Here is a 72,089-nt window from a genome sequence, read left to right as displayed (position 1 = left end):
CAAGAGATAGCACCTTCAAACAAGAGATAGCACCTTCAAACAAGAGATAGCACCTTAAAACAAGCACCTTCAAACAAGAGATAGCACCTTAAAACAAGCACCTTCAAACAAGAGATAGCACCTTAAAACAGGCACCTTAAAACAAGAGATAGCACCTTAAAACAAGAGATAGCACCTTAAAACAAGAGATAGCACCTTAAAACAAGAGATAGCACCTTAAAACAAGAGATAACACCTTAAAACAATAGATAGCACCTTCAAACAAGAGATAGCACCTTAAAACAAGAGATAGCACCTTAAAACTTAAAACAAGAGATAGCACCTTAAAACAAGAGATAGCACCTTAAAACAATAGATAGCACCTTAAAACAAGAGATAGCACCTTAAAACAAGAGATAGCTGAAAACTGACTCCGAAAAACAGGAAGAAACAAACAATTTTTAAAAACAATGATAACAATTTAATTTCTCGAGGTTCCCTTCTACCAACTGGTCCTTGGTCAAACCTCTTGACATTGATCTTTTCTAGATTAACAATACCCATTTACAGTTGGGTCAACTGGAGAAATGAGCGAATATAACTTATTCAAGGTCACCAGACTTTTACAAACTTTCTGAGATTTGAACACACGACGACCATTTGTTCGACACGAATATGTACATGATATCGTGTCAAGGTTCTGGCGCTCTAACCGCCTGTGCTACAGACCTCACAATGTGTAGAGACGGTGATCATTTCTACCAAAACCACTTACGAAAGCAAACATCACTTCAATCGTCATTTCTGACTGAAGAATTTGATTGTTGCCTGATATTGCCTGAAGATACAAACACTATACAGACCAATTCATTGAATACTAAACAACACACTTAGTATTACTTAGTAACACTTAATACTGGACGGTCTGCTGACTGTACATAGACAGTCGATAAAATACATATAACAATATTAATACACGATAAACCTTTCATAATATTCTGATACATTGTGATTCTTTCACCTGTTTTAATAATATTAAAAATAACTTTCAAAATTTTTATCAAGAAAAGCCTGTGCCCGCCCCTCCCTCTGGAAATTCTGTGGCCCTGCACGCCCCTCTCAAATACTGTTACCCACAAACGCCATTGGTTCTTATTGAGGTTTTAAAATGCAGGACCTGTTTACCTGTAGGAAGCCAACAATCTTACAAGATGATTAAAATGTTTGAATCAGATAGTAAAGCTACCAGCCTCCCTTTCTCCTGGCCCCAAATTCTTCCCGAACTCGTGGCCTGATTGACATCTGTGTACCAATAATAACCTAACCTTATACTATCTAATCTAAGATAACCCTAGGATCACAGGGGATGATTTTTTAATTATCTTTGTAACAATGTGTTTGTAAATTTCAACACAAGTTAGGTCCAGAGAGACGGCAAGTGTCTACAGCACACTTTAACAATAGAAATATTACACATAGAGAACTTGGGAAATCCCCTAGTGATAAGAAACCTTGGACGGATTTATTATAGTAAGAGTTGAAGGCTAGACTGGGAAACCCGGCCGTTACCTTGCCTTGTGGAGGATTCGAACCCTTGCCCCTGTCACCTAACAGACAACAATTCAACAAGTTACAGACCCATCTATTCCAGATATTCTTTGATTGACTAGATTGTGTTAATTGTTTAGGTACGCTAGATACTTTTTACCTTCTAAAACAATCTTCGTTTTGTAGGAGTGTCGTTTTTGAGCTAATTAGACCCCGACGTTCCATCGACCCTTGCCTTTAGTCGAAGCAATCCAGATGTGCCGTCGCCCCTATCCGATCGTCCAAACAATACAGGTGTGCCGCCAACCCTTTCCTTTAGTCCAACAATACAGATGTGCCGTCGCCCCTATCCGATCGTCCAAACAATACAGATGTGCCGCCAACCCTTTCCTTTAGTCGAAGCAATCCAGATCTGCCGTCGCCCCTATCCGATCGTCCAAACAATACAGATGTGCCGTCGCCCCTATCCGACCGTCCAAACAATACAGATGTGCCGTCGCCCCTATCCGATCGTCCAAACAATACAGATGTGCCGTCGCCCCTATCCGATCGTCCAAACAATACAGATGTGCCGCCAAACCTTTCCTTTAGTCGAAGCAATCCAGATGTGCCGTCGCCCCTATCCGATCGTCCAAACAATACAGATGTGCCGTCGCCCCTATCCGATCGTCCAAACAATACAGATGTGCCGTCGCCCCTATCCGATCGTCCAAAAAATCCAGATGTGCCGTCTTTTGCTTGAATATACTAGAATATACTAGACTGTGTCCATGTTAAGAAAGTAAGATTTAAATTCGGAATGGAGCAATCTAATTATATTAGTTATATTGGGCTATATTAGTTTCAAGTCATCCCAGGTCAGACGAGTTATTAATATCTAGAGCTTTATCTTGTCCACAGTCTTAATGTATATCAATATTTGACCTGATCAAAATAACTTTATTCATTCTTCCTCGTTTAGTGCTTTTGTGATACATACATTTTACAGTAGTAGTCACCCGTTGCAGAAAAACCGAACACTGCAAAAAGAAAACTGCAGTTTTGCGTCGTCATTTCTGCATCTGATTGGGTTAATGAAAACAGCGACGCCATGCAGTGTGTAATGAGGGAAACTATAGAAGGAAAGCAGCATTAACACAATCTGTATCATACCAGGTCACCAGAATAAAAACCAAGTATAGTCATAATAGAAGTTCACACTCTAAATAAACCATTATTATAACTACTTTAGACTCACACTGTCACTTTCTATTTTAATAGAAATTTATTTTGGACCCTGTTTAATTCAATTCTACCCGGTTCCTAGACAAGTCGATAACTCGGAGAGTATTGAAGACACAAATTACCTTCCAACGAGCTTTAGAAACAATCTAATCAAATCAAAACTCGAGATTTCAGGTCGTCTAAAGGACCAATAAATTTCGCTAACAATAATAGTTGTCATCTATTTCAAATTCAACATGTTCAAGCGATGTCTGGTAAAAATATATTTAAATACATTATGGGGCAATTTAAAATGATCAAGACGGACAGAGACCACCATGAAAATAAGCTTTAAGATGTTTTTATATATAACACATTTCACTATTCGTAATAAATGTGTTTCTTGTTTTTTCTTCGAATTCCAATGCGTTTATAAGGTACTTTGCAAAAGAATGTTAAAATATCACATGAGTCAAATTCAAGATTAGTTAAAATCACCTACACAATAATAAAATAACTGTAATCAACATTTACCACAGGAGCACTGCAAAGTTGTATTTGAATACTCTTTGGGGTAAATTTATAGAAGTCAATCAAGTACATACAAATGTATCACAAATCAATCAATCATAATTCTCTATCAATATTCTGTTTTTATATGTTTAATATTCAGTTTGTATTTGTTTCTGTTTACAAGCGTGGGTTTGTTGTTTGTTTACAGAATGAATATCGTTTGTATATATTCAGAGTTAGTACAGATCTTACTGTGAATACTATTCTAACTAATGAAATAACATGTAAATGAAATGAATTGAGTTTTACATCCTACTCTGTGTAACTAAAGAGTACAGATTGAGAATTGTAGCGTGATAATGGAATGCACTAGATCACCTTCTGGTTTTGTTTCAGCTAGAGGTCATATCAATGATCAAACATCGTCCACAAATTTCCCACAATCTCTACAATCAACAATAACTAACAAATTTGGGAATTGACTTCACATGCTCCAATGAGAAAACAAGCCAAGATAGAACGTAAAATATTCATTAAAGATATCCATTGGAAACCTTGATACTACTGCTTAGCATCCCCTTCAGAGAGTCCACACAGCTAATAATATTTATTCAGTATTTCTATATCAATATGAAGGTTGATAAACTAATGATAAATGGTTTGAGGAACTATAATTATTTGTTGTAGAGAGAAAGAGAACAAACTGGAATAAACAATGGTAACAATGTAAATACTGGATACTAATAGTCGTTATTACTATTATTATAGTCTATTACACGTCATCTTCACAAAGTCAAGGTATTACAAACTCGGTCTAATATCAGTTTGTAATGACATGGTGAGGTCGTTATCGATATAGAGATATGGTATACTACAGCTTATCTATGTTAAAGATTCTTCGAGAGTTTCCAAAAGACAAAGATAAGGCCTAATTTCAATCTGTACGCTTTCATTAAACACCTGACGCTTTACGCTTTCCGTGGGTAGCGCCTGAAAAAAAATACGTACAAGCAATACAATTCCGTTGACCAAAGATCTCGACCAAAGTATGACAAAATCAGGAGTAATAATTGTATAGTAGTGAACTCTTTAATCGAGAAGATGTTCTAGAAATTTAACTTCTAAGAAAAATAAATTCTCTCTTATCACCTGAAACATTGTACGCATTTCCTTTCAAAAATGTATATCAATTCAGTGAGTGTAAAACGCAGTGATAAGACACAGTGATAAAACACAGTGATAAAACACAGTGATAAAAAACAGTGATAAGACACAGTGATAAGACACAGTGATAAAACACAGTGATAAAACACAGTGATAAGACACAGTGATAAGACACAGTGATAAGACACAGTGATAAGACACAGTGATAAGACACAGTGATAAGACACAGTGATAAAACACAGTGATAAGACACAGTGATAAAACACAGTGATAAAACACAGTGATAAGACACAGTGATAAGACACAGTGATAAGACACCGTGATAAGACACAGTGATAAAACACAGTGATAAGACACAGTGATAAAACACAGTGATAAAACACAGTGATAAGACACAGTGATAAAACACAGTGATAAGACACCGTGATAAGACACAGTGATAAAACACAGTGATAAGACACAGTGATAAAACACAGTGATAAAACACAGTGATAAGACACAGTGATAAAACACGGTGATAAAACACCGTGATAAGACACAGTGATAAAACACAGTGATAAGACACAGTGATAGAACACAGTGATAAGACACAGTGATAAAACACAGTGATAAGACACAGTGATAAAACACAGTGATAAGACACAGTGATAGAACACAGTATATGTATATCAATCTATATACGGTCCAGTATAAAACCTGAAAGATGTTGCAGACGTTTAATGTAAAGATGAATTATTCCCCTGTTAATAATGAATTGTGAAATATAGAAATAACGAGAAAAATATCCCTTTCTTCTCCTTAATATCTCTTTGTCTTCTAAATGTGCTAATTTTCTATCTTACAAGTCTTATTCAGACATTACAATACTCAGCGTGTCTTTTATTTTAAATGTAAATTACGTTACTTCACTAAGTTGTTATTCAATACGTTATGGGGAAAGTTTATTTTAGGATTGAGTGAATCTTGAAATGAAATGAAACCGGGTTTAACATCTTACTTTTTTGCCCTTGATTGGGCTACTGACGACCGGCAGTGTGCAATGAGTGTTTTTTTTTAACTAAAAGAATCTTGAGAACGTCCCATCGGCCTAAACACAGAGCACTATTATACCATGAATGGTGTTTAAACAAATTTTAGATAAAAAAAAACAACAAGGAATGCCTATAAGAGTCAAATTCTGTAAAAGAATAACAAAACAGATAAAAGCTGACCTAGTTCTTTTTATTAGTAGAAGTGACCAAAAAAACAAGGACAATTTGAACTACTGAACTACCATATAACATCTGAGGAAGATGAAGAAGATCACCCTGGCAGAAGACAGCCATGTCAATCAAAATCAGACTCAAAGAACTTATTTGGACTATTTATAAGAATTAATATTCATTCCACAATTGGAGGTGATCATTCAGTAGAAATTCCACTGTAAATTGGGATACAAAGTAGATTACTAGAGTACTAACGATTCGGACCGTAAAAGGATACCCGAAATACAAAACAACGTATTGGCGAAACATTGGTAGCAGCTAATGAACTTTTCGCATGAAGAAGAAGAATCATAAACATGAAAAAGTGTAAAATATATTGCAAATGGCGATCAAGATCATTGTGCAATACTGACAAAATACGTACAGTTACCCATAGACATCGACATCGCTTTATTGTGGTGTCTCTCGAGAACTCACCATGATTTAGATGTATTAATTAGACAGATACTCACAGTAAAACGATCATCTCGAGGGGGAGAGTTGGCAAGATAAAACCGTGCCGTACACTAGAATCTAGGAAACTACGATGCAATCAGATATATACAAATCAAATTGGTCTTTTTTCATCAATTTACAAAAAATTATTATGCACTTTTTGTCGACGCTGAAGCATGGAAAATGCAAGTGACGAGGATGAAATATATCAAAACATACTCAGAAACAATAGTGCTGAGAGTTCGAAACTCTTCAAACCATCTGGAATTAAAAAGATGGTGTCATAGTCAAAACATGTTTAAAAACTGCACGAAGACGACGATATACAACTATTCAAACATACTCAGGGACAATGGTGCTAAGAGTTCGAAATTCTTCAAACAGCGAGTACAATAGCCAAATCAAATGCTTCCAGAAATACACGAAACCTATAGAGAAATAGTCCATTACTATAGTGCCCAGGGTTCAAATCTCTTGAAAATTAAATTAACAGTAAATCGAATAGTCATAACAAGTTTAAAAACTGCATGTAGACGACGATATACAACTGTAGACTATTAAAATCTAATCAATTCTAACTGTAACGAGTAAGAAGAATGGATTATAAGAGTGAAATGTGTAAATATGTCAGAAAAGACAGACGATGTAATATGTAATATACCTGGTAAATAAATAAACTGATATCATGTTTACAAGTTAATATATATAGATATAGATATATATACTGACGACTTTTATTATACAGGTAATTTACATCATAGCTTGGTTCAATGGGGATTGGGAGAAGGGGGTGGGGCGGAAGGGGAGATAAAAAAGGGGGGAAGGGGTGAAGGGAGGAGTGAGCGGGAGGGGGCAATACCTTACCTAACATAACTACAAGACAAAGCCCCCAAGTCTAGTCCAGTAAAGATAATATCTAGATCCGAATCAAAACATTAACACTTTATTTTGATATTTTCAGAACAATTTTTACACCAATACAACTGACCAGTCAGATAGTTAGTTTCAGTACTGCATATCATTCGGCAATCTTCGGCAGTTTCCGTAAAGCTGAATATGTTGCAGTACGCTAGCGAAGCAAGCTCGTAGCCAGACTTTATCGTCTGGAAGTGTAATGGTATATAGTATTTGGTTGCAGTAATGGAATTAGTCGGTTGTCAGAATTTTCCCTCTTGTAGCTACGGACCTCAAGCGGAATTTTAATAATAGACAGCTTCAGTACGGCATGCAGGTCTATTATTTACTTTAAACATAGCCTTTATAATAGAAATTGATGTATTGGGCACTATTTTTGTAATTGATTAAAAACATATAATAAGTAAACACAAGTTTGACTGTGCTGTATACAGATGCAATATTTACATAAAACATGTTATAATAAACAATAAGAGGGTAGAGTAAATCATGGCGTATCTAGGTTTCAATCTCTCGTGTTTATTATTTTAATCAACTCTTAATATTACTCAATTAATACTGATCAATATCATTATTGTTTTTAAGATAGTATTTTGTATAACATCACAACTACATAAACTTCTTAACTACCTAACTCACTTACCATACCATCAAATCGTTCCTGATCCAACTACCACTATAACTATCAACAAATACCTAGTCCACGATAGCTACAATTCAACAAACACACTAACCGACAGACCGGAAGTAAAACATGGCGCCAAAATTGGCATTTTTAAAATGGCGCCATATCTGTTTTCTGTTTACTCTAAGCTACCGAAACACATTGATAGAATAAGCCTACTACTTTGTAGTCGGAGTAAAGATCTAATCGAGGCTAGTTCCCAAAAATATCCAAGCCTCGGGAATATATTTAACTAAAGGTTACTATAACACCACCAAATAATCCTATATCTACAGTCAAGTCGGGTCCAGATAAAGAAAAACTTTAGAATAGGGGTTTAAAAGTGCCCCCTCAAAACAATAGAGAACGTTACAGAATATTTTGATGATGAGTTTTTTGGATAAAGTAAGCATGTCTAGTCAAGATATATGTCAAGATTTCATAAAATCTAAGGCGAACTTCGATCAAAATTCAAATCATCCAATCAAACCACATCTAATTTGCCCTACTTCCTTCATTTCACGTAATTTGTTACAAACTAATTCAGTATTCCGGACACATTAACTGTAGTCTGTAGTCAGCTTAACTGTAATTGGAAATTAATCAGTTTAAACCAAGTTTATTGACATTTGATTGGTTAATAATTTAGCAGTAATCGCCATTTTATTACTTAGTCGTATTTAGTCGTCAAAATGTTATTGGATTATTCCACAGTCGTGCGTCTCTTTTCATCTTCCTGATATGATAGAATAAGACCGTGCGTTTCCTGGTTTCCTGATACCAAGCATGGGATATGTTAGTCATTCTACAGAGTAGGAAATACATAGGTCTTGCGTCTATTACGATGTTCCACCGTCGTGCGTCTGCAGTGTTCTTTCTGGTATGATAAAATCAATAGAATTATGAGGGGCTGGGATCGCACGTGCATATTTCGGTAGCAGTTGTACGACCATATGTGTGTTTTGGAAACGGTCGCACGTATATTTTGGCAACGGTCGTACGTGTATTTCGGAAACGGTCGTAAGTGTATTTTGGAAACTGTCGTACGCGTATTTTGGAAACGGTCGTACGCGTATCTTGGAAACGGTCGTACGCGTATCTTGGTAACTGTCGTACGTGTATTTTGGAAACGGTCGCACGTGTATTTTGGAAACTGTCGTTCGTGTAGTTTGGTAAATGTCGTACGTGTATTTTGGAAACGGTCGCGCGTGTATTTTGGAAACTTTCGAACGCGTATCTTGGTAAATGTCGTACGTGGCAAATTGCAAAGATGGTCATATTTTGTAGAAGTGCAGTGTAAATAAGGAATATAAATGGTCGAGTTTATATGTGAATTAATCAGAAAGACTGACGATAAATCATTTCTTTATTACTTTAACTGTCTTTATACAAATTATTACACCCAGATAACTTTCCTGTTAGATACTACCAGAGGGTGGGGGTCGGGGAGGAGAGATGGGTAAACCTGGGGGTTTGTGAGAAGAGGGGAGGACTAAAAGGGGTCAGGGGTGGGTCAGGATGTTATTCATCATTTTATAGGTACAATTGTTTTTATATAATTGATGCTGAATACAAGGGACTGAGTTTACCCTGGGTAGATAGAATAAAATGTGGTTGGTTGTTGTAGTCTGTAACCATGGAGTCTTGATTGAAAGGATTCAGTTCAGCTAGTTGATATTTCTCTCTATCTGCAACTTTACACCCTCCAGACTGGCTTATGATTAAGATTGAGACTTTATCGAACTGAACTACTTTGATTTAAAATCACGATAAAAATTAAAAACATAGTTTCTGTTCTTTGTTAATTGTAAATTCTATAACCCGACTGTGATTTCAGAGACAATTGTGTTATTTTTGTTTGACTTGGAAAAACAACCGATAAGAAAAGGACTGTTTGGATTCAGAATAACTCAGAATTCCCGACGGTTAGATAGTTTTTATATAACTTCTAGCCACTCTTCGACTTGTACCATTAATTGGCTAAAGGCATGATTTGTCGTGTTTCTAGCTTAAAGGTTGAACTAGTATCTGATTCTTATCGCTATTGACCGTAAACTTGCCTTTATCGTCTTAGTTATAGAATGAATATAACAGATACAAGTTGTGGTTGTCGTTGTGGTTGCATTTGGCCAGTCGCAACACAAATCCTTTCAATTTAATTCTACCAGATAAAAACTCTTAATTCGCCCCTACTTTTGTAAAAACGGACTCCAAGATAATATAATAACTTCCCATCGTCAATGATCGTTTCCTAGTCTGATACAAGATATCGCTAGTGGTGAGGATGTTACAGTATCATTTATTGTTTAAAGGAATATAAGATACAGAGGTATATAGATATACTATTTCTACATTTATTAACTTAAAGTCGATCTGTTACAAGGTCCAGTTGTGGGTAGTTGTTCTTTAAAACTGATCACAATCTATTCTCCTCTCCAAACTCATTCCTTTCCCTTATTGCCCATGTTTATAAGACACTTAAAACATCATGAAATAGACATAGATAGAAGAACAGAAGTATCATTTCTAAATTCGTTAACTTTCCAAGTCGATCTGTTCTCAAGACCAAGTTGTCGCTTGTAGAAAGGGTGTTCCACATCTTTCAAACATGGCATGCACCCCATCCCTCTAACAAATCCTTTCCTTAAACTCATTCATACGTCAACCCTTAGGTTTATGAATATACCACTTCGTAATTTATTATCTTTCCAAGTCGACCTGTTCTAAAACAAAGGCCCAGTCATGAGTTGCCAGATTTTAATCAGAGAGGGATAGATAGCTATGGACATAAAGACTAATGATGAATAATGACCAGGCTGGCTGAAGATCTAGTAACGATATCTTAGTTTTCAGTACTAATTTATCTCCAAATGGCTACCGTGTAGCATTGGTTACGTTTTTAGATTGTGGGCGTGTATCTCATATGCAAATTACGTTATGCAAATTCTTCTGTACTAATTTGTCTAAGATTATGGCATATGCGGTACGCCTCTTGGTTTGTGGGCGTGTGTCTAATATGCAAATTTAGTTAACGTTATGTAAATGATAAATGTAATTTGCTTATTTACAAAAATGATTTGCACTATGCAAAGAAGTGGATGTGTCTGCATTGTGCAAATCAGTTAAATATATATATCAGAGGGTGTGGCTAATATGCTAATAGGTGATATGATTGAGTGAGTTATATAAGCATAAGCAATATGCAAATGTGGTGGGTGTGTTCTTAGTATGCTAATTAGATCCAGGGTATGTATTGTAAGAGCAATCGTAATATGCAAATGAAATATATATATGTTAAGGTAAGAAATAAGTCAAATTGAATATATTTATGTATGTAAATGAAGTATGCAAATTGTATGTATATTATGTAAATATCGAAGTGACTATACCTGCATATTTTCAAAACAAACCTAATACTGTTTTGATACTTTTACAATCTTTTTATCTTTGTTTATCTTACTAATTCGGTTTCCGTTTTGACATCTTACAGAATTGATATGACAAAATGACACGTCACTTTCAAGATCAAAGAAACAAAATTTCTTTCAAATTTTAAAAATCAAACATGTTGAAAGTTCGAAAATAAATGAGAGATATGTTTTTGTCACAAGCTTCGGACTAACGCAGGTAAAGCCACTTTAATGTAAACAAACTTGGCCTTACCTGAGATAGGAACGTAAATATTCAGCGTTAAACAGTCCTCCGTTTGTTTTACAATAAACGTACTAATATTCCGTAGCTGCCCTTCCCGTCCGTCGGGACGCTGGTCAAAATCCTCATTTTTAGCCGCACGTTGAGGACAAACCGGTTGGTGTTCAACAGCTACCCGTATACCTTTCCATTTCTCCATGGGGTTTTTAGGAGGCATAAATCGTAATCCACCTTGGTTTAAATCGGCGTATCGGAGACCGAGATACGCTTCCACCGTACGTAAATGCCGATTAGGAAATTCCACAAGCACTCCCCGAACTTTTCCGTACCGTGTTGACATAACTCTGTCGCTCAATCTCGTCATCTTGACTTCCGCTTTGATGCCCACTAACATCAGGGTCATGACCCCTAATAGGACCCATCCTGACCCCTGTCGGCAGATTATCCGGCTCGCTGCCATTTCGACACTAGATTAAATTCCGATAATCCGCTCCGTAATCTCATGACACACGTTGATAATCCATCTGTTCCATTCAGAGAGCGAAAAACTTGGAACTGACTTTCCTAGATATATGTGGACTGTTCAGAAGTCGTGTTTATTCACAATAAGTCATCATAATAAAATGACACACCATAAAACAATTGAAAACCAACTTCAAACTTTTCTTTCACTCAAATATAATGTCCTGATAGTGACTGTGTTCTTCACAGCACGCGCCACGCGACATTAAACAATTCTCAGTGATACTACTTGACTCGTGAGCTCGTGGATCTCGCGTGCAGCTACCGTTCATCTCGCATCATTTAGAACGCATGCGTGTGATTGTATGTAAGAAAGCCAGGATGAATGACAACTGAGTCAGAAAGGCGATTGATTGAATTTGATCATTTTGAAAGGTTTTAGATGTAGCAAGTTGTACAGTGATTAATGTTGGTATTTAAGTTAGAAAGACCTGGATCATCAGCGTTAATTTAAACTCTGCTCGTTTACTGTTCTACAGATATATCAGTAATATTCTAATATGGTGTATATTCGTATCTAAACGGGTCCATTCCGACTATTTTAAACAGTTAATTCATTTACAGTCAGAGTTATCGGTGATGTTCTAATAAACGTGTCTACAGTTCTTTTCTAAAGAGGTCTTATGTATATCAGGGCATTTATGGCTTCCATTTGTAATACAGTTAAGTTGTTGACACTTACAAATATAAAAATACCAGTAATATTCTAAAAAAGTCGACTACAGTTATATTCATATCTTAAAGCGAACAAAACTTTTTTACAGTTTTAGCTCGGTTACAGTTATGTATATAAAGGGGATACCCAAGTCTTTAATTTATACAAGCCTTTTCGAATTTTGCAACTTTTATTATTGGACTAAATGAAGTTTGAAGTCAAGAATCGTACAGAAAAAAACTATTTGTTTTAAAAATTTAAAGATGTAATTCATATATAAAAATTTATGATCTCTTTGAACAAATTTGATCTGATGTTTACTCCTAACACATTTTTAATTCCAACCATATGCTTACAATATATTATTATTCAAAATTTTAATAACGTTCTCAGTATGACGTCATATATGATATCGGCCCGGGTGTGGGGTAATAATAATTAAACAGTTACACATGTACTATGTCTAGTATTATTTATTCTACCATAAATTACGTCACATACCACTATATTATACACCTACTTTTTACATCAAATTTCTTAATGTTCAGTTTTTGAATTTTTTAGGATCAAGTGTTTCCATTCCCCGAAGTATTTGATAGATTACTGGATATACCGCTATATTGACATAAAATATCTAAATAGGAGTTTCAAGTAAATTAACTATAGCTCGACTTTGGAATCGATGAACTTTTCACTTGTAACGTAGAAATGAGGCAGTGAAGCTTGTCCCTAATCTCGTTTTTGTCCCTGCCTCTTGCCACTGTCTGTTACCACTGCCTCCTGTCGCTGCCTCTTGCCGCTGCCTCTTATCACTGCCTCTTGTCTCTGCCTCTTGTAACTGCCTATTGCCACTGCCTCTTGTCACTGCCTCTTGTCACTGCCTCTTGTCACTGCCTCCTGTCACTGCCTCTTGTCTCTGCCCCTTGTCACTGCCTCTTGCCACTGCCTCTTGTCACTGCCTCTTGTCGCTACCTCTTGTCGCTACCTCTTGTCACTGCCTCTTGCCACTGCCTCTTGTCACTGCCTCTTGTCTCTGCCTCTTGTCACTGCGTTTTGTCATTGCGTCTTGTCACATTCTCTTGCCTCTGCCTCTTGTCACTGCCTCTTATCACTGCGTCTTGTCACTGCCTCCTGTCATTGCCTCTTATCACTGCCTCTTGTCACGCTTTTCTCTGCAAGGGTAGGTTGTATTGATATTATAGCAACTCCTTATCAATGAATAGTTTCGATCATGTCAAGGTGACGATGTCTTAATGTATAACGATCCAAATCGCCACAATAAATCAACAACTGGGCAAAATGAAGATTGCGTTTTGTTTTGGCCAAGAAGGTAATTAACTAGTGGGTTTAATTGAAGTCACCGTCCGCTCACAAGGGAGCTAATTTGGCGGGAAACTGGAACTCAATAGTCGTTAATCGTCTGGTCTATCACGTGCTGTCATTCTGAAGTGTCGTCTGCCCACGAAAACAGCCGAGTCGCCAAATTGTTCCACAAACAGATTGCTGTGAGAGATGTTTTTTTTGTAGTTGTTTTTTTTTTTTAAATATCTCCGTTTTCTCAACGCTGAATTCAATCTTTTTTCCTAACTCTTTATGTCATCTTGTTGTTTGTCAACCATTTATCTAGTTGTACCTGTTGACAAGTTAACGTCTGCATCCAGTAAACTGTCCAAATACATTTACTTCAGCCTAGTACTATCCATCATACTCACTTCCGGTTCAGTATTTGACCGGATATATGCTATACTTCCGGTTATAAAGGAATGCTGGTATTGACAAGGCATTGTGAATGAAATAAGAAAATTTACCCTCGACGATATAACGGCAGTCGTGATCATTCAGCCAATCAATGTTGATTGTTTATTGTCATTTTGTGCGGAGATCGATCACTGACTTCCGGTTTATAATAGGATTTAGACTCGACTTCCGGTGTAATTGCTATCTTTGGTTACCCACTAGTGAATTGATACTGTATTAATGTAAAATAGTTAATATCGGATTAGACTAGGTTGTTTAAAGGAAACAAAACCAAACAAGTCTAAACTAGATAAGGACAAGAGTATCATTATCAAAACGTTGCAATTTTTTAAAATTTTTTTTTTATAAAAGTAATAGTTCTATATAAGAATATATTCAGGTATTTCATGAACAAAGTATAATATTTGGTGACTATCTAAACTTCAGAATGAGCTTGACGTTTGGACACAGTAGTGTGACAGTTTCACGTTTTTTTGCAACCGTGTCACGTTTTTTTTACAACCTGTGTCACATTTTTTCTTGCAGCCATGTCTAGCTTCCGCAAGATTTCTGAGTAATTCCACTTTGGAACTGGTTCTCTATTCAGATAGAAACCGAAGCGACGCCACTTTCTATTGAGATTTGAACCTAAATGAAACGAAACTACTCTTCTACACCCAATTGAGCGATTGGACTATGATATTTCTTATAACAAACCCTCGAGATAACCCGTGATTTATCAACATTGTATTTAAAACATTTTGTTTTCATCGGTTGTCAGAACTACGCAAAAAGTGGTCACGTGATGTTGTTTAAAAAGTTAAGTATTACATATTATACACAGCTATGAATTACATATTTAACAGCACGTGGTCTTCTTCGTTTTCATTATCATTACTATAAACATTCTCTCGTCTGTCAGGGTTGATTTGGTTTAAAATGAATGAACGAATAAATGATTTGTTTTTGTGTAGGACGAATAAATGAATGAATGAATGAATGAATGAATGAAAGAATTACTGAATGGTTGAATGAACAAATGAAAGAAGGAGTTACTGTTTCGAATGAATGGGGGAAATAAATGAGTAAATGGATGGATGAATGAACGAATCGATGATAGAGGAATAATTGTGTAGATGAATGAACGAATTGATGATAGAGGAATAATTGTGTAGATGAATGAAAGAATTAATGAATGGAGGAATGAAGGCATGATTATTTGAAGAAATTAAAGAATTGGTGTTTGAGTGAATGAATGAATGAATGAATGAATGAATGAATGAATGAATGATATTTTCAGTTCTTAAATGGTAAAAGAACGTAGGCTATATGCCTACACGTCTTCAAATAAAAGCATGCTATCACTGACATTTTCAATAATCTCAGCAAAACTAAAAACTTCTATCAACTCATCTCTTCTGTAGTCTGGTTTTCCTAATAAATATGTTTTATGTACATTGTTCGTCTGGCTACGAGCGGAAATGGTCGATAAACACTAAAAGAGTCGGCTTGAAAAGAAGAAAACGGAAATGAGTTTTTCTACTCGTTACGCATGACATACTCTCCAAACCAAAACATCAGTGAACCGAACGAAGATTACATTTTGATTACTGTTTGTGTCTTTTAGATTAGAGATTATTCAAGGGCGATAATTCAAATCTAGAACCGGAAGCACATTACTTTTTAATTAGTACCTTTGTGATTTTTTAAAAGATGTAAGATTGAAGATTAATCAGGGGCGATAATTTGCAGCGTTAACCGGAAACAGATTACTATTTCTATCTTTAGATTGAAGATTTTATTCAAGGGGGGTAATTTATGCCTGGAATTGCTGTATACAAGAAAGGTAATTAGGCATAGAAAATGGTTTCAAGGGAGGTAATTTGGAGGTAATCAAGCAAAGAGATACATCTTATCAAATTAGGATCATTTTCACTCCACTAAATGACATGGAGTTGATATCGGTGCTCTTGGTTACTATTCAACTTTATCACATTGTCGTTTGATTTGAGGATGTGGGAGTTTCAATTGTAGAAACTAACAAAGATATCCGGTTTTGGTCCGACGACGAAGAGTAGGGGTGGGGTTAAGGGGCTAGATGGCCGACTGATTGCAGGCTAGTTGATAATGTCCTTAATCACAATTCAGTTTGGTTGTGGACTACAGTAACATAGTTGATCAATATCGTTGATACATTAAAGGTATGCATAAGGTGCTAAGCGGCATGAGAGGGACAGGGGGAGGTAACTCAATGTCACTAGTTACGATAAGCTCTCATTTTCTTCTCTTGTAATTTTTTTAAAAAAATAACAAACGTTAATTTAAGGGCACAGACGAACCGGAAATAGGTATATCAGTTGCTATATGACCTTTGACCTAGAGGTGCGTGACGTTTTGTTATATTAAGTGACCCTGTACGTTCATTTGTTAACCAGAAGTGAGAATTTCCCGCCTTTTAGTCTCATATGGTCTGATTCAATAAACAAACAGAAACCAAGATTGCGTGCAGACGATAACAAAGTCATTTCTTACATTTGACCTTTGAACTCTGAGCATATTCCTACGCCGAGTCAGACGATCGTCCATTAATTATGACGTGACGATTGACGTGTCGCTCGCGCTGGACAGAAGTAATTCTATAGCTAATGAGTCAATCTACTCGCTGTTCCCTTGGACCTACTTAGAATGGCCGAAAGTTCAATTAGACATCACGGAATGCCCAGTTTAGCACGAATATCAAGTCTTTTTGCTTGATGTTTAAATAACTTAGTCGTTATCACTTGCTCTGGATATTCCAGACTTACTAAATTAGAAATTAGTCCGAGTGATAATTGGCTGGTTTTAAATCAGAAATATTGAACATGAAATGGCACCACTTTAGTTTGGAAATAATAACAAGTTTCTGATTTATCTCTTACACTTCTTGTATTTTCCTGACAAACTAATTTTATTAGATCCATATGACAACTTACATGAAGCACCGAAAGCAAAAACTGTGATCCAACAACACTTTCAAAATACACTAATTAGCCTACCTACCCTAGTATCAAACCTAACTACCCTCGTATCAAACCTACCTATCCATGTATCAAACCTAACTATCCTGTATCAAACCTAACTATACCTCGTATCAAACATAACTACCCTCGTATCAAACACAACTACCCTCGTATCAAACCTACCTACCCTCGTATCAAACCTAACTATACCTCGTATCAAACCCACCCACCCATGTATCAAACCTACCTACCCTCGTATTAAATCTAACTACCCTTGTATCAAGCATGGAGTTTGACACAATAAAGTCAATGCTAGTAACTTTTCATCAAATTGTGCCGATAGTCCAACAAGAAATGAGTCGATTTCATCCTGGAAGAAGTTTTAGTTATTTTATGACCAATGATTTCTCAAGGTTTGTAATTTAGACGGGTTTTCTGATTTCTGTAGGCGTAATTATAGACGACTCAAATCGTTTATCTTAATTTACTGCGGGACAGTCTCAGAAGTGAAGGAAATAGAGGTGTTTGATTGGGTAATAGATTTTGTTTGTATCTTTGATGACCGTGTTACATTCGTTACAGTTTGAGGTATAATGTTCACAATATGTCTCAGATATATCTAGTAAAATAAAATAAATAAAATGAAATGAAGTTTTACGTCCAAAGTTGACAACCCCATGCAGTGTACGATGAAAGAAATTTACCAGGACAGCGGCTTAAGCTTACTATTTTCGGTTTTCCAATTTTAGGGGATATTTATCGTGCACAGCCTGTAAAATAGTGGTTTTTAGTTAAGGGCCTGTAAGTTTTAGAGAGGCAATATGTATTTTTATTATCAAAAACGTCGTTACTTTATAAGTGGAGGAAAGCCTTAAAAATAGTTTTGATGTTAAAAGATTGGCGATAGACAGACAGGCAAGTTTCTCTATATTTTGGTTTATAGTTTTCATAAATTTGAACAAATCTAGGAAAAACAGAATGTGCCTTTAATATATTTAATAATATAATTCTGTGACGGTTTGTCCTCGTTTACAGATCGATTTCACCTAAGAACTGATAATAAACCTCAGATTGGGTAATATTTCACTAGAATATAGACTATATTTTATAATGTATATATTGAGACAATTTTATGAGTGTTATTTCATTTTCAGTTTCATTTGACTGGCGCTGTGAATTGATTGAACAAATTTTTATATGGTTGGACTACGCTCAGGCCTAGAGATATAAGCAACCTGAATTTTCGTGCAAGTTTTCTATATCTGATTGGTTAAGAGCACGCATGCAGTGTGCAACGAGGGAAACTATTTCAAGTAACATGGCATTAAATTCAACTAGGCTACTCCTACGTAAAGTATCTTTATTTGAAAGCTATTTTCAATTGAAACCTAGTTTCGTTTTAGTTATCAGATTGACAAAGGGTATGTAGTTTAGGGTGTTATAAGAGATAGTCTCCTGGAAGCACTGGCAGTGTACAACGAGGGAAATTACACAAATTTAAAGCAACAGGGCCTTTTAACGCCTATACATCGTATTTCTGTTTGAAACTGATTTCAAAGTCATTGATAGCGAGAAATAACAATGCAAATTTTCGAGAATTGCTTTGAATTGTTTTTTTGGTTTGGATGTGATGTCGTTAGAGAAAGGCGGAAAGTGTCGATAAAAGAATTAAAATACTGAATAGAAAGAAACGAGGGAACGGAAATTAGGTTTTCGACTAGTTACGCCTGACTTAATTTTCGCGCCAAATTCTCCTTTTAGCGGAAGTGGATTATCGTCTGATTGCGATGTTTTTCAAGGGAGGTAATTAGGGGCTAATCAAACGTGGAGAAGCTGTCTCGCTATATTACTGTAAACTTGTTTTCTTCTCGCCATTTTACTTCGTTTTCTGAATTTAGTTGATTCCAGAAAACAAACGAGATTTCAGATTTCTAAATATTGAGTTGTATTCATGAACTTGTTTTATTGTCGCGAGTAAAGATAACAACGTAGGTTCTGAAGGATGCAGATGGTCCTTGGCTAATCTGAGTCTACTAGGATAACAGCTAAGGTTGTCGAGGATCCTGTCTACCAGCTGGTCAAATCTCTTAGTTATGATTTTACGTGGATAACAGGATCCTGTCTAATCTATTAGATTAAGATTCCTTCTCGGATGATAAATAGGCCTACTCGGATTATCTGTTCCCAATCTGAGTCCAATGGAATAATAGGTAAAATGCCTTATCTAAGGCCACCAGATTTCAAACATTGACCGAGATTCAAAACTACGACCACAGTTGTTCGACATAACCAGTAGTTTTAGAGAAAGCTAGAAAGAAAATCATTTCGCCTTGGTTTACATTCAGATTGAAATTGTTGAAGCCGTGCCATTGAGAAAGATTCGATTTATCTTGAAGGAAGATTAAAATATAACTCAAGTCGTAAATTTGTCTGATCTTCACCGTAACAACCAATCAAATCATAAAACATCATTTACTGCGGAATATCTTCAGATCTTAATAACAACTAAACATTTCATTGGTCAAAAATTAGATTTTCAAAAATTGCTTTTATCGATTTGTGTTTAAATTCGTCATTACGATTTTACAACCTTACTTTAAAAGAAAATAATTCAATTTTTTTTCACGACATAAAAATGTTATGGCCATTTTCATGTCTTCACGCTCAGACGTAGGATTAGAAAGCAGACGTCAAAGTTCTGCCAATTTAAATCAGCCTATAGCTATCTATGTTTAGATCTACGTGATTTAACGAGACTTGGTCTATTTAGTGTAGACTTGTGTCACTGACAGACTATTGCATCTTACATGATAATAAGATACACGAACATAGTTTACCACCATTTTAAATCTCTTCCTTGAATTCTGTCGAATATTGCAAAAGCTTTAATATTTCAACTAAATCTTCAAATCATATTTATAGGCTTAGTAATGGCTTTACATATTATTTATAGGCTTAGTAATGGCTTTACATATTATATATAGGCTTAGAATAACTTTTCATATTATTTATAGGCTTAGTAATGGCTTTACATATTATTTATAGGCTTAGTAATGGCTTTTCATATTATTTATAGTTTTAGAATAACTTTTCATATTATTTATAGGCTTAGTAATGGCTTTACATATTATTTATAGGCTTAGTAATGGCTTTACATATTATATATAGGCTTAGAATAACTTTTCATATTATTTATAGGCTTAGTAATGGCTTTACATATTATTTATAGGCTTAGTAATGGCTTTTCATATTATTTATAGTTTTAGAATAACTTTTCATATTATTTATAGGCTTAGTAATGGCTTTTCATATTATTTATAGGCTTAGTAATGGCTTTACATATTATTTATAGGCTTAGTAATGGCTTTACATATTATTTATAGGCTTAGTAATGGCTTTACATATTATTTATAGGCTTAGTAATGGCTTTACATATTATTTATAGTTTTAGAATGGCTTTACATATTATTTATAGGCTTAGTAATAGCTTTACATATTATTTATAGTTTTAGAATGGCTTTACATATTATTTATAGTTTTAGAATGGCTTTACATATTATTTATAGGCTTAGTAATGGCTTTTCATATTATTTATAGGCTTAGTAATGGCTTTACATATTATTTATAGGCTTAGTAATGGCTTTACATATTATTTATAGTTTTAGAATGGCTTTACATATTATTTATAGGCTTAGTAATGGCTTTACATATTATTTTTATTTTAGGCTTAGTAATGGCTTTACATATTATTTATAGGCTTAGTAATGGCTTTACATATTATTTTTATTTTAGGCTTAGTAATGGCTTTACATATTATTTATAGGCTTAGTAATGGCTTTTCATATTATTTTTATTTTAGGCTTAGTAATGGCTTTACATATTATTTATAGGCTTAGTAATGGCTTTACATATTATTTATAGGCTTAGTAATGGCTTTACATATTATTTATAGGCTTAGTAATGGCTTTACATATTATTTATAGGCTTAGTAATGGCTTTACATATTATTTTTATTTTAGGCTTAGTAATGGCTTTACATATTATTTTTAGGCTTAGTAATGGCTTTACATATTATTTTTAGGCTTCGTAATGGCTTTACATATTATTTTTAGGCTTAGTAATGGCTTTACATATTATTTTTAGGCTTAGTAATGGCTTTACATATAGGCTTAGTAATGGCTTTACATATTATTTTTAGGCTTAGTAATGGCTTTACATATTATTTGAAGGCTTTGTTGAAAGATAAAAGGCTTTCAGAAATTTCGATATATTAAGTCGAGGAATACATTCAAAATGGTGGTGAACTATGTTCATGTGTATTATTTCTGTGTAAGAACCATACATAGTTTCGTACGATCCAAAGCTTACATACATATGCTATGAATTTCGGCATTTTTGCATATTAAGTATTCATGACATTGTAAACGGATACCCTATAAAGGGTAATAACCACTATTTAATCTTGAACATACTACAGACAACAATTAAACAGTAAAATCAAACATTGTGTAATTCCAGTCTTGTTAGCTTTTTCAATAAAATCAATGATGGACGGACGATTTTTGAGGATTTCGGTTAGAGTATGGGCAGAGAAAGGGGGGGGGGAGGTCGGGTTATTGTGGTTTTTAGTGTTTAATTGTATATTATATGTATATTTGGTTGATGATGTATGTCAGTAAATATTAAGATTGACTCTGAAAGACTCGATGTTCATATCGTTGGGGGTTGAGATTTATATCTAGTAGAACAGGTGGTTGGTGAATACAGTAGACTCGGTTGAAAAACAAACGTAGGAGACTTATAACTAGTTGATCCAATTATTGATGAATATAGAAGGTACCTAGCGAGCTATTGGTGAAATGAGCTCACTTCAAATATTATAACAAGCTGAACAAGTGATTGATGAATATAGAAGGTACCTAGCGAGCTATTGGTGAAATGAGCTCACTTCAATATAACAAGCTGAACAAGTGATCGATGAATATAGAAGGTACCTAGCGAGCTATTGGTGAAATGAGCTCACTTCAAATATTATAACAAGCTGAACAAGTGATTGATGAATATAGAAGGTACCTAGCGAGCTATTAGTGAAATGAGCTCACTTCAAATATTATAACAAGCTGAACAAGTGATCGATGAATATAGAAGGTACCTAGCGAGCTATTAGTGAAATGAGCTCACTTCAAATATTATAACAAGCTGAACAAGTGATTGATGAATATAGAAGGTACCTAGCGAGCTATTGGTGAAATGAGCTCACTTCAATATATAACAAGCTGAACAAGTGATTGATGAATATAGAAGGTACCTAGCGAGCTATTAGTGAAATGAGCTCACTTCAATATAACAAGCTGAACAAGTGATTGATGAATATAGAAGGTACCTGGCGAGCTATTGGTGAAATGAGCTCACTTCAATATAACAAGCTGAACAAGTGATCGATGATACAGTCAGAAGGCTGCGAGAAGAACTATTGGACAAAGCTTTTGGCTACGAACAGGGATAGTATCTTGTCAGACTGGTTAAGTTCTATCTTGTCGAATATTTAAAAGACGGTCAATATACAACAGAAGCGGTGTCGATGAACGAAATCGGTTTTTAATGGATAGTTAGTACTTCAAGCTCTTCCGCTTGTAGACAGCACAAGGACGAACAAAAGATGAATAAAGCCGGCTACGATGCAGCGCTAATTACCTAGACCAAGTACGGTCTGTTACCTGCTTACCTGAACGTTCGCGGGGAAGTGGAGGCTCCACTTCTGGACCCTGAAAAATTCGCGTGCTTCACAATTATCTAGGTCATACGCTTGGTTTGTTGTCTGTGTGTGGAGAGTGCGTTTCAATTAAAGACTAAAAACCACATGATTTGGAGTAAAAGGGGTGAGGGGACCAGACCCAAGATTTCCCTAAGGACAGGCGTGACGGAGTCAGTCTTATAAGGATCATATAATTTTCATATATATTTTGTTAATCTTGTGAAATTTTCAGTACTTGGCAAATCAATTTTAACATAGCGATGACACATCTTCACTAGAAAACACTGGTCCACAAAACAATTCCACTGGTCAATCAGATAATCAAAATTCAAATTCATTCCCAAAACTCTTCTACTCAACCAATCAAGTAATTTAACGCTCTGTCACGCCTGTCCTTCATATCTCAAATAGACCCTTGGGAAGGGATGTTGTGGTGAGGGCATCCAAGTAAAGTGCCCCACCCTCGGGATTTGGGTACATTCATTAATAAATTACAATCAAAAATTCTTTTATTCGCATCACAAAATAGAAATAAATCTTACTCACTTTTTTTTGGCGTTGTTCGCTCTCCATCGTCAATGTTGACCCATATTTCACTTCAGCTTTTCAGTAATTACTGGCATTTTCTAAAATTATTCAAAAGTCTATTGTCACAAATTGATCATAAACATTGTTTACAGACTCCAACCGAAACTGTCAGACGAAAAGTTTCACAACAACTTTTGAAAACGCCGCCATTGTTACTCTACTGGCGAAAACGACAACACGTGCAAAAATCATATTAGACCTATTTCTGTTCAGAACTGTTTTATAACACGAATTAATGATGTCTAAATTTCCACACGAACACAGTTTAACTGATAATGTCACTAACTATCAATTCGTGTCGCAATTATTCGTTAAAAACACAATAAAACTTGAAATTTGAATAGTGTCGCCATACGAAATAACGAAGATGACGTCATACGACCTTTCACGACTTCTAATTGAAGAGTTTTTAAAATATATTTTATGGACAACCATGACGACAAAAAATAATAATGAAACTGAACTGAAATAGAGTCTTACGTCCTACTTGCAACCTAATTGGGCTAAAGAAGACTGACAACACCATGCAGTGTGTAATGATGAAATTTCTGATTTCCAACTGTCCAAGAGTCTTTAACTTGAGCAGCCTGTAGCACACGAACTGCCCCAACCCCAAAGACAAAATGCTTTTTCTTTTGTCAGCCCCTTAAATTTTCATCGTAAGACGTCAAACTCCATTCATTTCGATTTTCATATTCAAACTTCCATCACTGACAGGGAGGGGTGGGCAGAGTTATTATTTGGAGCGTTTTACTCACTGAGACGCCGCGGAAACGAATAATAAAAGCTATTGATGATTAATGATTGGAAGGGCACGCATCTAGGGTAAGGAAAAACCCACGACCCTTATTTAGAGCGTGACTAGGATGTATATTGTATCAGAGATAATTCACTGGTAATCCGTGACTAGTATCCTATATACATTGCTATATGATGATACAAGACACTTGATAAAGGTGTCTATATAAGGAAGTTTTATATCAACTGTACACTATGTCAATCATGGAATGTTAAGATTGATTTCACGTGGAATTAATAGGTTAGTAAAAGCATGGTTCAATATTTTACAATGTTCTCTAGAATAAACATTTTAGACGAGGTTCTACGGACGGGTCGTAGCACAGTCGGTAAGAGCGTCGGAATATTTCCATGACGTCAATGGTTGAGGTGGGTTCTAACCTTGGTTCGTATGTGAAAGTTTGGTGATCTTGAATGTCATTTTTCCCTATCTCATATTGTTGACACGTGTTTCAGATATACAATCTTCATCAGGACAGCTAATTTGAGAAATGGCTGTTAATTTTCTAATATAGGACTTAATGTTAGCTAATTGACAAGAGCTCATCTCATGCTGTCGACATGTTTCAGATACACAATCCTCATCAGTAGAGCTAGTTTTAGAAATGGGGATTAATTTTCTAATACAGGACTTAATGTTAGCTAATTGACTAGAGCTCATCTCATTTTCAATTCGCGAACAGAAGATTCTTTATACTGTCTACCAAAGAATGTGAACTGATCGTTTCCTGGTTAGTAAGTGAGATAGTTATAAAACGGAAATGACAATATGTTAAATTAGTCAAATCAAATTTCTTGTGCATTTCGTTAAATCAAACAATTATCACTTTGTCTACTTCTGTCACCACAACTCTTAAGTTTACAGAAATTCTCAAATTCATCTTGTTGTATATTTTTATGGTTTTCAGTTAGAGAAGTCGGAGAATGGCTGGACGAGAAGTATTGTGTTTGGTTTTAATTCTACTGGTTGTTTCAACAAACAGTTACAAGTGTCCACAGAATGATCCTAGTGGTAGGTCATCAACCTTCATTATTAGTTTTACTTTTCAATTTCCAATGCTATATAGTCCTAGCCTATAACGAGCCTATATGGAACTAACTGAATAACCCAGTATTTCAAAGGAGCAAAATCGGGTGGTTTTTCTTTTCATTTGTCATTTTATTATAAAACCTCTTGTGCTAACTGAAGATTTCTGTATTGCAGACGAACTGTCTTTCCGGGGACCCCCAGCAGAGGTGGTTTACGTCAGAGCAGGGCAATATAAAATGATACACTGTTGTACAACTGGATACACTAGTATGGTTTGGTATAAAATGTTCGAAGATGGTTATTATGAATACCCTTGGTATGTCGGCGATGATAACGTACAGGAACAGCAAGGAAATCAGAGTTTGAGAATCATCCGCTCCAGAAAAATCAAAGATGGCGGATGGTATAAATGTGTTGCTAGGAATAATAGTCTTACGATAAAACACGAGGTCTGGTTAAACGTCATAGGTAAGGGGCTATAACTCTTCTAAGACCTTGTTGTTTTCAATGTTACGGATATAGCATCCATAATAAAGACGGTTAGTGTGAAAGTATTAGTATCTAAAGTCTGAGAGCAAACGCAACTGTAGACGCAGGCGTAGGCTATTCAGTTCTTCAGTGAACAAGACTTACAAGAGTAAAGTGGGTAGATTATTCAGTTCTTCAGTGAACAAGACTCACAGGAGTAAAGTGGGTAGACTATTCAGTTCTTCAGTGAACAAGACTCACAGGAGTAAAGTAGGTAGACTATTCAGTTCTTCAGTGAACAAGACTCACAGGAGTAAAGTAGGTAGACTATTCAGTTCTTCAGTGAACAAGACTCACAGGAGTAAAGTAGGTAGACTATTCAGTTCTTCAGTGAACAAGACTCACAGGAGTAAAGTAGGTAGACTATTCAGTTCTTCAGTGAACAAGACTCACAGGAGTAAAGTAGGTAGACTATTCAGTTCTTCAGTGAACAAGACTCACAGGAGTAAAGTAGGTAGACTATTCAGTTCTTCAGTGAACAAGACTCACAGGAGTAAAGTAGGTAGACTATTCAGTTCTTCAGTGAACAAGACTCACAGGAGTAAAGTGGGTAGACTATTCAGTTCTTCAGTGAACAAGACTCACAGGAGTAAAGTAGGTAGACTATTCAGTTCTTCAGTGAACAAGACTCACAGGAGTAAAGTAGGTAGACTATTCAGTTCTTCAGTGAACAAGACTCACAGGAGTAAAGTAGGTAGACTATTCAGTTCTTCAGTGAACAAGACTCACAGGAGTAAAGTAGGTAGACTATTCAGTTCTTCAGTGAACAAGACTCACAGGAGTAAAGTAGGTAGACTATTCAGTTCTTCAGTGAACAAGACTTACAGGAGTAAAGTAGGTAGACTATTCAGTTCTTCAGTGAACAAGACTTACAGGAGTAAAGTAGGTAGACTATTCAGTTCTTCAGTGAACAAGACTTACAGGAGTAAAGTAGGTAGACTATTCAGTTCTTCAGTGAACAAGACTTACAGGAGTAAAGTAGGTAGACTATTCAGTTCTTCAGTGAACAAGACTCACAGGAGTAAAGTAGGTAGACTATTCAGTTCTTCAGTGAACAAGACTTACAGGAGTAAAGTAGGTAGACTATTCAGTTCTTCAGTGAACAAGACTCACAGGAGTAAAGTAGGTAGACTATTCAGTTCTTCAGTGAACAAGACTTACAGGAGTAAAGTAGGTAGACTATTCAGTTCTTCAGTGAACAAGACTTACAATAGTAGAGCGAAAACCAAAATTTTCAAATTCTACTTTATTTCAGAATGCGAAACAAAGAATGGTCGAATTGATATTACACAGAAACCGACTGGGCCGATAATGGCGGGAATTGGTGAAAGAAGGGAGATAACTTGTGAAGGAAATTTTGGTTGTTTGTCAGGAGAGGAAGAAGATAGGATTGCCGAGTGGAGATATAAATATAAAGATGATCGAGGTCACTGGGTCTCTAGTGATTCAAGATTTACTGTCAAACATTATAGCAAGTAAGGAGAAGGTTAAGGGTGTGTTTCAAAGTGGGGAGAGGGTTCGGGGAGGAGGGACGTGGGGGGTCAACGAAAAAGACTTGTCTTATTTAGGCGCATAGCGATAGCAACTTTTTTTTAAAAAAAATATGTTGATGACACTCTGCGATTAAGATTTCGCCCCTACTTTCTATTTCAGAAACAATGGAACTATAGTGGGTAATAAGCTAGTAATAGAAACTATCAAAACTGAAGATTATGATACTGTTTATTCGTGTATTCTACAAACGACTAAAGTTGGAAGTCGAACTGGTTTTGATGTTACCATTATACCACCAGGTATGTCTGTTTACAGGAACGCGTTCTGTGTTATCTGTGCGTATCGGAAACACAAACCGGGAAAAAGCAATGTCAAGAGGTAAGACAAAAATCTCCCATTTCATTTTAAAAATGATGATACTAACGACATGTATCCCTATTTTCAGAAACGATACAGAAGTTGTATTGGCTACTCCTGCTACTAGTGCCAGTTGTTGTCATGGTGACGTGTTTAATTCTCTATTGTCTGTATAAACAGAGAATTGATTATTTCGTCCGTAGAAAATTTGGGAAATTTCCTGATAGGGGTAAGGATTTTAGGTTTGTTGCTTTTTATAGTCTTTTTAGTACAAGACTATGAATTCTAATCTGGGCCATTACCACTGTGAGAGTTCAAAGGTCACCAGCTATTAGGTCTATATCTCAGTTGATTGACAAGCTTGTTTGAAAGATCAATAATCTATCTTATCAAACTTCAAAAATAGTATGCTTATGCCGCTGTTCTTGCTAAATTTCCCTCATTGCACACCCAATGTTTACTTGTCTGTCTTATTTTAGGAGTTTTAAAGAATGATATATTACTGCTGTATAACGATGCTGATCAAACTTTCGTCCAGAATTATTTTAAACCTCAACTTACAGAGTATAAAATTTTTGATAAACATTGCGTATTGCTGGGACACAGTAAGTTTTTTTTATTACCTAAGTAAGCTAGTTAAAAATATTCTACCAAAAGACAATCTATGTTAAGATCTTGGGGAGAGATACTATAATTCCGTGTTGTTGTCAGCCAATCAGATTGAATAGACACAAGCCAATGCCATTTTTTTCTTCAGCTTTTGGGGTTCGCCAGGAGGTCGTACGTTATTTTTTACGTGATCATTAAAATTTCTATTTCAGGGGAGATAAGCAAGTTAGAGGAGAATATAGAGAACAGTTTTGCTACAGTTTTAATTTACACTCGAAACTTTATTAGAGACAAAAAATTATGTTATATCTTCGATATCGCCAAAGCAGCAAGTATTCGAATATTTATCGTTCAAATTGAAGATATTCCCAAAAACTCCGTCCCAGACGACTTGACAGACACCATATTGAAAAAGGCGCCATCTATTTTTACCACCATAAAATGGCCCTGGAAGGATCCGAAAAATTCAAGAAAAGTGAAGAATTTTTATTGCAAATTAAAAAAGAATCTTCCACGAGAGAAGACACCGAAACAGTGTGATAGTATATCGCGTTCGAGTTGTCGTCCTTTGTTAGCGAGCGCCAGCTCGAACGGAAACGAAGATGACACAGGAAGTAAAGAACCGGAAGTCCACCATACTCGATCCCGGCCTACAAACATCCGAGTGGTGACTCAAACTTCCACGGGGACTAATAATTCAAGGGACAGTGGAATCAGTTCGCCCCTGAATTTCAACATGAACACAGAATTTCCCGACATCCAGCCTGCTTCCGTTCCAATAAACCACATGGAAATAATGGTCTAGGTAATGTTTCTAGAGCCACGACTATCAAGCCTCCATCTCATTCTGAACACGAAAAGGCTGTAAGTGTGCCAATAAAAAGCCCAAATAATTACCATCTGAACCGCAAAACGAAACCCGAAATCCAGAAAAGAGTTTGGGAATACATGTATATTGGTAGAAGTTAATGAACTGTTCACACCAGGAAGTATATCTATCATAAATAAGTTGCCGACCTTCTGGTCACAAACAACACAACTGTCACTGTGACAACCAATCTGAGTTTTATGCCATTCGGAACCTTTCTGGACTAATGAAATGAAATAGAGTTTTATATCCTACTGGTCTGTATCTTATTGCACTAATGAAATGAAATAGAGTTTTATATCCTACTGTTCTGTATCTAATTGGACTAATGAAATGAAATAGAGTTTTATATCCTACTGTTCTGTATCTTATTGGACTAATGAAATGAAATAGAGTTTTATATCCTACTGTTCTGTATCTTATTGGACTAATGAAATGAAATAGAGTTTTATATCCTACTGTTCTGTATCTTATTGGACTAATGAAATGAAATAGAGTTTTATATCCTACTGTTCTGTATCTTATTGGACTAATGAAATGAAATAGAGTTTTATATCCTACTGTTCTGTATCTTATTGCACTAATGAAATGAAATAGAGTTTTATATCCTACTGTTCTGTACCTTATTGAACTAATGAAATGAAATAGAGTTTTATATCCTACTGTTCTGTATCTTATTGAACTAATGAAATGAAATGAAGTTTTATATCCTACTGTTCTGTATCTTATTGAACTAAGGAAATGAAATAGAGTTTTATATCCTACTGTTCTGTACCTTATCGGACTATTAAGAGGTAGTTTTTTCGGGGGTTTTTTTCAAACATGATATTGAGACGTGAGAGTATTTATTTAGAGATAATCCTCCCTGTAGAGATAAAAGATAAACTGAAAAATCAATATTACCTAATAAATCGATATTCGATACTGATCACACCATATTGTAAACAAACATAAAAAACTTTGAGGTCTGGGGCTGATGGCTAATGGTAATTATACCATGAATTATAACATATATAAGATATTTCATTAAAGTTTCAGTTTTCTCTCCATGGCAACAGGTTACTTATTTTCTCCAAAAACCCTGTTGAAATTTATTTTACAGTAACAACTCCGGTTCTCGAGGATTCTGTCTACCAGCTGATTCCAACATGGATAACTTACAAATAAAGTCTGTTGATTCTACCATATATAACATAATATCAGCGTAGACAATAACTAATATAAAGAGCAATATGTGTAAGTGTGTTTGGACATTTTTATTTTGAATTTTAGCTGTGCAGTTTTTCTGCACTTATATAAAAATTATAGGAGATTAAATTGGGTTTTAATGTGGATTTCAGAGAAATACAAAACACTTCAGCAATGTTTACCTTGCTCATAAAATTTTAATAGATAAGTTTTAGATATTGAACAAACAAAAAGAATATCAAATTCTGACTAAATATTAAATTGAGAAGGGTATTTAAAAGGAAGATCCGGGGCTACAGACCTCAGAGTTGTTTCTGACTTTCTTCCCGTAAGATGAAGGGATTTATGGTGTTAGCGGTTTTGGTTTTGGTGGTCGTCCTTTTTGAAGAGACGCAAGCTTCGTCGTAAGTTTTAGATCATTTCGTGATTTTTCTTAAACATGAAGAAAGTTCTATGGCTAGACTTTCATCGGAAGAAAAGGAATTGAAATGTCTTTTTGTTTAAACGAAAATGAGAAGCTTCATCGTAAATTGCTAGCGTACCATCTAATAATATCGCTGCATTGACAAACTTCAATAATACAAGCAAGAAAGGTGATTATTGCAGTCAAGGTATTGGTTGACACTGCGAAGATGACGTATTAACCACCACCCGTGGGAGTAAATAAGTTTTAACTAACTGCAACCTAAGAAATACGTTTCTCTGTGTCTTGTAGATGTTCGTATTCTTGCTCTAAGAGTGAGCGCTATACCACGAAGTGTGGCTTCTTCAGCTGGAGTCGATGTACAAGATACAGGTTAGTTAATCTTTTGAACTATTCAGAGGTTTGTGGGGTGAGGAGAAGTGTAGACGGGTGAGAAAGGGGCAATAAAAATAGAGAAAGGAGGAAACGAGGGGGGGGGGGATAAAAGAAGGGGGGAGGGGATAGGCTACGGGTTCAGCATTCAACGTGGAGCTCGTCTGCGAGGGTCGTTGAGCTCATGGCTCTCTTCAGTCAAAAGAATGTCATGATCAATTGAACAACAAACTGTCGTATTCCTCGTTAATTCACAACACATATCAAAGGGACACAACTCTATAATATTCTTTTTATTAATCAGACTACAATAATTTATTGTATTTTTTTACAGGTATCGTAGTTCCACTTGTTATAAATATTGTGGTAAGTTTGTAATTGTATTTTAAGAATAAATCCGTTGAAGCTCGCTCCCGGTCTCTTCCATTGGAATTTTTAAGAAATTGGAAGTTTGCTAAAACCATTTCTAGAGATCTGAGATAAATGATTATCTTGTGAAATATTGTTATTTTAAGTGAGGAATCGCCATGTTCTTGCGATATATTTCGAAGTGATTTTTTTGGTTGAGCCATTGTTACGGACGTAAAAAAATTTAATTTATTTCAATTTATTTTCCCTAGTTCATGGAAATTGGACCCCGTGGAGAACAAACCTAGGAAGCTGTAGCAAGACTTGTGGTGGAGGAACTCAGAGCGTGTTTAAATCCAGGACCTGTACCAATCCAAGACCATCTAATGGAGGCAGAAGCTGCTCCGGTTCTTCTAGCTCTACAACCAGACAGAGCTGTAACACACAGAGATGTCCAGGTTGTGTGTCTTATATAATTTCATTTATTGGACAGTCACAGAGTTATGGAAATGGGTCATGGGATTTTTTTTTATGTCGCACGGATGTCGCGGCGCTGATATATTTGAATTGACCAGTTCAGTGGTATTTGGTCGACCTTGACATTTACTTTCTTTGCCCAATAATATGTCACCCCACCTCCTCATTCCTTCCCCTATCAGTATAGGTTCCATTCCTATTTCCAGTTCACGGTGGGTGGTCTGGTTGGAGATACACCAGACAGAACAGCTGTTCAGCTAGTTGTGGTACACGAGGAATCCAGATCAAGACCTACACCCGAACGTGTACCAGTCCGGCACCACTGTACGGTGGTAATCAATGTACTGGATCTTCTACTAAATATGTCTACAAGAGCTGTAATAGGTTTAACTGTCCAGGTAAGGTTTTACTTTCGCTTTCCATATTTCAAAATCATTCATATCTTTAAACACCCAAATAGCAGTAAGGTTTTATTGCTGTTCCCATTGTAATCTAACACGTTTTATACCACAGTCATGTTCTAATTACGTTTTAATAAACCAATCAAAATGTGTAATGTCGGACCTGTTTATTGATATCATGGGCAAATTGTCGGATAGCGAGTCCAACGAGGCTGCCATATAGCTCTACATGTTAGGCCTCCTTTTAAACACCAAAATATCAGTGGAACTTTATCAATAGCTTGTAATATTGTCATCTGATTGGACAGTGAGAGAACTAACCCACGAAATCTACAAAAAATAAGCCAGAACCAAAATTACAGTTAGGATCACTGAGTCTTTTAAATGTTTCAATTCTAAAGAGGATATATATAATTACATGATACAGTTTGGAATTCAGATTTATTTCTTTTGAAACTTCTTTTTCAGTTCACGGTGGTTGGACAGACTTCCGGTTGTTAAGGGCAGGTAACTGTAACGTGACTTGTGGAGGAGGAACGAAGAATATCTACTATAAGAGATACTGCTCCAATCCCAGCCCTCGATATAGTGGTCGAACTTGTCAGGGGTCTCAATATAGAATCGATACTGGTGCTTGTAATACTCAACATTGTCCCAGTAAGTCAAGTCAAGAGTGTTTCTATCCCGCCTCTCTCCCAGAACAGGGGCTGTAGACTTCCAAATTTCTTACCTTTTAACACAGAGAAATAATAGAAATGTTGGTTTTGACAATCCCATAGTCCTTACGTCAATCAAATCAATCATTGTCATTTCTATCTACCCTCCCCCAAGAATTGAGGATGGCCCGACAGTGACAACTCATCATTAAAACCCCAATTAAAATTTTTCATCATGCTTCCATCAGTCCTCCCTCCCTATGTAAAATAATATAACACTCTTCTCCACCAACAAGTTCTTTATTTTCAAAATCAGTTCGTTTTGAAACTTTCCTTTATATCAGTTAACGGAGACTGGAGTGATTTTGAGCTGTCTAGTGAAAGCTCCTGTTCTGACAGTTGTGGAGGAGGAACAAAACGCTTGAGCTACACCAGGACCTGCACCAACCCGGCTCCCCAATACGGTGGCTCAGATTGTGATGGAAGCAACTCTAAAGTTGAGAACCCTGTTTGTAATACACAACCCTGTCCAAGTAAGTGCTTCGTTTCTGACAACAGAATTAATATTTTCAACCTTCCCGAGGTTATTCTAAAACTATTCTATTAGCTTTAACCTAAAACAGTTATTCCTTTATACTCTACATTTCAACTCTTGGGTCCAAGTACAAAAACTATATTGAATTTTAGTTCTACCGCTTTGAAAACTGTGGCGGTTGTCGCTTTCAAGGCAGAGCAGTTCCGGACTCCTTATTCGGATGTCTACGAAAAATCTATAGTTGTACATGAACAACCCAATTAACTAAACTTTCTATTTCAGTCGATGGTGGATGGAGTGAATACACCCTCAATGCTACTGGGGACTGCTCCGTGTCCTGTGGGGGTGGGGAAAAGATCCTGACCTACAACAGAGCTTGTGATAACCCAGAACCCCAGTACGGTGGTGAGGAATGCGAAGGTGATGATTCGAGAGAAGATACTCAGGATTGTAACACCCACCATTGTCCAAGTAAGTTCTTCAGTATCGTCATAAGTTGCAAACAGACGACAGAGAGTGTTTTTGTGGGGGGGGGGGGGGGGGGGGGGGCACACTGTCCAAGTAAGTTCTTCAGTATCGTCAACAGTAGCAAGCGGGCGATCAATATATCAAAGTATACTCAATTTATTTCGGATAAGCTCCAACTGGTGATCCAATATAATTTGCTTTATTTCATTTCCTTTGTAAAAATCGGTTCTATTTCAGTTAATGGTGGATGGTCCGAATTCACCCTGAGTCATGCTGGAGATTGTAGCGTTACCTGTGGGGGAGGGGTCAAGATCTTGACCTACTCTAGATTGTGTACCAATCCTCTACCCCAGTACGGTGGTAAGGATTGTGAGTTTCAAGACACGATGACTGACGAAGAAGTTTGCAATGAAAATCCTTGTCCAGGTCGGTTTCAACAATCACAAAGATGGGTAACCTCGATATAGTGGATGTCGCTAGCAACGCATGCCACTGTAACTAGGCCCTCGTTCAGAGAGTCCACATAGGTTTATTTACTGGGCGTCCTATTCAGTGAGTACACATAGCTTAGCATGTTAATTCCGTTCTTTGGTTTGTTTACTGGGCGTCCAATTCAGAGAGTCCACATAAATTTGTTTACTGGGCGTCCCATTCAGAGAGTCCACATAGCTTAACATGTTTATTTGGTGTATCTAATAATTTGTTTCTGTCTCTAAGTTAACGGAGGATGGACTGAGTTCACGGCTTGGGAAGATGATGATGAATGTGATGTTCTGTGTGGTGGGGGTAACAAGGGACAGTCCCGATCTAGGACCTGTACTAACCCTACCCCAGCGTACGGTGGATCTGAGTGTGTAGGGGATCAGGTTGAACAACAAACTGTTCAGTGTAACACTGATGCTTGTGGGGGTAAGTAGATCTGTTAATTTTTAATATGAAATGGGTAAAGCATTTGAAAAAAGGGGACTGTTCTGTGAAGCAAATTACTTTTTTGTGTGTGCAAATGACGTCATTCCAACGCCTTAACCGACTGTGCTACAACCCTCCCTTAAATTTGGTTGCTTCTGTTTACGTAATGTTTTGTTAATATTTCAGATAAATGTCCAACTGGTAAAGTAAAATTCATCAGTCACGCAAACAATATGAACCGATATTACCAATGCGCACACGATATCGCCAGATTGAGAGAGTGTGCGGTTGGCGCACATTGGAGCCAAGAGTCAGTGACCTGCGTCAACGACGAAATAGAAGAAGACGAAGCTCCTACGCATGCACCAGTAGTTGCAGCCTGCGCCGCCGGTAATATAGCAGACCCTGACAATTGCCTTCGTTATAAAATGTGCGTTGGTGGTCGATATATATCCATGCCCTGCCCAGGCGGTACAGGATTCAATCCCGCTACGTCCGCTTGTGACTTCTTGAGGAATATCCCCAACTGCACCAACTAGTGCTGCGATCCGAATCAATTTTTAAATTCTAATTTCTTTTATACTACTAATACTAATATTGAAGTTTAAACTAACTACGATTAATCTTCTGTTCAATTTAAATAAAAATACTTAACATTTATTGGTTTGTTTTGTATTCTTAAAATTATCATCAACTTAGTTCATTTTCTCTCCACATGGCTGACATGGGTTTAGATGTTTGGGATGGAACAATAAACTCAAGTTTCGTGAGCTACAGGTGGGGCATGTTTAAGTTGTCTGGGGTAAGAAGTTCTGACATGAACAATATGTCTACTAGTCGTATGGGAGGAACAATAAACTCGAGCCCCGAGTGAAATATCAGTTGTAATATGTATCTTGAGTATTAAATAAATATAATCATGAAGAGATAGTGAACGGTACAAATCAGTTATAATTCTGAAATATTCCCTCATGTTGAAACTATTTTCTGTAAACGTATCGAACGATATTTTGAGCTGACTTGAAATACATTTCTAAAGAATCTTTCGGGATGCCCCCTTCCATTAAAATTTTTGACATTTTTTCTTGCCCGGAAGTGCACCCCAACCCAACACCCCCGGGCTGGTTTAAACTTTCTGGTACACATATACACGTACTGTATAGATAAAACTGGGGGGCCACGGGATCGTCCCTTTGTTCTCTCTGATTACTTCCCTTTATAGCAACTTCTGTAATTGACACAACTCCTCCCCTTTTTACAGATCGTACAATCTCATTGGTCGCTTTGACAGGATCACCGACGTCATGAATTACGTCACGGATGTAAGCCACGTCATATTTTTCTGACCAATCAGAAGGCAGGTCATGTAAATCGCCATGTATTCCTTGAACGTTGGTTAAATTCTGATCTAGAATTTTTTGCTGCAGAACAGAAATGGCGTCGGTGGAGTAGTCTACGGCGGTAAACTGAGACTTAGGAAAACGTTTGGCCATTTCCAAAATAACAGCGCCCTCTCCCGAACCATATTCAACATAGCTGAGCCCAGATTCTACAGAAAAGACAAAATACAACCATTTTTTCCTCAATAATGTTAACTTCCAGGACCCTGTATACAATAGTAGGTCCTGCGTCTGATCAAGGTTTATCTGTACCCAGGGTTAAAACAGGGTTAAAACATGTTGAAACAGGGTTAAAACAGGTTGAAACAGGGTTAAATCAGGGTTGAAACAGGTTAAAACAGGGTTGAAACAGGGTTAAATATTAAATACCCTCAATTATTCAAGGTCGTAAAAATCATTTAAGAAAAAACAAATCAATAATCAATCAATATTTCCGGTTCTGATTAAACTTCACGTTTTAAAGAAAAGTAGGGAGAATTTGACATGAATCTTAATTAGTATTTCTATGTCGAATAAATAAACTGATAAATATAAAAATAAGTCGACCTACCTAATTTGTCTTTCAAATCAGGAGTATCCTGAAATAACTCAATTTGAATTAAACTGTCTATATCTCTTTCTCTCCGTGCAGTTAGAACACCACCAAATCCTGTTTTACTGTGAACACAATACCCTAAAAACAAAACCAATCCTGTTTTACTGTGAACACAATACCCTAAAAATAAAACCAATCCTGTTTTACTGTGAACACAATACCCTAAAAACAAAACCAATCCTGTTTTACTGTGAACACAATACCCTAAAAATAAAATCAAATCCTAAGGTTGCATTGATTGGACATCCGAGATCACGGCTGCCCCCCCCCCCCCCACCCCCCCTATATCTATGTGTTTGCTGTCGGACTTACCATTTGGTCCGTTGATGTCGAGTAGTTCTATGATGTCATCTTTCCTCTGATTACAGAAAGTCAGTAAGTTAGCTGTAATACTCATAGTTTTTAATATCGGTCTCAATTCTTCCATCACGAAATATTTCTCTGAATTTTCATCAATTTCTATAATTCTAGAAGTTGCCAAACATCCTAGAATTTCTTTCACGTATCTACAAATATAGAAAAAATAGAAAATATTAAAACTATAAGCACCATTCCAATTTTGGGTCAGACAACTTTGGCTCCTGCAATTCCACTTAAACTAAGTGATGACGTCACTAATCGTACAGGACCTTAAGTGATAAAGCAAAATTCGCGATTAGTGACGTCATCAAAAACTTTTTTTGTGTAATTGCAGGAACTACAGACGTTTGATTAAAAATTAGAATGGTGCAAATTGGTGCTATCAGTGTTCTCGATATACATACAAAATTTAGAAAATCTCTTTACAATCTCTTTACAATCTCTTTACAATCTCTTTACAATCTATTTACAATCTCTTTACAATCTCTTTACAATCCCTTTACAATCTCTTTACAATCCCTTTAAATATATACTGCTTCAAAAAGTTGAAATTGTAGTATAGTGTTAAGTGAAGCAATTTCCAACTGTCCAGGGATCTTTAACGTGCACAGCCTGTTCTGCATGTTAAAAAAAAAAACAAATATTTTCAATTACTCCCACTACAATTATTTTGTTGCTGTTTTTGTTTTGTTTTAAGATTTAGTCGTTTGGACGAGATAATAAACCAGACCTCGACAAAGATCCTTCAACAGTTGGAAATCGAATGAGACTAGGGTAATTCCACTGTCCTGACAAAAAATACCCTCATTGCACAATGCACGGCGTTAACAGTCTCTTAGACGTAAAACTCCATTCAATTTATTTGTTCTTAATAAGAATGAAATTAAACTAAAAAGCATAGACGATTTTACTAAACAAGTACGGCTGTATATTTTTAGAAACTTCAAATCTAGTTCAAAGGTCAAACACATCACGCACAAGCATCGTGGTAATGACGACATGTCTTCAAATCAAATATTTCGGGCACAATTTTTGCAAAATATTTAAGTAAAGGGACCCTTACCCAATTCCCTAGTTGTTTCACTTTCAGTTTAGATTTCAACAATCGTCTGTTATCATTGATCACGTGACAGTTGTACTTTATTTGTAGTTTATATTCACTGTTAAAATTTGTATTATTTTAGATAATTTGAAAGTGTTTAGAAGTCCGAGAGATTCTACTGCTAGACGGATTGAAATAAAAAGGAGTTTTGCGTTCTCTACCCGCCCAATGTTTACTCCCTTTATAGGCATGTAACTGGGGATACAAATAGGGTTTTATCATCTCAACTATCAGTATTCAGATTAGAAATATAGAAGACCTGTGGAAGTGTCTTGATGCAAGATTTTCATGATGAGATTGAGAGGGAAACACCTTCCTTCCATGTATCGCCAACAGTCATTAAATAAACTATTCTATTTTAACAGAAAAAAGATGTTTTCTTTGAATTTATTCAGTTGTACATCAGTTGTGATGGGTCTCCATCTTACGTAGGGAGCAATTCAGTTATATGGGGGTGAGGTTTCCAGTTTATTTGTGGTGTCCAGTATGATGGGATAGCCTCGGATCAACCCCCCAAAGTTACGTTACGTTACATAACTCAAAGTTCAAATCGTCAGTACTTTGTATATTTGTCCATAACACCGAAATTCTATTATCCAGAACATTCCACTAAATTTATCTCCTTCACACATTTTCCATAGGATTCATGATTTATTTCATTTACCAGTCAAATCTTTAAAATCACCACCATGAGATATTTATCAAATAGTACTCTTTCAGTATTTCCGCATCTGTTTTTTAAATTTTTCATAATGAAAATCGTCCGTGGCTTTTTCTGTTTTGTTATTTTTGGAAGAATCTGAGTTATTAAGTGAGTCCACATCACCGACTCGTAATGGTTTTGGTTCTGGCTTGATTTCTGATTTCTTTAATATTGGGGCAGTATCGTCGATATTAACTACAAAATAAATTAAAACATTGAAACAAATAAACAACTTAAATATTTTAATCTCGAGGTTTTTTTTTCTAAAAGAGTAAAGATGACCTGATTGGCTACAAACACAACCCTAGTTATTTTGGAATATCAATATGAATGAAGACTCCTGTATAAGATTGTTACTTTAATTATCATGCTAGCGAGGCAATGGTATGTTTTATGACCTTGTCATTATTCAAGTAATTATCATGCTAGCGAGGCAATGGTATGTTTTATGACCTTGTCATTATTCAAGTAATTATCATGCTAGCGAGGCAATGGTATGCTTTATGACCTTGTCATTATTCAAGTAATTATCATGCTAGCGAGGCAATGGTATGTTTTATGACCTTGTCATTATTCAAGTAATTATCATGCTAGTGAGGCAATGGTATGTTTTATGACCTTGTCATTATTCAAGTAATTATCATGCTAGCGAGGCAATGGTATGTTTTATGACCTTGTCATTATTCAAGTAATTATCATGCTAGCGAGGCAATGGTATGTTTTATGACCTTGTCATTATTCAAGTAATTATCATGCTAGCGAGGCAATGGTATGTTTTATGACTTTGTCATTATTCAAGTAATTATCATGCTAGTGAGGCAATGGTATGTTTTATGACCTTGTCATTATTCAAGTAATTATCATGCTAGCGAGGCAATGGTATGTTTTATGACTTCGTCATTATTCAAGTAATTATCATGCTAGCGAGGCAATGGTATGTTTTATGACCTTGTCATTATTCAAGTAATTATCATGCTAGCGAGGCAATGGTATGTTTTATGACCTTCGTCATTATTCAAGTAATTATCATGCTAGCGAGGCAATGGTATGTTTTATGACTTCGTCATTATTCAAGTAATTATCATGCTAGCGAGGCAATGGTATGTTTTATGACCTTGTCATTATTCAAGTAATTATCATGCTAGCGAGGCAATGGTATGTTTTATGACCTTGTCATTATTCAAGTAATTATCATGCTAGCGAGGCAATGGTATGTTTTATGACCTTGTCATTATTCAAGTAATTAGTACAATATCTTGTATTATGATTAAAAATATGACTAGGAGAATCAACAGCCCTGCCCCGATCACCTACATCTACACTTAACAACATTAATTATACTCACATCTGTTATGTTGGACAAAATTAACCGCCATATTGGACGGCACAAAATCTGAGACTTCCTTCTCTTTCTTTCTACGACGTTCATGTAATAATTTCTGTTTTGCCTCTTCCGTCTGTTCTATATTCTTTATCTTAGCTCTGTAAATATTTTACAAGAAACATAAACATTGTGAAAAATCTCAAAACACAGCTCTTTTCTTTATTTTTACACATTTGTTTTAGTCAGACGGGCTGACATTGAAAAATCATCTTGTCATTCAGATGGGACAATAAACCAAAACCCCATCTGCTGTATATGTTCCCTCAACAGTTGGAAATTTAAAAAAGAGTAGATAAATGTGGATGTCCTAACAAACTTAACTTGGACGTAAAACTTTGTATTTTATAATGAATAGTAGAAATAATTTTAACTTACTCAATACCGAGATCTATCTCTGGAATACCAGATAACATCTGATTAGACAACATGTCTTCTGATTTCTTAGATGTTGATTTAATCTGAAGATAGTCTGGTAAATTATATAATTCATCTTCTCTCTTCTCTGGCCTGTACAACAATAAATAACATATATTATATTGGAGCACAGGTTGTAGTTCATTTAGTTAGAATATTGAAATCTTTATATGATGTCATTTGATTGGTCAAGTCAAGCATGGTGGTCGCGGGTTTTAATCTCAGTCAGTGTATGAAAATCTAGTGACCTAGAATATGTCATCTTTCCTCATTACTCAAGTGCACCCAGCTGTAAATAGGTACAGATAAACTAGGAAAGATCAATATCAAGAGGATTGGGCAAGGATCAGCTGGTAGACCGGAAGTTATAGCTGATTCATTCTTTCTATCAAGACTATTCAAGAACTCCACCTCAATCCAGAAGTTAACTCAATAGCAACAATAAAGACCCAATATCTCATTTCATTTCATTTGCTGAAAATATAAACTAGTATTACCTTGGTGAATTCTCAGATTCGTCTTGTGAAGATTTACCTCCCTTTCTTTTAGCCAGAGCATCTTCTACATATCGTACCCTACAAACAATATTACAATCTTATTTTAAATACATTTAAAATATATCTTAATCAACTATCAATCTTTATAATATCATAACAAAACAATGACTCTGGAAGTTGGAAGTATGTTTCTGATCACAATGTAATGAATTATTACTTAGTTTATGAATTATTACTTAGTTTATTATAGAGGGATTCTGTTGTTATAGTTATAACACCAGGTAAATTCACTGATGAACAAGGACTCATTTCAAAGGTTTAAAATTTCAATGTTTTGGTCATCGTAAGAGGAAGTATACCTTTAACTTACATTTCAGCATCTTCATCTCGTCTGTTAGTTTCAGCAGCAAACGCTGTTCCTATAGCCTGGGCATCATCCACTTTTAATGGTCTATAAGGTAAAAATACATGTTCATATAAATATTGTATTGAACTAAGATTATTGAACTTAGTATAGCACTCAATACTGCTCTAGAGTAAGCATTCAATGGTGATTTACAAACTAATAAATACTTACTTGACTTTTAATGCCTTCATATCTATAAAACCTCCAGTTTTCATTTTAAATGGGTCACTCTGAAATACAACAAAATTTAAATCAAATATCTCACCATCATAAATAATCTACAACAACATTAACCTTCAATGTCCAACTTTAAAATGTACAGCCTGTATCACATTAGGCTTCTTTATAATGTTCACTATCGAACCAAGCCACCTAACACTTTAGCATCTGCATATCACTGACAGGGTGAAACCATGTCTGATTGTCAGAAAAGAAATGACGACTTACTGTTTCACATTCTACTGTTTTGGGTATTTTTTTCCCGAGGGCCAGTGTGGCAGCATTGACACCTTTTGGTCTTTCACGACATTTCTGTAATTCTCGAATTTCTTCCAATTTCTGACTGAAAAATAAAATTCAAACTATTTACTGGAGGGTCATTAAGAAAAAGATCTATTATGACTATATAAAACAGTGTAGAAGAGATTGAAGATAAATTATGATTTTATATTTGTTTCATTTTATTTCAAGTTTGTAAAAGCTATTTCAAATCGAAATTACAAGTTGAGTTCCTTCAAATTCAGACAAAACCTTTTAAAACAAAACCTCAACATACATAGATTCTTCTTTTTCATTGTCAGACCCGTCACTTTCAGACGAATGGCGTCTTTTTCTTAAAACTTTCTTCGATTTTATTTTCTTGAAGTCTGCCATGTTTGTAAATAACAACTTAACGTACCTCTAACGTTAGAGAGTTTTCTCATTTCTTAAATAGAGTTATTTCCCTTTGACTGTAAATTGATCATATTTCAGACCACCCTTAATTTTATCCTCCATAAGCTTATATGGAAAAATTGACTGCAGTTTAATGTCATGGGTAGCCTACAGGTCAAAGATCAAAACACCAATACAACTTCAAAATTTTACAGGGATTTAGTCTTTCTGTCTTTTTGGGACACCCTACAGGCACTGCGGTTCACCCAATAATTTCAAGTATTATTCCAGTCTTGGAGGGTCAATTCCTTTAAAGTAATAATAATCAGCACCAAGTCCATTATGAATCGGATTCTAAATAAAAACTGTGCCTAGATTAAAAAGACCATTTTATAAAAACTCTGGAGAAAACCTGTTCCTCAATCTCTGTTATTTTTATATAAATAAAATACTAGTTATTAAGAAAGAATGTTTATAAAAGTTAAGATCAGATAGATCTATTGTTTGTTTATTATAAAAATTGTCAATATAATTAACTTCTATAAGAATGGAATCAATTTCAGATTTGTGAAAATAACAATAGTAATATAATAATCAATTCTTTAACCTAGATTGTTTCATTCATATTCTCTACATTCATTCATTCTACTAGAGAAAGCACTGGCCCAGGTCACACAGCACTAGTTATTTAAGTGAAATTAGAAATTTGTAGAGTCTCCAGGAAAACAGAGCACCAGTTATTCTTATGAATATAAAAAGCAACCAATAGAAAAAATATTGAAATATAATTCTATGCTTCTGTTGGGTCAGCAAATCTAAGATATCCTTTCCCTGATGGAACTTTCACTTTTTCAACTCCTTTAGGGAAAAGAAGTTTTTCATCTGCTTCTTTTACACTTGGTACTACCATACATTTCTGTCCAGGCTGAAAAATAAACCAGAAATATTATTAACAAGAGCCTTGAATATGTGACCAATTTACTTAGTTAGCAAGATTTCAAACACTAAACTGTAGAGTTGAGTTTTTGGAGGAGGGAGATAACAGTTATATGACCAAAATCATTTAAATATTGAAACTTTGTATGTGTATCAGAGACACTGATGGCATAGATTCACACCATTCCAATTTTCAGTCAGACGTCTGTGATTCTTGTAATTCCAATTAAAACTAAGTGTAATATGATTGCAAAGTTTCTTATATATCATTGATAGCTTTCAAAATAACTAGTAAAATAATTAATTTTAGTGGAATTACAAGAATCACAGACGTCTGATTGAAAATTAGAATGATGTAAATTAATGCTATCAGTGACCCTGATATATATAAAATATTTAATAAACATCTTTATAATCTCTTTAACAAGAACCACAGACGTCTGATTGAAAATTAGAATGATGTAAATTGATGCTATCAGTGTCTTTGATATATATAAAAAATTTAATAAACATCTTTACAATCTCTTTAATGGTTGTCAAATAAATGGACAATAGAATAAAATTGAATACAGACCTTCCAATCAACTGGTGTAGCAACTTTCTTGACAGCAGTTAGCTGTAGAGAGTCCACAACTCTTAGGATTTCACTGAAATACACAGAAATTATAATTACCAGAATATCTCATTGTTTCATAAATTGGGAAGAATTATTTGCGATCTGGTCAATTAAAATCAGAGAATATAGGTTGAAATAGTCAATGGATATAAAGTGTTTTAAATACAGAAGAATTAAATATAAAAGGATAAAAACTCTCCAGATTGTAATGTATAACATCAACTTACTCAAAATTACGTCCAGTTGTAGCTGGGTAGAGAAAGGACAGTTTTAATTTTTTACCAGGTCCAATAATAAACACCTGAAAATATTTACATATATTAATTTTTGTTAGGAGAATGGTACTTCTCAATGAAAAATTCCACACTTATTAATAATTCTTTTGAGAGATTTTTAGTAACAGGGCTAGGGCTGTGTACTAGTGCTATTAAATGCCTTAGGAATGTATCACCTTCAAGGTAAACAAAATTCTGATGCCAAGGCCGGTGCTTCTGAGAGTCCAGTCTAGAGTTGGCTTTCAACACCTTCAACTAATACTTACTGCTCTACAAGTGAGAGGCATACCAGCAGCATCTTTCTCATCTGGGTCCACCATACCTAGTTTTACAGCCAGTTCTCGTTTAGGGTCAGCTATAATAGGGTAAGGTAATTTACCTTCACTCCCAGCAAAAAACATAACATCCTAAAAACAGACCAAAATTTTAATTTTAAAAGTTTAGTATCTAACAGAGAGAATGTCTAATTTGCTTCAGAACAGCTAGGTTTAGGAATGGAGGTTAACTTTCTTATATAGGACTTCATGTTAGCTAATTGACTAGAGCTCATCTCATGTTGCTGACTTGTTTCAGATACACAATCCTCATCAGGACAGCTAGTTTTAGTTATGGAAATTAATTTTCCAACATTATATAATACTTGAGGGGCATGAGTCTGCCAATTAGCTGATCAAGAGCAAGAGACTGAGGAAATATTAAACTCAGAAATTCTTACCTTTGCCCAACCATTATGACTATCAACATCATCACAAGATAGAGCTATCAGTTTTACACCTCGCTTCTCAAACTCTGGAGTTAGTTTTACAACTCGGCCCAGTTCAGTCGTACATACTGGAGTATAATCTGCAGGGTGAGAGAACAGGATTGCCCATCTTAAAATATAGATAGAAAATGATTTATTTATCTGTCTAAAAAGGTAATATTAAATTTTGTCTAAGCTATAATGATCAACTCGGGAGATAGTGTAATAGATCTAACACCCCTTGACTTTTTATTGAACTCTTCCTAATAATCATTTTAAATATTTTACATGAAAAAAACATTAAACAAATATTTACAATTTAGTCATAAAATTATTCATTTATTCAGAATATGTTTAACAGATGTTGCCAACTTTTTGTTTTCCAAGATTCTTTCCTAAATGGAAAACTATTTCAAACTCTAAATATCATGCAAGCCATTTTTATTTTCAAACAAACTGAAACATTGATATGGTTGAGAAAAATGAGTCAAATTAATATTGAACTTTTCGTTTCTAAAATATATAGCAGGTCAGTTTGTCAAGCATTATCAAACTTATAAATATTCTGGCCTACAATATACAACATATAATATAATAATAATGTTTTATTTCAATGTTATTCCCCTACAAACTCATTCAATGATTCCCTTATCACTTATTACAATACCTTTTCTATCTTACTGTGATATTTAATAGTCAATTCTGATATACTGGTACACTACAGTAAATATAATTTAACCTTTCTTTCATGGTAGACTGAATTCTTAACATTTGATCATTTTAGCTTAGTCATTGATAACATTTAATACAATAACCTTGAAATGTTGGAGTTTTTTAACTCTGCAAGAACTAGATGTAAATAATTCTAGCCTTGTGGACTCTCTGAAAAGTGCAAACTATAAAACTTGTCAATACTACAAGAGGTTAATTGCAATTATAACAAGGGTAAGTCATTGTCGGTTTGCTTGTAGAAGTTGACGTTTGCTTCCAGTGAGGACAAGGACAAGGACAAGCCAAGGACAAGCCTCAGTAGATCACCAACCGAAAATAGGTTGACCAAACTCACTGAGGAATTTTAAATTCTCAGATCAACTGTTGGCCATAAATACATATTATCTTTGTATTATCTTTAAACTATTATCACTGTAGGCCTATTATTACAGTTATAGGTCATTTACAATCTTGAGCTATTTACTGGTAAATACTTTATAATGGACCAACTATAATAGATAGGTTTTAGATAATTATTAGACTGTACTGTAGACCTACATAGTGTATTGTGTCGTGGTAAAAAAAAAGTACCGGTACTTCATTTATAATTTCCTTCAGCCATGCAGCATGCCAGTTGTCATACATAAAGCAATTTCTGCAAAACATGCAGACCTATTCAAACCTCAAGAGACCTTCTTTTCTTATAAATAATCTCCAGTTTAACTGAAATGACAGAAATAGTCAAAGAGCCCGAAAACACAGTCAACTAGCCACACCCCCTTCACTGCAAAATTACAAAAATAAGCAAAAATACAAAATACCAACCCATCTCCAAGCCAATCGTGGAATTGAATCTTTCCTATCGTCGAGTCTGCATCGAAATTAGGGAAAACATCTCCTAAATTCACCATGTTGTTGTCTCGAATGTACTAGATCAAATGTGAACCTAAACGTAATGCACGGAATCTGAGTCAGTCGACAATTATTTCACACGTCAATGGTCAAAGGGAGAAAACTGCAATTTAGAGTTGGCTTAGTTTGACTACAGAACACAAATAACTTTGAAAAATTTAAAGGGACTATAAGGCCAGAGCCTGAGATATTTAACGCTATGCATTTGTTAAATTAGGTAGATTTGTCTGTAATTTAAAGTTTGAAACATTAATCTTAAAAGTCTAGGTAAAAATGACACCTTGTCAAAATGTACCGTCCGTTTTCACTCCTTCGTTCTAAATTTTTGTCAAAAATTGTTTGTAAAAGATGTTACACATGACGAAATTCAGGTTATTGGCGATAAACTAGAGATAACGTTCGGATCAGGTCACGTCGGCAAACTTTAAAGGCTTGAGTCGGCAAACATAAAAGACACCGATGAGTAATGATTTGTCATCACCATTACGGAATGAGCCGAGTGATACCGGAACTTTCCGAGTCACACCGGACACTCCCGAATAAAACTAATATGGCTAACCGGAAGTAAGCCAGGGCGAAGTGCAATCTGAAGATTTTAGGCAAAAATGGTGCTAAAAATTTGCACAAAGTTGCAAATAATGATGAAAATTGTTTTTTAGAGAGGAATGGAATTAGGTCGACAAGAAAGCCAGGTAAGAAAAGTGTAAATTGGGCGGGGAAGGAACAGGTAACGGGCACCTGTCAAAGTAACGGTAAATTAGACAAGGGTCGACAATCCAGACGTCATTTATCACTGTCAAACTTTATTAGCTGTTAGCTGTCTTATTTCATAATGAATTTCTTTCTGTTTTGATCTGGTAACTGGCCTCGTTTGTACAACATATAATAGAAACTTCTCTTTAATACTTGCCTTGTTCAAAGACTGTTTTAAATCTAAAGATCAAAGGCCAATGGAAGGATTACAACACAACTCATTTCTCCATTTCCTGGTCTTTCAGATCTCACATGACCTGTGCTTTCGGCACCAGTTCCATTTTTATTCTACGGGTCTGAATCTGACTAGGGAAATGCAGGACTGGATACAGTAGGCTATGAAACATAAAATGTCATTGAAATCTCCTATTACAGTATTCCTATCATCTATTGGACATCTCGCAACTTTTTATTAAAATATTAAAACCCCCAGTCATGTTATTTTGATATAATAATTTATTCAGGAAGATGGAAATCGATTCTGGCGGGAAGAACGAGAGGAGGGGGCTGTATATATGGTTTATTTAAAACGGGTAACCTACAGGTCACATGATCGGGTGAGTTTTATTAATTAGAGTTCTCTCAGCTGCTCTTGAGTCTTGACACATTCAGTCTTTTATTCAGTAAAATATTGTAATAACTAGAAATAAGAATGCTGATAACTCACAAGGCTTGCTAACGGTCAAAGTAAAGGTTTATAATATGATCCCGGAATAGTTATACCTACAAATACCTTCAGATTTTTTAACCTGTCTGTCTCTTGTCAGTGATGTAGGTCATGCTCATTAAATATGACAATAAATTGGGTCCCCATGTGACACAGTTTGCATGTAAAAAAACCCTGTATATCAGCCCAAACAGAAGAAGTTAAGTAAAATCTCAATTAATTTAATTCCAGCTGGAAGAGGGAGAGAAGTTTATGTCCCATCTGATGTGGGAGACGATGAAAGTTCGAGTTATAAAATCAGGAACGTTAGAGAAACTGGTGGAATGTATGGAAACATGTCAAGGTGACCTTGACTCTTCACATTTAAACGTCTTCCTGTCAACATATCGCACCTTCGCTACTCCCGAACAAGTGTTAAAAACCATCATGGATAGGTAAGGATCTTCGCTACTCCTAAACAAGTTTTAAAAACCATCATGGATAGGTAAGGACCTTCGCTACTCCCAAACAAGTTTTAAAAACCATCATGGATAGGTAAGGATCTTCGCTACTCCCAAACAAGTTTTAAAAACCATCATGGATAGGTAAGGATCTTCGCTACTCCCAAACAAGTTTTAAAAACCATCATGGATAGGTAAGGACCTTCGCTACTCCCAAACAAGTTTTAAAAACCATCATGGATAGGTAAGCACCTTCGCTACTCCCAAACAAGTTTTAAAAACCATCATGGATAGGTAAGGACCTTCGCTACTCCCGAACATGTTTTAAAAACCATCATGGATAGATAAGGACCTTCGCTACTCCCAAACAAGTTTTAAAAACCATCATGGATAGGTAAGGACCTTCGCTACTCCAAAACAAGTTTTAACAAGGTTGGCTCTTATGTTCTTCCACAGAGTTAATGTATTTTGAATTGAACTGCGACAGTTGTCCCCCCATTAAGTCAGTCTGCCCTCTATTTGTACCCCCAGTCTCAGGGACGCTGGCATCACTAATTCTATCTCTATTCTAGGTATATAATGTTAAAATCTGTCAGTAAAGACGATGATCGAAGTGATATGGTGGAAGAACAACAGAAGTGAGTTGTTTGGTTTCAGTTTCTCATATCTGGTTTCATCAAGTTTCAGTTTCTCTGGTTTCCCTCATTGTACACTTCATGGCATAGTCTGTTGTCAATTTATTATTTTAGGCTTATAATACATTTAGTTTCTTTTAACCTTTCACCTAAATTTGCTTATAACTCAAAATTATTTGTGAAGCAAGTAAATCTTAACCTTTGTCAAAGCATAGCAGATATATTTCCCTCATTGCACACTGCAAGGCCTATAGGATGATATATTATTTGATTTTTAATTCTCTACCAGTAATCATTGTAAATTGTATTTTTATTTAAGAACTATTAGATCTGTATTATCAGTATGGTTAGATACTCAATCTGAAGATTTCCGAGAACCCCCTGACTACCCCTGTCTTCTAGATCTCGAAGATTTCGCTAAGGAATATATCCCAGACAGTGATCTTGCTCTCAGAGCTCGACATAGGCTGGAAAAATTTCAAAAAGAAAGTAAAAACTTAGGTAAGACACCACATGATTGAGATTAAGGATAAAAATTCTCCAGCTAGTTTTTGACCAAACTTCTTGGCAATGATTTTACAAGGATAACAACTAAGGTTCACGAGAAACCTGTCTTCCAGCTAGTTTTTGACCAAACTTCTTGGCAATGATTTTACAAGGATAACAACTAAGGTTCACGAGAAACCTGTCTTCCTGCTAGTTTTTGACCAAACTTCTTGGCAATGATTTTACAAGGATAACAACTAAGGTTCACGAAGATCCTGTCTTCCAGCTAGTTTTTGGCCAAAACTTTTCGCATTTTATTTTATTGGGAAGTTGTGGAGGGCCAAGTATAACCAAAATTCATGATGCCATGCCATAAAGCCAAACACAGCATAAACATATTTTTGTCATGGATGTTCTAAATTAGCCATTTTATTTTGTAGAAGCCACGATGTCTAAAATGCAGATTGAGAAACCAGCAGCTCGTCGGAATTCTCGTCACCAACACAACGGAGAAACAGAACATATAGACTTTAATCAACTTTCAAACCACCTAATAGCACAACAACTGACTTATAAAGATGCTGTAAGTAGGCAGGGGGTGATATTGGGGGTAGGAGAAGATAAGAGAAGGGCTGATAGGGAGAGAAAAAGTGATCTGTAATGGGAGAAAGGGTAGGAGATCTACAACACCCTTTTTTTCGGCCTCAAATTTAGTTTCAGCAACAATCCGATAAAAGAAAGAGTAATTTAACACAATCTCCTCATTGTACACTGCTTTCAGTATCATCTTTGTTTTTTTTAACAATTCACTGGCGTTTTCTACAAACTTTCAGGAATTATTCCGTAAAGTTGTTCCACATCATTGCCTTGGTTCAGTCTGGTCTCGAAGACGGAAGAAGGGAGGTGAAGATCCATTAACTGTTGCAGCAACGATTCAAGAATTTAACAACGTATCTTTACGTGTCATATCTACAATACTCAATACTAAAGGCATGAAGACGTCTCATCGAGCCAAAATACTTCAACGATGGATTGAAATAGCTCAAGAGTTACGTGATCTCAAAAATTTCTCCTCACTTCGTGCCATAATTTCTGGTTTACAGTCTAGTCCTGTTTATAGACTGAGAAAAACTTGGTCAGCTTTACCCAAGTAAGTAGTTATACATGAATACTGAGGTGATTGTTATTTACTATACCAGCTAATATAACTCAAGTTTTAATTAGTTATTATTAATTTATCTAGATTAGAATTTATCTAGTTTAGAATTTATCTAGTTTAGAATTTATCTAGTTTAGAATTTATCTAGTTTAGAATCTATCTAGTTTAGAAGATATTGTATGGAGGGATGATAGAAGTTTTTTTTATTTTTGTCTAGAAATGTAATGGTGCTATTTACTGAGTTATCAGAAATATTCAGTGAAGAGAATAATCAAATAACTTCGAGAGAATTACTCATGAAGGTATGTATCCTTAATATTTCCTCTGAATTTAGCTTATTGTGAATGAAAACTTCTTTTATACTTGATTCTTGTTAGCTGATAAATAATTTGTAATATCATGAAGAAATAAACCAATCAATTAATACCAGGATTAAAACCTGTAGATTAAAGAATTTTATATATTTTACTTCCAGGAAGCCACGGCTAAATTTCCTGATATTGAGTCTCAGAATAAAACACTTCAACGTAGAAATCAACTCAAACGACAATCCTGGATTGAAAATGTAAGTTTATTGGTTTAAAATTTTAAAAGTTATTTTTATCTGAATTTGAATATCAGCTTCAAAATACTATTGATAGTTTTATTAAAATATTTCTGTTGATATTCTTCAGAGATTAGTTAATTTATTGTATATTTTTCTAGTTTCATCTGACATTTTAATTAAGAAATTGGACTTGTGAATCTTCTTCATATTTCATCTTATTTTCAGGGAATAGTTCAAGGAACGGTGCCATATTTAGGAACGTTTTTAACAGACTTGACGATGATTGACACAGCACTTCCTGATATCACAGATGAAAACCTCATTAACTTTGAAAAACATCGTAAAGAATTTGAAGTTATTGCTCAATTAAAACTGCTTCAATCAGCCGCTCAGATTTATTCTTTTAAAAAAGATGAGAAATTCTGGGTCTGGTTTGAATCTGTTAAAATTTATTCTGATACTCAAAGGTTTGTGACAAAGTTTGAAATTCTTCAATTTTATTCAACAATATAAGATGACTGATGGTTTGGTCGAGTAATTTAATTTTGATAAAATGAGTCAAGTTGAGGGGCTGATATAAACATGATCAAATGGGACAATAAACCATGGTTCTATGCTGTATCCTGTTAATATGAAGATCTCCCTCAACAGTCAAAGATTTAAACAGATATTTATCTGTCGTTCCTTGAGAAATACCAAGAGGATTGGATTGCTGTACAATATATAAATCATTATTATTATATTATTATTATAAAATAATTTCCCTCATTGTACACTTCTATTGATTATATTGTGTTTTAATATTTCAGTCATGATATGTCATGTGGTATTGAACCTCAAACTGAAAGTAGTGCTAAATTAAAGAAAAAATCAGCCAGGTAAGAACATGTGACTTCAGATCTTAATTTTTTCTTGTTGTAGTAATTATTCTTGAAGTGTTTTTATTTGTATTGTAAGAGTTTTACTGTTATAATTACTAAAATAATCATATTTAACTGTGGCATTTTATATTTTCTTTTCTATATTAGGTGTATTGTTTCGGGTTCTTTTCTATCATGGGTTATTGCCCTTGTCTTATTTTATACTTTTTCTGTATTACATATAATATTTAAATTTTCTATCATGGGTTATTGCCCTTGTCTTATTTTATACTTATTCTGTATTACGTATGATATTTAAATTTTCTATCTTGGGTTATTGCCCTTGTCTTATTTTATACTTTTTCTGTATTACGTATGGTATTTAAATTTTCTATCTTGGGTTATTGCCCTTGTCTTATTTTAAAATTTGTATTAATCCCCAGCAGAAGTTTGCCAATGTTTCGAATACGTTCAGGCTCGGAGCCGATCCGTCACCCCGTATTGGGTAACTGGTAAGATTCTATCAGTTGATTTAAATAATCTCTTACTGGCTTCATTCATTCAGCAATTCATTCATTCTTTCAGTCATTCATTCATATAGTCATTCATTTAGTTATTCATTCATTCATTCATTCATTCATTCATTCATTCATTCATTCATTCATTCATTCATTCATTCATTCATTCATTCATTCATTCATTCATTCATTCATTCATTCATTCATTCATTCATTCATTCATTCATTCATTCATTCATTGTAAAGTAGTTAATAATAAAAGACTATAACTGTTAGACTAGAGTGTAATCAATTTTAATATCACTGCCTGTTATATTCCTCTATTAGTTCTTAACAATAAATAACAAAACTGTTAAATCTGTATACAACTTCCAAATAACACTCAAAATATCACTTGTAATGGTCTGGTAACTTTCTGTTTTAATAGTAATATATACTAAAACAATTTACAACTATTTACTGTTATTTCTGACAGGGTTGGGAATTACAGAATTATAAATATCTTACATAACTAAAATTATATATAATTACTAATAGGTACAAGGTCTAAAATTAGTTGTAATAATTTACAATACCTCTAAGACTGATGTCATTGATTCTAGAGATCTACTCTGTAAAGTTAGGTACCTCTGTAAACCAATTCTGCAACAAAGCGAATCATCGTTTAAAATAATTTCTCACTCTACCTTAGATTCATGTTGTTTTTTAAGCTTCTAGTCTTTAGATTATTTAATAAGCTAAATTATTGTTTTTTGACCTGGTTTATGAATTTTAACTTGTAATTTGTGATTGGTCACAGTTCATTTTCTAAATTTTTACTGTAAATTGTACATGATTTGATAAAAGTGATCCTCTCTCATGTCAACACATGTTTCAGATATACAATCCTCACCAGAACAGCTAGTTTTAGAAATGGAGGTTAATTTTCCAACATAAGGTCTACAGGAGTATGAGCATGGCAAAATTGAACTGAACAGGGTCAATGATAAAATTAAAGAATGATTTTTGTATTTTTTCAGTTTGGGACACAGACCTGTAAAATTTGACAGCACCAAGTTCGCGTTGTTTGCTTGTGGGTTAGAAAATCGTAAAAGTATGTCCAGTATACCTGATACTCTCTCGGCAGCTCTAACTGCTCCTATTGTAAGTTTCTTAACTTTAATACAACATGAGTCTTCATTGAGAAATCTTAACTAGTCTCAATATTTAACCTCCTTAAACCCAATTATTTCATCACTTTTCTATCAATTATTAGAAATTCTTCAAATTTTAGTCTCAATTCCTCCTCAAAAAATCATATGATAAGAATTTGTTTTGTGGAATTTGACATTTATTGTTTTTGTGAAACAGGATTTCTATTTTAATAAAGATTTAACAAGTTTAATTATAAATTATATTTTAGATAACTACTCATTATCATTCATCAGCCTCGTCCGTGTTAAGTTCTGATAGCGGAGAGACGACAGGACAATCTCCTAACTCAGCCTCTCCCTTCAGATCTTCTGATACCTACGTTATTAAAGTTAGTATGAATAATGATCCAGAAACACCTGATACTCATGTCTATAAAAGTATTATGGTAAGTGATAAAGATTCATCAGTTATAATAGTCAATAGAAAGAGTAACACTTGTTTGATAGAAATGAGTAATAGATAGTAGAAATGTAAGAAACTCTGAGTAACAACATGTTTCAGGTTCTGTTTTGATATATCTAGATGTACTATATATAGAGACTAGTATATTTGATAAAGATATTTTGTATTTTAGCTAACGAATACAGATCATACTCATAATGTTATCAGTAAAGTTTTAGAGAAATATTCTATTGAAGCTAAACCTGAAGATTATAGACTATTACAACTTCTAGAAGATGGAGGTATGTTATTATTTATTATTATAAGATTATAGACTATTACAACTTCTAGAAGATGGAGGTATGTTATTATTTATTATTATAAGATTATAGACTATTACAACTTCTAGAAGATGGAGGTATGTTATTATTTATTATTATAAGATTATAGACTATTACAACTTCTAGAAGATGGAGGTATGTTATTATTTATTATTATAAGATTATAGACTATTACAACTTCTAGAAGATGGAGGTATGTTATTATTTATTATTATTATTCAAGATTCCAGTTGAAATAGAACAGGGTGACATGTTCCTGTTTAACATTCAGTTTGTGACACCTAATTTACAAATGAGCTCTTCCAATCTTACATATACAGTATCATATTGATATATTAAGTATGTTTGTTAGGAAGAGTTCAATAGAAAGTTGAGGGGTGGTATTAAAGATGACTGAAACACTATATCTTGTACAGCTGATATCAATCTGTTTGTTTTTCAGAATTATTAATCCCAGAAAGAGCCAATGTTTTCTACGCCCTGAACAACTCCTCGGATTTAAATTTCATTGTAAAAACACGAGAAGAATATGAGAGTTCTACGTTAAAACGTCAGAGACGACGTCGGTTTAAAAAACTTAGTTTATAATAGTTATATTAGATAGATAGTTTAAATAGTATATTATTTGACAACAATGGCAAAATTTCCCTCAGTGCATACTGCATCGGGTTGCTGATCTTCAGTAGTTCAGTAGAGTGTAAAACCCATTTTATTTTAAACATATAGATTTTTACTGGACATCAACCAATTCAATACCAACTAATCAACCAACTATTAAAGACACTGATAAAAATATTAGTTTAATCTTGAAAGACGATTTTAAACCGGATATTGACCTGTTGTGAAAGTTTATACCAGTTCCGAACATAACTAGAGATGTATCCTCTCAATTCAAATATAACTACAAGTCAAGTCCTGGGAATTATAATATCACAATATTAATATCTCACCAGTAGACAACTTTATTATATTCTTTGTTTTTATTTATTATTTATTATTATTGTAAATATTTTTAAGATTTGTCTGTAAATATTCTGAACTGAGTTTGAGTTAATTAATATTATTAATTAGGAATATATTTTAATTATTATTGAAGTGTTTTGTTAGTGTTTATAGTTTGGGATATTGTTAAACATGTCCTAGGATGTAAAACTCCATTTCATTCAAATATCACAGTGTTTGTTTGTTTGTTTGTTTGTTTGTCTCAAGTTTATCTCATGCTACCAATTTGTGTTTTGAGTCTGAGGTTTAGATTCAAGTCGTTAAAAACTTGTTGTGGTCAATGTGCTAAAAGTTATTGTAAAGAGATTTTCTGATTTTGTTATGTGTATTCAGAATATTGATGGATTCGGACCTTTCAAAGTTCAATCAAACATCTGTGATTCTTCCACTAAAACTAATTATGGCTATTGCTATTGGACTATTGGAACCGTGACGGAATATAATATCAGGAATTACATCTGACATCTGATTGAATACTGGAATGATCCAAATAGAAGTCTTTAATAAAAAAAAAACTAAAAATCTCTTTAAAATCCCTTTAATATGTAATATAAGATAATCGTATCGGTGCTTGACATAATTTATTATTTGTTTGTTTTTTTTTACTTGAGCAATTTTAAACCTTACTCAATCATGAGATAGCCTGTCTTCATTAGCTCAATACCAATTAGTCAAAGACCCAGTCAAATCAGCTTTTTATGGGAATATGTTGGATTTTTGAAACCATGATTTATACACCAATTTAGAACATGACAAAATTTTAATTCTTTGTTAATTTTTGTTTTTTTAACCTTTTTTGACAGTTTTAGGATAGAATTTTTGATGTAATTTTATAATTGAGGTGGTTCCCCCCCCCCCACCCTTCCCCCCCTCCCTGGCTTATTGTATATATTAGTTTAATTATTATAATATACATATGTTTATATTTTATTGTTAGAAAATGCTCAAATTAAGTCATAATATAGAATATAAATAGTACAATTTATACCTTAATCTTGCTTTAGTTATAATTGGTTATTTACAAATTGTGAACATTTCTAACTCTCATTTGTGTGTGGTGTTCAATTAATCAGAACATTCTTAGTAGCTTTTAAAACTGACTGGTTAATCAATATGTTCTCAGTCTTGTTTACCCTTATTGCACACTACATGGTGTTGCCTGTCTTCATTAGCTCTGTAAGATGTGTAAGACTAGAATGTAAAATTTAATTAGGTTCATTTTTTTAAAGTTTTTAGAATGATCATTTTTATAAATATTGTCTTGAATTTAGTACAACTTGTTTACATTCACACTCTTAATATATTGTCTTATAGTTTCTTGTAAATAGACATTGTTTACTAAACAACTAGAAAATATTTTACAAACTCTTCTCATTTACGCTATCAATCACTGTCTTGTCTCCCGCTTTTTATAATCTTCCTGTCTATCTTTATGATCTTCCTGTCTATCTTTATGATCTTCCTGTCTATGTTTACGATGTCTGTCTATGTTCACGATGTCTGTCTATGTTCACGATGTCTGTCTATGTTTACGATGTCTGTCTATGTTCACGATGTCTGTCTATGTTTACAATGTCTGTCTATGATTACTGTCTATGATTACAATGTTTATCGTGATGTAATTTATTATCCAATGAAACACCTCTAGTCAAATGATCATATTTTTTATAATTCGTGTAAATATTGTCTCAATTTTTATATTCAATTTATTTTGGCTGATTTTCAATTGTTCCTGTTTTTTTGAGATTTTTGCAAATTTTATAATCGATAGCCACATTTCAATATTTGATAGAAATTATGCTTCAAGTTTGTATTTATATTAGTTTTATGTTTATTTGATATTTTTTGTATGTTTATGTTATAATTGTATGGTTCTGATATTATTTGTTAGGACTAAAAGAATGATTATCTAAATTGTTACTGCTAGGCAGTGAAATAGATCAGTTTGGAGCAAGATTGTCGTCTGCTAGGGTGGTTAGCTGCTATAGGTTTGAAGTTTCCGTAAGGTAGGATGATTTGGTGCTGTGGGTTCGAGTCTTGAGAAATATTGAAGTTAAAAGACAAGTCAAACCATTCCCACCCTTGTTTTATATTATTGTTTTATATTTTTATATGTTTTTTGTTATGTTATTATAGTTTCTCACTTTCAACAGAGAAATATTAAAATTATAAAAAGTTAAAATCAACCCTGCCCCACCTTTCTTTTTAATTTGTTATTTTGTTAGTTTCTGTTCAGTTTGCTCAGAATAATTCTCTTTAGTTTAAACAATTTAATAATTGCTCAAAATATTTATAAAGAATACTTCAAAGTGTAAAATAAAAGACTAAATTATGGGTCTAGCGAGAGAAGAAGGACACCACCCCAAGGGCTGGCATGATTTCTGTCATCAGAAGGACCAGTCTCTGTGTAAATAATTACAAATTTTATAATAAAAATCAGTAAAAACATGTAGAATATTTTATGATATTTGTCTCGAGTTTTATTAATTTTTCTTTAATTGAGATTTAAATTAAAATGAAATTTGAAAATAAAAATTCTATAAGAAAATATAAAATTTAACAATGAATAGTAGATATAGTATTAGAAATTTATACATCAAACTAACCAGCATTATCTGCTGTGTTTTAACGTGGTTGTCTTCAATATGAAATATTTAATTGTGTCCAATGTATAACTAAATTGTGCCCTTTTTATGTGTGTCTCTAAAAAGTCATGGTGCCCTCTTTTTCATGTGTTTTTATGAAAGTGTTTGAATAATGATTGGTGTTTGTGTATGTTTATTGAAGTGTGTTTTTATAAAATATTTGGTGCCCCTCTCTAACGTCTACGTGCTCTTATTGTAAATCTTTCTCTCAAATATCTTTTTATATGTCTTCTTGATATTTTATATGTGCTCTTCCATCAAGGAAAATAAAGTTGTATTGTGTCTGTGTAAATTTGTGTTGTAAATTGTCTTAAATATCTATGTCCTGTTAGCATTGTGTATATTTGTAAATTGTATTAGTTTTGTGTTATTTTGTTATTTAAGTTCTTATATATATATATATATATATATATGTGTTACATTGTAACTTGTATTATATTTGTGTTATGTTTGTGTTATTTGTAAATTGAGCTCTCTTTCTGTTACATTGTGTTACATTGTGTTACATGTGCCATAATAACAAAAGATAACAAAGTTTTAAGATTATGAAGTGTGATGTTACTAAATTTATTAATTTATGGTTTAAACAGAAAGTACAGGACTGAAAATTTCAGTTATATTTCAGTAATTATGAAGTAAAACAACTGAATTATCATAGAATCTGTGAGCAATGTTCTAAAAAAGTTACTTTCTGTTTTATACCATAAAAAGACTGAAATAGTGTGATTTGGTAACAAAACACCCCTTACTTTTTTATTGAACTAATCCACATAAAGATAGTGTAATATAAAATATGCATGTGTGGAAGAGTTGATTAACTATGAAGGGGTGTTGGGTTGGTCCCCAGTCTAATATTGAACTCTACCATCTGACTAATCTCAGTCAGTGTGCGATAATAATAATAATAATAATAATAATAACTACAGTTTCTACTAATATCAGCTTTCTTCCTGTTTTTTATTCAAATAAAATATCTTAACGTACAATTGTAGTTGTGGGGGAGGGGTGAGTAACTTTATGTTGTCAGGGTGGAGCAGGCCCCTAGCTAGCCCAGGGTCTAAGGGGGCTCAACTTTAGTGACTCAACATGTCATTTAAGTCATCTAACTTTTTCAGAGGTGGGGAGGCCCAAATTTTGTTAGGGGAGGGGCCCCTCTACCTACAGCCTGGGTGGAGTAGGGTTGAGAGAGTAAATGATGAGGGTACTGTAGTTGTTTACAAGGGGAAGAGTGAGAACCTTTTTAAAAACACCAATGTTGGCTCTGTAGAATATTAAATTTCTTCTTCCATTAATTCATAAAATAATTATTTAACAAAAGATATATTTTATATGAAATTAACATTATTTTATCATTTATTATAACAAAATAACAATTTTCAACAGAATTAAGATAAAATAATAAATTGAAAAATCAAAAATCCTTTGCATAGTTGTGATTATTTAGCATAAAACATTAAAAAATCATAATTTCAATTATATTTTCAATTGTGCCATCAAAATTTGATACAAACTCGTGAAGGTAGAAGGTTAGATGATTATTTAACAAGATAAGGCATATTTAAGATGATTCAACTTTCAACCAGAGTTTTACTATAATTGATGTTTCGTATTCCAGCCATATTGTTTTAAATTTGTCTCTAAAAATCCCTGAAAAAAATAAAATAAGTAATTTCTTAGGCTGAACTACAGCTCATCTCATACTGCTGTTACATGTTTCAGATACACAATCCTCATCAGGACAGCTGTATTATTGGACTCAATGTAAAGTAATTGACTAGAGCTCATCTCATACTATCTTTGTTAAATAAATTGTATTGTGAATTCCTACTTGATAGGATGCTTACCTTGACTGCTGCACCTACACCATTTAAATCTAATAAAAATGTATCATGACCATAAATAGAATTTAATTCATAGAAAGTTACAGCTGGATTTCCTGTTAAAAGATAAAACAAGTTTTAATAGAACTTTATTATAGTGATGTTTGTAGTAAGTCATTTAACATCAGAAATATAGATCAGTAGTTAAATAAAGGCTGGCGATTTCATGGGGTGTGCAATGAGGGAAATTTTTACAAGAATAGTATCATATTCTTTTCTAACTTAAATTTTTTACTGAACATTTGAAGAGTCTAGTCATCATCAATCATCAATCATCAATCATCAATCATCAATCTGACCAATGAGAAACTTTGACATGTAATCAGCCCCACCCCCACCACAATAACGTACCTGATTTTTGTAGTAGCTGGTAAAGTTCTCTCTGTTGCCAGATTGGAAATAAAATATCCGACTGAACTCCGAGAATCATGGCTGGACATTGAATTCGTTTAAACGCCTCCTCTGTATTTTTATATTCTTCACCAATATTAAATAGATCCATGGCCTGAATAAATTATAATAAAAATCTGAATTCTCTAAAAGGATACTCAGTCATACAAAGTGGCATCAGGTGTTCCACAGGTTTGAGTATGCCTTGACTTACTAACTGCAATTTTAAACTCTTGCTTTGTCTTCTTTGAAATTGAAAGTAGAGTTGATAAATCCTACCTTAGAGATGTAGAGAAGTGAATTGGGGTCAAATTTAGTACTAAAAGTTTCTCCCTGGTATTCGATATAACTCTCTATAGTAAACGTTGGACATAGAGACACATTCTCATTCTCTTCTATAAAACCTCGACCAAATCTTAAATCCCATTCTGGACCACTTCTATACGTCATAGTAGCTAGTTCTCTAGTAAAAATAAAATCAGGTGGCTGTCACATTTGATAACTTCCAGTTTCACTTTAAAAAAAGTGTTATCAATTCAACCAGCAATACCCACTTTCCCCCTACCCCCAACAAAACCTCTCCCTTCCCCTTTCTCTAGCTAGTTTCATTCTAACTTTAAAATACCCTCCTAGCACCATTCTGTCTCCCCTGTATCCTAGTCTCTAATCCCCACCCTCTTACACCACATCCTCAACTGTTCACCTATCCCCAGGCTAAATTGCCCTTTCTAACCTGTCCCCACCCCTCCCTTTGACTCCTTATAAACTCACCTAGCTAGTTTCATCCCTACTTTAGGATACCCTCCAGGTTTATCATAGTAATATCCTTTATTCCAGTTGGGGTCAGACATGATACACTTCCTCTGTAGGTATCTAATAGCGATGGAGGATGGGTGAGAACTGGCACACGATGAGATTGACACAAACCTAAAAATAAGTAAAACTTCTTATTATTGACAAGGTCAGGGGGGCTGACACAGACAGTAGGATATTCATAAAGAGTAAGGTAATGCTAGTTTTGGCAAAATGTCCTTCATTGCACACTGCATGGGGTTGTTTTCATTAGCTAGTTAGGTGCAGAGTAGGAAATAAAACTCCATTCATTTCATTCTTGACACATAATCCTTATCATTACAGCTGGTTTGAAAATGGGGGATAACTTCAATATAAGGGGTTAGACCTATGAACTCATTGAACAGGAGTAAGGAATCAACCAGAACATTCTATAGTACACAGGAAAGTAACTAGAGTTACTTAGCCCTGCGATTTAAAACTATGAGAGTTACATGCCCCTGTGTTTCAGAGTGTGAGAGTTATCTCCCTTTGTTTAAGATCATGAGAGTTACCTGCCCATTCTCTCTGGATACAGAGCAGCAGACATCAATGATAACATTCCACCAAGTGAAGAGCCTACAGAGGCATGAAGCTAAAAATGAAGATAAACACAGAGTTTAGTTGACAGAAGCATGGAGTAACAATAAAAACACAGAGTTTAGTTGACAGAAGCATGGAGTAACAATAAAAACACAGAGTTTAGTTGACAGAAGCATGGAGTAACAATAAAAACACAGAGTTTAGTTGACAGAAGCATGGAGTAACAATAAAAACACAGAGTTTAGTTGACAGAAGCATGGAGTAACAATAAAAACACAGAGTTGAGAGACAACACAGCTTGACATGTAAGTAACAACTTGTTCTATTATGCTATTTTTATCAACACACATAAGGATAAGGTTTTTACTAACATATTAACTTGTCAAGTGCTTGAAAACTTGAAATCTTCTGTTGTCAGAAGGTCCTACATCATGAATCTCTGAGTAACACAATATTTAGCTAGGTTTTGAAACTGTCTTTATGAATAAGCTAAGTTAACAACCTCAATGATTAGACCTAGGCCCTATATGTTTTATGTGTATAAAACTGAACATACCCTCTCAATACCAAGAAAGTCCAGTAATAGAAACTGAGCTTTAGCCATATCAACAATACTAACAATAGGAAATGTGGTGGCATATCTCTGAAACAAACAAAGGAGTTCTTCATAAATCAATTTTTACCTTAAATCTTTTTTAACAACAACCAAGATATATCTACAAGGCCAGATGTTTGAAATGAATTATTTCTGTTAGATGGTAAATAGTCTCATAAAAGCACTGGCCTAGGTCACAAAGTAAAGATTTATGATAAAACAAAATGCAAGTTGCAACAGTGACAGTCAATATTGGAGTATAGTTGTAATATTTACCTTGTTTGTCAAGGGATTGATGGTAGATGGGCCACTGAAATACACAAATATTGAAAATTTCTGAAAGAAGTGTACTACTGAAGGTTGAATATTTCATACTGGTGATTGTTACTGTAGGCCTACTGCTAAATATTTTTATTTAAAATCAAAGCTACCAGTGGGTGTATATTACCTTGCCTAACAATTCTTAAATGCTGGGGAAAAACCTTCAGTAAGAATTTGAATAATAATATGAATGATTTAAGGTATCTGCCCCACTCGCCCCCGCCCTGCCCCTACCCCCCAGGGAAAATCACAATGATCTACCTAGAGCCGTAACATCCACCCAGATTATTGGTACAAATAACGAAGAATTCATTAGTATCAATAGCACAGCCTGGTCCTACAAACTTCTCCCACCAGCCAGGTAGGGGGTTGTCCTGAAATATTATTATAATAATTTTAGTTAATTACTTAATAAACTGAATGTAAATAAAACATCATATACCCAGGTGATATTAATTTAACTAAACTACTGTATGTTAACATTACATCATAGAACTTTATAATGGCTGTTTTATCTCCTACTCAGATATATATTATATTATTTCCTCTTAGTGTCAAATTTTTCTAAACGTTTATTTTCTCATGCTTAGAAAAAAAAGGCCATGCCATGCAGTGTGCAATGAGTGGAATAGCAGTTTTAGTCTAGTATTATCTGTATACAAACCTTATGACTTTTAGCATGAGAACTAGCTGATAGACCTGCCATTACTAATACAGCGTTAGATTTAGTTTCATTCAGAGTTCCCCATGTTTCATACGCTATCTTTAACTCTGGCAGGATTCCGTTATTATATCGCATGTGGAATGGTTCCGTGGAAGTAAAAACTTTAAAACCTTCCGTGACATTCTGATAATCTGGTTCTGGCCCTGTTGTTTTACTGGAATATAAATAGAAGAAGAGATTGAAACAGTGAGAGATCTAATGAACACCATATTTGGGTACTGCTTAGATTCATATTCAGTTCCCATTGGCTGACATTGCCACATCAATAGGTCAATAGGTTATACAGATCACATGAAAGGGACACTGTTACAGAAACACCTGTTAACCCCCTGAAGAAGCACAGGCATTAAAATATTCAAACTCAAGGCACTTAATTGTATAGCAAACAACAATCCAACTTTCTACCAACTCAGCTGTCCCAGTGGAATAAAAGACAATGTTTAAATGCAGTGTAAGAGGGAAGTTTTGATTTTTAAACAGTTGTTACCTTGTAAATATATTAATCGGAATTCTTACTTTCTAGTTAAACAGGGAAAATCTGTTTCTAATCCTTTAAAATTCGACTGAGTTCCACCATTTTCTGTTTGAGTAAATTCTTTATAACATGGAGTTTCTAGTTGAGGTAAATAATACTCAGATTTCCCTTTCTCTGTTTTCTCATCTTTTTTCCAACATTGGTTGGACATTGACAATGATTTTCCAACATTTTCCCAAATTTTGTAGTTTGTCAGCCCTTTTGAAGACTGGAATAGTCTCAGAGATTTTGCACACTGCACTAGCTTCATTTTTCTTCTTTCACATTAACGTTAATTTCTTTTTAATATCACATACAAATCTTCTGAAACGAAAAATAGATTTGAAATTCACAGACATAAAGTCAACAATATTCAAGTGAGAGTTTATATCAAATAAACATGTCATCTTCACAATGTCAAGTTTTTATGAATTGTGTTTTATACCTTACTTTGTAAGAGCTTGACATTGTGAAGTTAATCTGTATATTTGTGACCTTCAATAGACCCTATCACATAATGACTCAGTAAAATAGTTTAACTTGCACCCTGTTTGTATGCAATTAAAACACTTTAATTACATGATTAAGAGAGAAGAATGAAAGTTTCTATAAGGATAACTATGGGAGTTTCCAAGGATCTTGTTAACTAGGTAATGCTTGAACAAGACTAGTAGAACACTGTCTATTCATATTAAAATAAATTTCTATTTTCTTGAAACATGACACAGCAAATACCCTACTTATTACTTTACTAAGTAATAGAATAATTGCCCAGAGCCCAGAGTGTGTATATGTAGCCCGCCCCCCACTCCCTCTCCTCCCCCTCCTCCCCCCTTTACAGTAGGAATGCCTTGAAAACAGTGGCCAGCTCTCAAAAATATTACTATATCCATCTTTGTATTTGAATTTATAGTTATAACACCTACCGTTTTGAAGTATTAACATACCACAGTGTTTATTAATGAAAAACAATCAATATTAATGAAACAATGAAGTTATTAAACTTTAAGATATAAATTCAACACGGTACGAGATATAAAAGATATAAAGGGGAAATTTCCCTACCTGCTTTGTGAATGGGGGGAATTTTAATCTAAATGTAGAGATAAAAAAAATACAAATCGTTATCAATGAGATGCATTTGACCTACTACTAACTGTTGTTGAATTGTGTTTACTTTACTTTCGATTTCTAAGGGCAAATAACTCTTTCATTGACTATACTTGTTTATCTAAATACCTTCCTCTTGGCTGTGACCACAATAAAAAAACATCCAGTTTTTCTAATCAACCAAAAAGACTGGAGATTTTGTTTCATTTCATTTGCGACCCTTATTTTTCCTCTTACAAATAAAGAATACCAGTTATCTCTGTGACAAATAAAATCCTTAAAAAAGATATTGCAAAGCAAGTCCAACTAAGCTATTTCCGGTTTCTAGTAAACATTGAAATCGTATTGAAAACTTTGAAATTAAAAGTTCAAAGCGGGTAATTTTACAGAGAAAAGCCTCGAGCACTTGAAAAATAGATTAATAGAGGAATCGTCTAACTTGACATTTATTTTAGTAAGTATCACACATCTTCTAAAACTAGAAACTTTACTTTGGTAAGCTTTTTGTTGGTGTCTGCAATTTGCCAACCAGTCCAGTCTAACTTTATACTAAATCCCTCAAGACTTAGATACCATGTTAGCGTTTTGATTGTTCATTTGAAGGTTTGAAAACTAAAACCATACATACTACAACAATTCTATTAATATTGCTAGTATTTTCGCTTGAGACTAGGCGGCTAAGAGGTTAGGCCAGAAGGGTTATAGTCAACTTGGCACCCAACCAGAATGGCTAGAGTAGAATGCCAGAGAGGGGTAGACGTACCTACACTTCAACTAAAAAAAGTCAGACCTAGTAAAATCTCCATAGAGAAAGAAATTAAAACAGTGTGATTTCCCACTGAGCTTATCAAGTTGAATATATGTTTTTAATTTTCTCTTTACCGGGTACAGTGTTATAGTTTAACTAGATGATTGAAAATGAAGAAAATAGGAAAAAGAATAAAGAAATATATTGAGAATGACAGACCTCAGAAATTAAAATCAATGATGATCAAACATAGGATTGATATAAATGAGAGAATTTTAGGAAAAGGACAGAGTCTCCTACATTATGGAGTGAAGAAATGTGCTTTTGGAATTGTAGGGTAAATATTGTCTTTTAGCTTCATATTTTAATCTGTTTTATAGCAGTAGTAGTGGAATAGTTCAGTTAGTAGTGAATCGAGTTTTCATCTACAAGGGGATTAGGTGCTGTGGGTTGGAATCCTCTTCTAAATAAGAACAATTCTGTTGTCACTGCCAGTACTTACGAGAATACAAGTTATATTTTACTGTATTAAAAGATGTTTTGTCTGTCTATATTATATTATTAATTTATAATTCTATATTTCAGGTTTTTATTGAAGTCTAAGATAGATCTAACTATTAAAAATGATAAAGGTTTAACAGCAGTCGAAGTGGCCATCAGAAAATCTTTCAAATCTAAAAAATCTACAGCATTAAAAAGTAAGTTATGGTAGAAACTAGATAATACAATTCTACTGTTTTCAGTTTGAAATAATTCTGCCTTTATAATTGATATATTTCCTATTACTTGGGATTTATTGAGTATGAGAAAGGTCACTTGTCCAGAAGACAAAATTTTAAGAATTTTTGATATTTTCTAGTTTATGAAGAAATGGTGATTCCACTAGTTGATAATCAACCATCATCTAAATCTCTAGACAGAAAAATCAAAAATAAACTCAAAATATTACAAGATAAACTCTTTCACAAGGAACATGTAAGTTTTTTTTGTTTTTCTTAAAATGATGCAGCTTGGTGTCAGAATACCCTCCCCACCCCCTTACTTTTTCAAATTTCTTATCCTATTACAGACTTGCCTGTAAACCTCCTATGATAATTCTGTAAGCTGTTACTTTGATCTCCTTCCAAATAATTATTAAAAACTCCACTGATTTTTACTATTGTTAAATTATTGTGGTCTGAACTATATATATTAGTATAATTAATTCTTATTACCGCCCTTTATCTTACTATTTTAGAACTCGACGTTCTACTGTAATGTAGATGATAGTAATCTTCCCTCCACTGAGTCTGATAGTGAAGATGAGAGTGAAGAAGATGTGGACAGTGAAGATGATGATAAAAGATGGAACGAAAAAATGACTGCTGAAATTGAAGAAGATTTTTTGTCGTCTCATGGTAGATATGAAGGACAATATGATGAAGGTTTGTTCTATTTTATCATTTCTAATGATATCTTGAGATGTATTTGTGTGAATTATTACAACTATATTTTACAGTTTTTATAAGAAATGATATCTGTCAACTTTTGGAAAAAAACACCTTTATTTTGTATCTCCATTATTTTATTGTAGATTTCCAAGAAGAAACTGAGAAAGAAACGTATGACCAATGGGCATACAGAATACATAAAGAATATAAAACTAAATTATCAACCAATAGAAATCATCCTTACAGAAGATCAACTAATTCAACCAATCAGGATGAATCTAAGACTGAAAACTCGAAACAGAAAATCAAAGAAGAAAAATTGAGGCAGAGAAGAAAAGAATTGGAAAAAATTTATGAAGAAAAACAGAAGAAAATGAAAGAAATTGAGAAAATTGAAGCAAAATATAAATATGAGGAGAAATACAGGAAATTATTCAAATCTAAGGGAGATAAATCATTAATAAGATTCTGTGATGTTCCATGGCCGTTTACATCAAAACTCTCTGAAATATTTGAACTGTTATTTTGTGATTTACCAGATAAAAACAGTGACATGTATCGAAAATATCTTCGAGATCAACAGATCAGATGGCATCCTGATAAATTTAAACAAAACTTCGGAGAATTTCTCCATGAACACGATCGAGAAAAAATTCTACAAAGAGTCACTGAAATATCTCAAAGTTTAAATCAACTTTCAGAAAAAACTTAACAAAGAATCAACATTTATTTCTAGTGATTCAATACTCTAGTGATTCAATACTCTAGTGATTTCAACCATTCATCTCATTCATCTCACTCAAGTTTTACTCTTTCTTTCATGGCAAAACTTCTGTCGTATTTAATTTTGTGTTCAGTAATTTCTACTCTAAAGATGATCTAAAATACTGGTTGAGTTGTTTTTTTGTATTTTTTAAACCCCTCCCTATTCAACCACATCTGCTAGTTATTTTATCCCCTTCTCAAACCAATATAAAAGCCTTTTGCTTCTGGGGACCTCCGGCTGCCCCACAGCCAGGAAGTATTAAATTGATAAAGATGGTTTTAGAGAAATCTTAGGATATCAAACATATAATATTAATTGATACAGGTAATTATTCCATTAATTAGATCTTTGATGTGGCCACCGCCACTGTGTGTTGGATATTAAAGAAAGAGTCAGTTGGATTAGGAAGAACTGACCTGTTTTTTATTATAATTAATTAGACTAATAAACCTGTATGATTTTTATCAGGAGTTGAAAGCCCTAACCCTAACCCTAACCTCCCCCCACCCCCCCATGAAAATATGGTTACATGTCAACCAGCTTACTCTTCATTACACTATAATATAAATATTTGACCCTCTAACTCACACTGGCCCTGTAATCTCAATAAATATAATAATTTACCGCTAATTTTCATATCATATCAACCAATTAACATCTATTAACACCATTTTATTTTCTTTATTATTTCACCAGAGACGAATGATCCAGTCTTTCACCAATAACCATATTGCAAAACAAACATGTTTTGGAAATAATTTACACAAACGTCTGTTTTACCTATTTAAATATATCAAAAATATAAATTAATCTGTTTGTGGTTCTTCTTGATAATATGAACTATTTGTCGACTTACTCTAAGTTTGTTGTAAGAACTGTCCCAGTTTGTCTGTCTGTTACTATTCTCGGATTACTGGTTAATCGAAGAAAGTTTAAGACAGTTGTTCGGATTAAATAACACTACTGAAGTTCTGCAAGTTGAAATGATTTTATTTTACTCGATGTCATTTGAGATTGAACCTTTCTCCAACTTCTACGATTTCAACTTGAAAGTCTTGATGACATTTCTAAAGTACGCCTCCTACTAAATCTATATTTAAACGGATTGAACGATATTGTAGAATATTATGTCTAACTCATGCTAACAAAAACACAAGACAATATTATGGAATATAACACACTTCTTTAATAAGGTTAGGCACATAATGTAATTACATCTGATGACGACACGTGTATATTGTGTTGAAACGTTCTGTGCCCAACCTTATTAAAGAAGTGTGTTATATTCCATAATATTGTCTTGTGTTTTTGTTATATGTGCTCCTCGCTTCTATATGTCGTTCAAATCTCATATCTCAAGCTATTACAAACTTCATATTATACCTTGACTGCAATAGCTATAGCGATTTGATTGGAATGTACGTCAGCGAATGCAGCCAATCATGGTCCTCGACAGACAGACTGTTCAGGTTATGTCTTTGTGTTCACAGTGTTTCTATCTAAGGCTCTGATTAACTGTATTCACTTGAGAACAATCCATATATTTCTTTCTGAAACCATTGTTGATCTGTTGGTATGAATTGTGAAATATTAAATTATAAATTTTGATTAAATATGGTATAAATAATATCTATTTCATCGCCATGGTACTCTCCCCACCCCCTCACCCCCGCGTTCTCTATATTCACTACGTGACTTCCCGTTGTTCACAGCCTATTTTCTATTTTGTAATATCTGTATAGTTAAATCAGTAAACATCAGTTGAACTGTATACCGTGTAGAACAGGATGTTTATTGTTTGTTTTCTGATGTTCCACGGAAATCACAGTTCAATGGTTGTTTATTCATATTCTTTTCATTTTTTGTCAGTTGTTAAAACGAAAAGAATCTGATTGAGATATTTCATCATACAGTTCAAAGAAACAAAGAAAGGGCAATGACCATGATTTATAGACCGGAAGTTTGTCAAGTTATTAAAAAAAAAACTGTAAAATTCTACGAAAAAATACCGTACCTATAATTTTAGCTGAGTTTGAGTTTTAGATGTCATGATCGAGTAGACAAGAAAGACATATAAACTTTGAAATTTTGAAACATGAAAGCTAAGTGCCAGTCTGGATCTGTCATATTAGAGCACTTTAAAATATAGTTCGCCAGTAATACTGACCACACTATCATAGTACCAGGTAATCGGCTAGCTAGATGAACACGATGATTTCGTATGTAGTCTAGGCCTACTTGATGGTTCTATAGGATATCTTGTGTTTGTCTACAGAAACAACAGAAATCTCTCATTAAAATCGACCAGAGGTAATATAAATATTCATTCCAATCTTCAATAAGAATGAAATATTATTACAAGCTTTTCTGGAATCAAGTTTAAATTTCAATTATCTACCTTTGAAATAGCAGAGCTTAGTCAATATTGAGGTCAAATAAAAATTCCTTTATTTCACACAGCTCATAAATCAGTAGGCCCAAGTTAAAGTATTGGAGATGGAAAAAATCACCTTTCCTTATAATCCTAGTTGACCTAGCTGTAGGTGGGTAGCCTACTATAGTTTTTGATAGATTAATGTCAAAATGATGAACCAAAAACAACTGGTTAACAGAATCATTGAGAACCTAAGTTGTTAAAATTATAAACTTCAATTACAGGCAGGTAGACAATGCTTGCAGCCTTGTTAGGCCTACTTTCTTTTGATATTTTCCATGTAGACTGACTTCGTTTCAGCGGAAAATTAAGACAATTATTAACAAGATAAAAAGATATTATATTATTGTATGTTTTTATCTCAGCAGGGTGATAAAATGTCGGTGAACTGAAACTAGATCACAGTGACGTCAGTGATGTTAGTTACGACAATACACAGATACTGACTACGCATGTTGTAAACTACTTCCGTTTCTGTCCAACTATCAGGATGATACCAGCGCTGGATTAAAACCGGCTGGTGGCCTTTCCTTAAACCGAGGCCCCGCCCAACAGGCTGTGCAAGATACCACTCGACAGCTGGAATTCGAAAAAGAGAAGGCTAATACCGCTGTCCTGGCAATATTTCCCTTATTGCACACTGCCTGGCTTCATTAGAAATGTAGGCCTAAGACGAAAAATTCCATTCATTTCATTCCACTTTTAAAACCGGAAATAGGCTGTCCAAGATAGAGTTCAATATGGAAATAACGTGATTTAATCAAAATGTCCAGCCTTAAGGAAAGAAATTCGAGATTTCGGATATTTTTACTTCCTTTAAGTTAAAAATTATTCTTATGCTTAATTTTCTTGTCGGAACGATTAATGTAGCCTAGAAGGAAACCGGAAGTGACATGTCTACTACACCTCTCTGTTGTCATAGCTTGTTAATTTTTACAATCGGAAGAATATATTAATATAGAGTTGTTATTTATAGAAATAGGACTAAAATAGTAGGAATCCAAGCAAACTGGAAGTAACATGTACAAAAACCTGCAGTTTAAATTGAGCTTCTTGGAATGAACATATAACGTATTAATTGTTTGTTTTAAGTTGTTAGGATAGAAATAACGAGTATCCAGGAAAACAAAATGAAAATAACTTGTATTAATTGTTTTGTATTAATTTTAAGTCATGTAGAGTCTAAATAGTCGT

General features: G+C 34.3%; 9 protein-coding genes across 9 annotated transcripts; 4 read left to right on the top strand and 5 right to left on the bottom strand.

Annotated features, from left to right (window-relative positions):
• Positions 1-11,290: 11,290 nt before the first annotated feature.
• Positions 11,291-11,740, bottom strand: LOTGIDRAFT_140246 (hypothetical protein; the record flags this gene model as incomplete). The annotated part of the gene is made up of 1 exon (XM_009050169.1): positions 11,291-11,740. One exon carries the CDS (start codon positions 11,738-11,740, stop codon positions 11,291-11,293), a length of 450 nt encoding a protein of 149 aa, XP_009048417.1.
• A 13,575-nt stretch (positions 11,741-25,315) lies between these two features.
• Positions 25,316-29,214, top strand: LOTGIDRAFT_172979 (hypothetical protein; the record flags this gene model as incomplete). Its single annotated transcript, XM_009050168.1, has 7 exons — positions 25,316-25,403; positions 25,596-25,889; positions 27,205-27,424; positions 27,603-27,742; positions 27,889-28,029; positions 28,280-28,405; positions 28,622-29,214. 7 exons carry the CDS (start codon positions 25,316-25,318, stop codon positions 29,212-29,214), a joined length of 1,602 nt encoding a protein of 533 aa, XP_009048416.1.
• A 4,748-nt stretch (positions 29,215-33,962) lies between these two features.
• Positions 33,963-35,063, top strand: LOTGIDRAFT_140325 (hypothetical protein; the record flags this gene model as incomplete). Its single annotated transcript, XM_009050167.1, has 2 exons — positions 33,963-34,149; positions 34,864-35,063. Coding segments are annotated over 2 exons (387 nt in total), but the record flags the coding sequence as incomplete, so codon positions are not given.
• A 972-nt stretch (positions 35,064-36,035) lies between these two features.
• LOTGIDRAFT_172977 (hypothetical protein) lies at positions 36,036-38,411 on the bottom strand (the record flags this gene model as incomplete). The annotated part of the gene is made up of 4 exons (XM_009050166.1): positions 36,036-36,604; positions 37,006-37,170; positions 37,363-37,556; positions 38,389-38,411. 4 exons carry the CDS (start codon positions 38,409-38,411, stop codon positions 36,036-36,038), a joined length of 951 nt encoding a protein of 316 aa, XP_009048414.1.
• An 820-nt stretch (positions 38,412-39,231) lies between these two features.
• Positions 39,232-42,765, bottom strand: LOTGIDRAFT_55706 (hypothetical protein; the record flags this gene model as incomplete). Its single annotated transcript, XM_009050165.1, has 8 exons — positions 39,232-39,410; positions 40,561-40,697; positions 40,975-41,106; positions 41,511-41,588; positions 41,881-41,961; positions 42,088-42,146; positions 42,364-42,474; positions 42,682-42,765. Coding segments are annotated over 8 exons (861 nt in total), but the record flags the coding sequence as incomplete, so codon positions are not given.
• A 481-nt stretch (positions 42,766-43,246) lies between these two features.
• LOTGIDRAFT_225601 (hypothetical protein) lies at positions 43,247-47,057 on the bottom strand. The gene is made up of 6 exons (XM_009050164.1): positions 46,895-47,057; positions 45,332-45,488; positions 44,883-45,023; positions 44,569-44,642; positions 44,300-44,372; positions 43,247-43,714 (listed from the first exon to the last, which is right to left on the bottom strand). The coding sequence occupies exons 1-6, from the start codon at positions 46,978-46,980 to the stop codon at positions 43,580-43,582; spliced, it is 666 nt and encodes a 221-aa protein (XP_009048412.1). The 5' UTR covers positions 46,981-47,057; the 3' UTR covers positions 43,247-43,579.
• A 589-nt stretch (positions 47,058-47,646) lies between these two features.
• Positions 47,647-56,061, top strand: LOTGIDRAFT_238436 (hypothetical protein; the record flags this gene model as incomplete). The annotated part of the gene is made up of 15 exons (XM_009050163.1): positions 47,647-47,673; positions 48,199-48,291; positions 48,633-48,835; positions 49,414-49,479; positions 49,796-49,977; positions 50,403-50,545; positions 50,796-51,112; positions 51,339-51,423; positions 51,597-51,686; positions 51,894-52,135; positions 52,478-52,546; positions 54,066-54,189; positions 54,449-54,625; positions 54,815-54,923; positions 55,405-56,061. The coding sequence occupies 15 exons, from the start codon at positions 47,647-47,649 to the stop codon at positions 55,548-55,550; spliced, it is 2,073 nt and encodes a 690-aa protein (XP_009048411.1). The 3' UTR covers positions 55,551-56,061.
• A 3,818-nt stretch (positions 56,062-59,879) lies between these two features.
• LOTGIDRAFT_200574 (hypothetical protein) lies at positions 59,880-65,558 on the bottom strand. Its single transcript, XM_009050162.1, has 12 exons — positions 65,473-65,558; positions 64,410-64,731; positions 63,834-64,047; positions 63,431-63,543; positions 63,125-63,158; positions 62,810-62,896; positions 62,226-62,305; positions 61,651-61,806; positions 61,159-61,342; positions 60,841-60,994; positions 60,454-60,545; positions 59,880-60,256 (listed from the first exon to the last, which is right to left on the bottom strand). The coding sequence occupies exons 2-12, from the start codon at positions 64,676-64,678 to the stop codon at positions 60,200-60,202; spliced, it is 1,440 nt and encodes a 479-aa protein (XP_009048410.1). The 5' UTR covers positions 64,679-64,731; positions 65,473-65,558; the 3' UTR covers positions 59,880-60,199.
• Positions 65,559-66,435: 877 nt separating this feature from the next.
• LOTGIDRAFT_172971 (hypothetical protein) lies at positions 66,436-68,407 on the top strand (the record flags this gene model as incomplete). Its single annotated transcript, XM_009050161.1, has 5 exons — positions 66,436-66,602; positions 66,851-66,963; positions 67,125-67,240; positions 67,503-67,689; positions 67,839-68,407. 5 exons carry the CDS (start codon positions 66,436-66,438, stop codon positions 68,405-68,407), a joined length of 1,152 nt encoding a protein of 383 aa, XP_009048409.1.
• Positions 68,408-72,089: the final 3,682 nt, after the last annotated feature.

This window comes from Lottia gigantea, assembly GCF_000327385.1.
Source record: "Lottia gigantea unplaced genomic scaffold LOTGIsca_146, whole genome shotgun sequence".
Lineage (NCBI taxonomy): Eukaryota > Metazoa > Mollusca > Gastropoda > Lottiidae > Lottia > Lottia gigantea.
Note: the sequence above shows the minus strand (reverse complement) of the source record. Positions and strands in the feature narration are given on the sequence as shown.

Bases quoted from the DNA above. Each gene is read 5' to 3' on its own strand.
- LOTGIDRAFT_225601 (XM_009050164.1), bottom strand. From the start codon at position 46,980: ATGGTGAATTTAGGAGATGTTTTCCCTAATTTCGATGCAGACTCGACG. The intron at 44,373-44,568 runs GTAAGTTGATGT...TGTGTATTTCAG, and splicing joins ACAACTGGACGTAATTTTGA to TGAAATCCTAAGAGTTGTGG. The intron at 43,715-44,299 runs GTCTGTATTCAA...TTTATTTTTCAG, and splicing joins CTACACCAGTTGATTGGAAG to CCTGGACAGAAATGTATGGT.
- LOTGIDRAFT_200574 (XM_009050162.1), bottom strand. From the start codon at position 64,678: ATGAAGCTAGTGCAGTGTGCAAAATCTCTGAGACTATTCCAGTCTTCA. The intron at 64,048-64,409 runs GTAAGAATTCCG...TTTATATTCCAG, and splicing joins TTTCCCTGTTTAACTAGAAA to TAAAACAACAGGGCCAGAAC. The intron at 60,995-61,158 runs GTAGGATTTATC...TAATTTATTCAG, and splicing joins CACTTCTCTACATCTCTAAG to GCCATGGATCTATTTAATAT.